The 71747-nt window shown below is 50.1% G+C and overlaps 10 non-coding genes across 10 annotated transcripts; all 10 read left to right on the top strand.

The window, feature by feature from the left end:
* Positions 1-5570: 5570 nt before the first annotated feature.
* Positions 5571-5642, top strand: TRNAC-GCA (transfer RNA cysteine (anticodon GCA)). The gene has a single exon. It is a non-coding gene; the product is annotated as a tRNA-Cys (tRNA).
* A 12372-nt stretch (positions 5643-18014) lies between these two features.
* On the top strand, positions 18015-18086 carry TRNAC-GCA (transfer RNA cysteine (anticodon GCA)). The gene has a single exon. It is a non-coding gene; the product is annotated as a tRNA-Cys (tRNA).
* Positions 18087-22630: 4544 nt separating this feature from the next.
* TRNAC-GCA (transfer RNA cysteine (anticodon GCA)) lies at positions 22631-22702 on the top strand. Its single transcript has one exon. It is a non-coding gene; the product is annotated as a tRNA-Cys (tRNA).
* Positions 22703-26290: 3588 nt separating this feature from the next.
* Positions 26291-26362, top strand: TRNAC-GCA (transfer RNA cysteine (anticodon GCA)). Its single transcript has one exon. It is a non-coding gene; the product is annotated as a tRNA-Cys (tRNA).
* A 3604-nt stretch (positions 26363-29966) lies between these two features.
* On the top strand, positions 29967-30038 carry TRNAC-GCA (transfer RNA cysteine (anticodon GCA)). Its single transcript has one exon. It is a non-coding gene; the product is annotated as a tRNA-Cys (tRNA).
* A 3627-nt stretch (positions 30039-33665) lies between these two features.
* TRNAC-GCA (transfer RNA cysteine (anticodon GCA)) lies at positions 33666-33737 on the top strand. The gene has a single exon. It is a non-coding gene; the product is annotated as a tRNA-Cys (tRNA).
* A 3607-nt stretch (positions 33738-37344) lies between these two features.
* Positions 37345-37416, top strand: TRNAC-GCA (transfer RNA cysteine (anticodon GCA)). Its single transcript has one exon. It is a non-coding gene; the product is annotated as a tRNA-Cys (tRNA).
* A 3619-nt stretch (positions 37417-41035) lies between these two features.
* TRNAC-GCA (transfer RNA cysteine (anticodon GCA)) lies at positions 41036-41107 on the top strand. The gene has a single exon. It is a non-coding gene; the product is annotated as a tRNA-Cys (tRNA).
* Positions 41108-45640: 4533 nt separating this feature from the next.
* On the top strand, positions 45641-45712 carry TRNAC-GCA (transfer RNA cysteine (anticodon GCA)). The gene has a single exon. It is a non-coding gene; the product is annotated as a tRNA-Cys (tRNA).
* Positions 45713-66513: 20801 nt separating this feature from the next.
* Positions 66514-66585, top strand: TRNAC-GCA (transfer RNA cysteine (anticodon GCA)). Its single transcript has one exon. It is a non-coding gene; the product is annotated as a tRNA-Cys (tRNA).
* The last annotated feature ends 5162 nt before the right edge of the window (positions 66586-71747 follow it).

Here is a 71747-nt window from a genome sequence, read left to right as displayed (position 1 = left end):
AATGGTCTCCCCCTCTGCAATCCACCACTGCCTCCAGCCCTTCACACCAACTACCACCACTGCCTCCAGCCCTTCACACCAACTACCACCACTCCTTCTCCCCAACTACCACCCAGGACCCCAACTACCACCCATGGATGGACTGAGGCGAGGTGGATGTCAAGGAGAGTGGAATGGAGAGCAATGGATCGGGGGGACTGGAGCATGTCGCTGGATGGACTGAGGCGAGGATGATGTCATGGAGAGCAGTTGTCGAGGTAAGTGGTTAAAGGGCGTTGCAGAGGAAGGTGTAGTTGTGGGGCATCGTGGAAGGTGGTCCACTGCCTGGAATGGAGGATTCTAGGTTGTGGATCTGCCAAAAGTGGTGTGGTGTCTGTCGAAGCATGTGGCATAATGAAAATAAAAAGATGGGGGCTTTTATATGCCTTTGTATTTTTATTTATTTTTTTTATATCAAGAAAATGGTCACCCCCTCTGCAATCCACCACTGCCTCCAGCCCTTCACACCAACTACCACCACTGCCTCCAGCCCTTCACACCAACTACCACCACTCCTTCTCCCCAACTACCACCCAGGACCCGGGACCACTCACTTCCACACCAACAACCTTCTTCCTATGGAACCTTACGACCCACACCACCACCACTCATGGGATTGGAAGATATCGGTGCATGGATGGACTGAGGCGAGGAGGATGTCAAGGAGAGCAGTTGTCGAGGTAAGTGGTTAGAGGGCGTTGCGGAGGAAGGTGTAGTTGTGGGGCATCGTGGAAGGTGGTCCACTGCCTGGAATGGAGGATTCTAGGTTGTGGATCTGCCAAAAGTGGTGTTGTGTCTGTCAAAGCATGTGGCATGTTGAAAATAAAAAGATGGGGGCTTTTATATGCCTTTGTATTTTTTTTTTTTTTTTTTATATCAAGAAAATGGTCTCCCCCTCTGCAATCCACCACTGCCTCCAGCCCTTCACACCAACTACCACCACTGCCTCCAGCCCTTCACACCAACTACCACCACTCCTTCTCCCCAACTACCACCCAGGACCCCAACTACCACCCATGGATGGACTGAGGCGAGGTGGATGTCAAGGAGAGTGGAATGGAGAGCAATGGATCGGGGGGACTGGAGCATGTCGCTGGATGGACTGAGGCGAGGAGGATGTCAAGGAGAGCAGTTGTCGAGGTAAGTGGTTAGAGGGCGTTGCGGAGGAAGGTGTAGTTTTGGGGCATCGTGGAAGTTGGTCCACTGCCTGGAATGGAGGATTCTATGTTGTGGATCTGCCAAAAGTGGTGTTGTGTCTGTCAAAGCATGTGGCATGTTGAAAATAAAAAGATGGGGGCTTTTATATGCCTTTGTATTTTTTTTTTTTTTATATCAAGAAAATGGTCTCCCCCTCTGCAATCCACCACTGCCTCCAGCCCTTCACACCAACTACCACCACTGCCTCCAGCCCTTCACACCAACTACCACCACTCCTTCTCCCCAACTACCACCCAGGACCCCAACTACCACCCATGGATGGACTGAGGCGAGGTGGATGTCAAGGAGAGTGGAATGGAGAGCAATGGATCGGGGGACTGGAGCATGTCGCTGGATGGACTGAGGCGAGGATGATGTCATGGAGAGCAGTTGTCGAGGTAAGTGGTTAGAGGGCGTTGCAGAGGAAGGTGTAGTTGTGGGGCATCGTGGAAGGTGGTCCACTGCCTGGAATGGAGGATTCTAGGTTGTGGATCTGCCAAAAGTGGTGTGGTGTCTGTCGAAGCATGTGGCATAATGAAAATAAAAAGATGGGGGCTTTTATATGCCTTTGTATTTTTATTTATTTTTTTTATATCAAGAAAATGGTCTCCCCCTCTGCAATCCACCACTGCCTCCAGCCCTTCACACCAACTACCACCACTGCCTCCAGCCCTTCACACCAACTACCACCACTCCTTCTACCCAACTACCACCCAGGACCCGGGACCACTCACTTCCACACCAACAACCTTCTTCCTATGGAACCTTACCACCCACACCACCACCACTCATGGGATTGGAAGATATCGGTGCATGGATGGACTGAGGCGAGGAGGATGTCAAGGAGAGCAGTTGTCGAGGTAAGTGGTTAGAGGGCGTTGCGGAGGAAGGTGTAGTTGTGGGGCATCGTGGAAGGTGGTCCACTGCCTGGAATGGAGGATTCTAGGTTGTGGATCTGCCAAAAGTGGTGTTGTGTCTGTCGAAGCATGTGACATGTTGAAAATAAAAAGATGGGGGCTTTTATATGCCTTTGTATTTTTATTTTTTTTTTTTATATCAAGAAAATGGTCTCCCCCTCTGCAATCCACCACTGCCTCCAGCCCTTCACACCAACTACCACCACTGCCTCCAGCCCTTCACACCAACTACCACCACTCCTTCTCCCCAACTACCACCCAGGACCCCAACTACCACCCATGGATGGACTGAGGCGAGGTGGATGTCAAGGAGAGTGGAATGGAGAGCAATGGATCGGGGGACTGGAGCATGTCGCTGGATGGACTGAGGCGAGGAGGATGTCAAGGAGAGCAGTTGTCGAGGTAAGTGGTTAGAGGGCGTTGCGGAGGAAGGTGTAGTTGTGGGGCATCGTGGAAGGTGGTCCACTGCCTGGAATGGAGGATTCTAGGTTGTGGATCTGCCAAAAGTGGTGTTGTGTCTGTCGAAGCATGTGGCATGTTGAAAATAAAAAGAGGGGGGCTTTTATATGCCTTTGTATATTTATTTATTTTTGTTATATCAAGAAAATGGTCTCCCCCTCTGCAATCCACCACTGTGTCCAGCCCTTCACACCAACTACCACCACTGCCTCCAGCCCTTCACACCAACTACCACCACTCCTTCTCCCCAACTACCACCCAGGACCCCAACTACCACCCATGGATGGACTGAGGCGAGGTGGATGTCAAGGAGAGTGGAATGGAGAGCAATGGATCGGGGGACTGGAGCATGTCGCTGGATGGACTGAGGCGAGGAGGATGTCAAGGAGAGCAGTTGTTGAGGTAAGTGGTTAGAGGGCGTTGCGGAGGAAGGTGTAGTTGTGGGGCATCGTGGAAGGTGGTCCACTGCCTGGAATGGAGGATTCTAGGTTGTGGATCTGCCAAAAGTGGTGTTGTGTCTGTCGAAGCATGTGGCATGTTGAAAATAAAAAGAGGGGGGCTTTTATATGCCTTTGTATTTTTATTTATTTTTGTTATATCAAGAAAATGGTCTCCCCCTCTGCAATCCACCACTGCCTCCAGCCCTTCACACCAACTACCACCACTGCCTCCAGCCCTTCACACCAACTACCACCACTCCTTCTCCCCAACTACCACCCAGGACCCCAACTACCACCCATGGATGGACTGAGGCGAGGTGGATGTCAAGGAGAATGGAATGGAGAGCAATGGATCGGGGGACTGGAGCATGTCGCTGGATGGACTGAGGCGAGGGGGATGTCAAGGAGAGCAGTTGTCGAGGTAAGTGGTTAGAGGGCGTTGCGGAGGAAGGTGTAGTTGTGGGGCATCGTGGAAGGTGGTCCACTGCCTGGAATGGAGGATTCTAGGTTGTGGATCTGCCAAAAGTGGTGTTGTGTCTGTCGAAGCATGTGGCATGTTGAAAATAAAAAGAGGGGGGCTTTTATATGCCTTTGTATTTTTTTTTTTTTTTTATATCAAGAAAATGGTCTCCCCCTCTGCAATCCACCACTGCCTCCAGCCCTTCACACCAACTACCACCACTGCCTCCAGCCCTTCACACCAACTACCACTACTCCTTCTCCCCAACTACCACCCAGGACCCCAACTACCACCCATGGATGGACTGAGGCGAGGTGGATGTCAAGGAGAATGGAATGGAGAGCAATGGATCGGGGGACTGGAGCATGTCGCTGGATGGACTGAGGCGAGGAGGATGTCAATGAGAGCAGTTGTCGAGGTAAGTGGTTAGAGGGCGTTGCGGAGGAAGGTGTAGTTGTGGGGCATCGTGGAAGGTGGTCCACTGCCTGGAATGGAGGATTCTAGGTTGTGGATCTGCCAAAAGTGGTGTTGTGTCTGTCAAAGCATGTGGCATGTTGAAAATAAAAAGATGGGGGCTTTTATATGCCTTTGTATTTTTATTTATTTTATTTATATCAAGAAAATGGTCTCCCCCTCTGCAATCCACCACTGCCTCCAGCCCTTCACACCAACTACCACCACTGCCTCCAGCCCTTCACACCAACTACCACCACTCCTTCTCCCCAACTACCACCCAGGACCCGGGACCACTCACTTCCACACCAACAACCTTCTTCCTATGGAACCTTACCACCCACACCACCACCACTCATGGGATTGGAAGATATCGGTGCATGGATGGACTGAGGCGAGGAGGATGTCAAGGAGAGCAGTTGTCGAGGTAAGTGGTTAGAGGGCGTTGCGGAGGAAGGTGTAGTTGTGGGGCATCGTGGAAGGTGGTCCACTGCCTGGAATGGAGGATTCTAGGTTGGGGATCTGCCAAAAGTAGTGTTGTGTCTGTCGAAGCATGTGGGATCTTGAAAATAAAAAGATGGGGGCTTTTATTAGCCTTTTGTTTTTTTTTTTATCAAGAAAACCTCCTCTGCAATCCACCATTGCCTCCAGCCCTTCACACCAATTACCACCACTGCCTCCACACCAACTACCACCACTGCCACCAGCCCTTCACACCAACTACCACCCAGGAACCGGGACCACTCACTTCCACACCAACAACCTTCTTCCTATGGAACCTTCCCACCCACACGCACATACCAGCTACCACAGCCATCCACACCATAGCTCCTTCTCCAACACCTTATTGATGCCCGACCATCAACCACTTCACACACACACACACACACACACACACACACACACACACCACAATTTCTCCAAACTAGCTTCAGGGTCTTCACAGGACTTGAACTCACAGCCTCTCTGCTCCAAGGCAGCAGCTCTAACCTCTAGACCATGAGAGCTTCATGGAAACTGGCAAGGATGACTGTGGTCTTGGCCTGTTTTGACAAAATAATTTTTTTCCCACCGGTTCATATACATTTGACTGGGACAGTACAGGCAAGCCGAGAGCTAGTTCGGACTTAGCTTCGAATCCCCCCTCTGTGCGGTTATGCTGGCAAGCCATGTGTAGCGGGGGTATAGCTCAGTGGTAGAGCATTTGACTGCAGATCAGGATGTCCTTGGCTCAAATCCGAGTGCCCCCTAACACACATTTTTTTGCTTTACGACTTAACCATATCCCACATATGTAGTGGTGGTGGGGGGGAGGCGCCATAGGAAGAAGGTTGTTGGTGTGGAAGTGAGTGGTCCCGGGTCCTGGGTGGTAGTTGGGGAGAAGGAGTGGTGGTAGTTGGTGTGAAGGGCTGGAGGCAACGTTGAGGTACAAACAAGCCACATGTTGTGGGGCTAAAGCTCAGTGGTAGAGCATTTGACTGCATGTAAAGAGGTCCAAGTGCCCGTAACACACGTTTTTTTTCTTTACAAGCTTAACTGTATCCCACACATGTAGTTTATTGCAGAAAATTAAAAATGTTGAGGTACAGGTGAGCTGCAGGTTGCGGGGGTATAGCTCAGTGGTAGAGCATTTGACTGCAGATCAAGAGGTCCTTGGTTCAAATCCAAGTGCCCCCTAACACACGCATGCTTTCTTTACAGCTTATCCACATCCTACATATGTCGTTTATAGCAGACCCCCACTAGCTTTGCACTGCAAGATTTTGGTCGCCTCATCCAGTTGATGAGCAGCCACCCTGGAGCGCAGAGGTTCAAGAGGTCCTTGATTCAAATACAAATGCCCGCTAATGCACAATTTTTTCTTGGTGGAGCATTGGGGTCAGACAGAAAAGAACCATAGAACTTCCTCTGTAGTATAAAGCAGCTGATAAGAGTAAAGAGCTTTAAATACAAGTCATTTACTAATCTGTATAACTTTTTGGCACCAGTTAATTAAAAAAAAAAAATTGACACACGAGTATCCCTTTAAGATCCACGAATGTAACTCTTTGATCTTTTTGTGGTTTGACAAAATTTACATCTAAGTTACATTTATAGATTGAACCCACCACCTTCACACTGTAAGGTGGCAAGGCTAACCACTTAGCATTCAGGGATCTTGACATAGGAAGTTGAGAGCTAGCTCCACCTTAGGTTGGAGTCCCCTCCCCCCCTCCCCTTTCTCTGTGCAGTTGCTCTGTGTGCCAAAACAGGCCAAGACCTTGGTCGCCGCATTTGCCTGACAAGCAGCTCCCACGGCCTAGTGGTTAGAGCAGCCGCCTTGTAGCGAAGAGGTTGTGAGTTCGAATCCTGTGAAGACCATGAAGATAAAAGCTGTTAAAAGAGATGGATCGTGAGAACCTCGGATGACTGGTGGGCTTTTATATGCCTTTGTATTTTTATTTATTTTTTTTATATCAAGAAAATGGTCTCCCCCTCTGCAATCCACCACTGCCTCCAGCCCTTCACACCAACTACCAACACTGCCTCCAGCCCTTCACACCAACTACCACCACTCCTTCTCCCCAACTACCACCCAGGACCCCAACTACCACCCATGGATGGACTGAGGCGAGGTGGATGTCAAGGAGAGTGGAATGGAGAGCAATGGATCGGGGGACTGGAGCATGTCGCTGGATGGACTGAGGCGAGGAGGATGTCAAGGAGAGCAGTTGTCGAGGTAAGTGGTTAGAGGGCGTTGCGGAGGAAGGTGTAGTTGTGGGGCATCGTGGAAGGTGGTCCACTGCCTGGAATGGAGGATTCTAGGTTGTGGATCTGCCAAAAGTGGTGTTGTGTCTGTCGAAGCATGTGGCATGTTGAAAATAAAAAGAGGGGGGCTTTTATATGCCTTTGTATTTTTTTTTTTTTTTATATCAAGAAAATGGTCTCCCCCTCTGCAATCCACCACTGCCTCCAGCCCTTCACACCAACTACCACCACTGCCTCCAGCCCTTCACACCAACTACCACCACTCCTTCTCCCCAACTACCACCCAGGACCCCAACTACCACCCATGGATGGACTGAGGCGAGGTGGATGTCAAGGAGAGTGGAATGGAGAGCAATGGATCGGGGGACTGGAGCATGTCGCTGGATGGACTGAGGCGAGGAGGATGTCAAGGAGAGCAGTTGTCGAGGTAAGTGGTTAGAGGGCGTTGCGGAGGAAGGTGTAGTTGTGGGGCATCGTGGAAGGTGGTCCACTGCCTGGAATGGAGGATTCTAGGTTGTGGATCTGCCAAAAGTGGTGTTGTGTCTGTCAAAGCATGTGGCATGTTGAAAATAAAAAGATGGGGGCTTTTATATGCCTTTGTATTTTTTTTTTTTTATATCAAGAAAATGGTCTCCCCCTCTGCAATCCACCACTGCCTCCAGCCCTTCACACCAACTACCACCACTGCCTCCAGCCCTTCACACCAACTACCACCACTCCTTCTCCCCAACTACCACCCAGGACCCCAACTACCACCCATGGATGGACTGAGGCGAGGTGGATGTCAAGGAGAATGAAATGGAGAGCAATGGATCGGGGGACTGGAGCATGTCGCTGGATGGACTGAGGCGAGGAGGATGTCAAGGAGAGCAGTTGTCGAGGTAAGTGGTTAGAGGGCGTTGCGGAGGAAGGTGTAGTTGTGGGGCATCGTGGAAGGTGGTCCACTGCCTGGAATGGAGGATTCTAGGTTGTGGATCTGCCAAAAGTGGTGTTGTGTCTGTCGAAGCATGTGGCATGTTGAAAATAAAAAGAGGGGGGCTTTTATATGCCTTTGTATTTTTTATTTTTTTTTTTATATCAAGAAAATGGTCTCCCCCTCTGCAATCCACCACTGCCTCCAGCCCTTCACACCAACTACCACCACTGCCTCCAGCCCTTCACACCAACTACCACTACTCCTTCTCCCCAACTACCACCCAGGACCCCAACTACCACCCATGGATGGACTGAGGCGAGGTGGATGTCAAGGAGAATGGAATGGAGAGCAATGGATCGAGGGACTGGAGCATGTCGCTGGATGGACTGAGGCGAGGAGGATGTCAAGGAGAGCAGTTGTCGAGGTAAGTGGTTAGAGGGCGTTGCGGAGGAAGGTGTAGTTGTGGGGCATCGTGGAAGGTGGTCCACTGCCTGGAATGGAGGATTCTAGGTTGTGGATCTGCCAAAAGTGGTGTTGTGTCTGTTGAAGCATGTGGCATGTTGAAAATAAAAAGAGGGGGGCTTTTATATGCCTTTGTATTTTTTTTTTTTTTATATCAAGAAAATGGTCTCCCCCTCTGCAATCCACCACTGCCTCCAGCCCTTCACACCAACTACCACCACTGCCTCCAGCCCTTCACACCAACTACCACCACTCCTTCTCCCCAACTACCACCCAGGACCCGGGACCACTCACTTCCACACCAACAACCTTCTTCCTATGGAACCTTACCACCCACACCACCACCACTCATGGGATTGGAAGATATCGGTGCATGGATGGACTGAGGCGAGGTGGATGTCAGGGAGAGCAGAATGGAGAGCAATGTCCCTGAAGACCCTGGAGCATGTCGCTGGATGGACTGAGGCGAGGAGGATGTCAATGAGAGCAGTTGTCGAGGTAAGTGGTTAGAGGGCGTTGCGGAGGAAGGTGTAGTTGTGGGGCATCGTGGAAGGTGGTCCACTGCCTGGAATGGAGGATTCTAGGTTGTGGATCTGCCAAAAGTGGTGTTGTGTCTGTCAAAGCATGTGGCATGTTGAAAATAAAAAGATGGGGGCTTTTATATGCCTTTGTATTTTTATTTATTTTATTTATATCAAGAAAATGGTCTCCCCCTCTGCAATCCACCACTGCCTCCAGCCCTTCACACCAACTACCACCACTGCCTCCAGCCCTTCACACCAACTACCACCACTCCTTCTCCCCAACTACCACCCAGGACCCGGGACCACTCACTTCCACACCAACAACCTTCTTCCTATGGAACCTTACCACCCACACCACCACCACTCATGGGATTGGAAGATATCGGTGCATGGATGGACTGAGGCGAGGAGGATGTCAAGGAGAGCAGTTGTCGAGGTAAGTGGTTAGAGGGCGTTGCGGAGGAAGGTGTAGTTGTGGGGCATCGTGGAAGGTGGTCCACTGCCTGGAATGGAGGATTCTAGGTTGTGGATCTGCCAAAAGTGGTGTTGTGTCTGTCAAAGCATGTGGCATGTTGAAAATAAAAAGATGGGGGCTTTTATATGCCTTTGTATTTTTATTTATTTTTTTTATATCAAGAAAATGGTCTCCCCCTCTGCAATCCACCACTGCCTCCAGCCCTTCACACCAACTACCACCACTGCCTCCAGCCCTTCACACCAACTACCACCACTCCTTCTCCCCAACTACCACCCAGGACCCCAACTACCACCCATGGATGGACTGAGGCGAGGTGGATGTCAAGGAGAGTGGAATGGAGAGCAATGGATCGGGGGGACTGGAGCATGTCGCTGGATGGACTGAGGCGAGGATGATGTCATGGAGAGCAGTTGTCGAGGTAAGTGGTTAAAGGGCGTTGCAGAGGAAGGTGTAGTTGTGGGGCATCGTGGAAGGTGGTCCACTGCCTGGAATGGAGGATTCTAGGTTGTGGATCTGCCAAAAGTGGTGTGGTGTCTGTCGAAGCATGTGGCATAATGAAAATAAAAAGATGGGGGCTTTTATATGCCTTTGTATTTTTATTTATTTTTTTTATATCAAGAAAATGGTCACCCCCTCTGCAATCCACCACTGCCTCCAGCCCTTCACACCAACTACCACCACTGCCTCCAGCCCTTCACACCAACTACCACCACTCCTTCTCCCCAACTACCACCCAGGACCCGGGACCACTCACTTCCACACCAACAACCTTCTTCCTATGGAACCTTACCACCCACACCACCACCACTCATGGGATTGGAAGATATCGGTGCATGGATGGACTGAGGCGAGGAGGATGTCAAGGAGAGCAGTTGTCGAGGTAAGTGGTTAGAGGGCGTTGCGGAGGAAGGTGTAGTTGTGGGGCATCGTGGAAGGTGGTCCACTGCCTGGAATGGAGGATTCTAGGTTGTGGATCTGCCAAAAGTGGTGTTGTGTCTGTCAAAGCATGTGGCATGTTGAAAATAAAAAGATGGGGGCTTTTATATGCCTTTGTATTTTTTTTTTTTTTTTTTATATCAAGAAAATGGTCTCCCCCTCTGCAATCCACCACTGCCTCCAGCCCTTCACACCAACTACCACCACTGCCTCCAGCCCTTCACACCAACTACCACCACTCCTTCTCCCCAACTACCACCCAGGACCCCAACTACCACCCATGGATGGACTGAGGCGAGGTGGATGTCAAGGAGAGTGGAATGGAGAGCAATGGATCGGGGGGACTGGAGCATGTCGCTGGATGGACTGAGGCGAGGAGGATGTCAAGGAGAGCAGTTGTCGAGGTAAGTGGTTAGAGGGCGTTGCGGAGGAAGGTGTAGTTTTGGGGCATCGTGGAAGTTGGTCCACTGCCTGGAATGGAGGATTCTATGTTGTGGATCTGCCAAAAGTGGTGTTGTGTCTGTCAAAGCATGTGGCATGTTGAAAATAAAAAGATGGGGGCTTTTATATGCCTTTGTATTTTTTTTTTTTTTTATATCAAGAAAATGGTCTCCCCCTCTGCAATCCACCACTGCCTCCAGCCCTTCACACCAACTACCACCACTGCCTCCAGCCCTTCACACCAACTACCACCACTCCTTCTCCCCAACTACCACCCAGGACCCCAACTACCACCCATGGATGGACTGAGGCGAGGTGGATGTCAAGGAGAGTGGAATGGAGAGCAATGGATCGGGGGACTGGAGCATGTCGCTGGATGGACTGAGGCGAGGATGATGTCATGGAGAGCAGTTGTCGAGGTAAGTGGTTAGAGGGCGTTGCAGAGGAAGGTGTAGTTGTGGGGCATCGTGGAAGGTGGTCCACTGCCTGGAATGGAGGATTCTAGGTTGTGGATCTGCCAAAAGTGGTGTGGTGTCTGTCGAAGCATGTGGCATAATGAAAATAAAAAGATGGGGGCTTTTATATGCCTTTGTATTTTTATTTATTTTTTTTATATCAAGAAAATGGTCTCCCCCTCTGCAATCCACCACTGCCTCCAGCCCTTCACACCAACTACCACCACTGCCTCCAGCCCTTCACACCAACTACCACCACTCCTTCTCCCCAACTACCACCCAGGACCCGGGACCACTCACTTCCACACCAACAACCTTCTTCCTATGGAACCTTACCACCCACACCACCACCACTCATGGGATTGGAAGATATCGGTGCATGGATGGACTGAGGCGAGGAGGATGTCAAGGAGAGCAGTTGTCGAGGTAAGTGGTTAGAGGGCGTTGCGGAGGAAGGTGTAGTTGTGGGGCATCGTGGAAGGTGGTCCACTGCCTGGAATGGAGGATTCTAGGTTGTGGATCTGCCAAAAGTGGTGTTGTGTCTGTCGAAGCATGTGACATGTTGAAAATAAAAAGATGGGGGCTTTTATATGCCTTTGTATTTTTATTTATTTTTTTTATATCAAGAAAATGGTCTCCCCCTCTGCAATCCACCACTGCCTCCAGCCCTTCACACCAACTACCACCACTGCCTCCAGCCCTTCACACCAACTACCACCACTCCTTCTCCCCAACTACCACCCAGGACCCCAACTACCACCCATGGATGGACTGAGGCGAGGTGGATGTCAAGGAGAGTGGAATGGAGAGCAATGGATCGGGGGACTGGAGCATGTCGCTGGATGGACTGAGGCGAGGAGGATGTCAAGGAGAGCAGTTGTCGAGGTAAGTGGTTAGAGGGCGTTGCGGAGGAAGGTGTAGTTGTGGGGCATCGTGGAAGGTGGTCCACTGCCTGGAATGGAGGATTCTAGGTTGTGGATCTGCCAAAAGTGGTGTTGTGTCTGTCGAAGCATGTGGCATGTTGAAAATAAAAACAGGGGGGCTTTTATATGCCTTTGTATATTTATTTATTTTTGTTATATCAAGAAAATGGTCTCCCCCTCTGCAATCCACCACTGTGTCCAGCCCTTCACACCAACTACCACCACTGCCTCCAGCCCTTCACACCAACTACCACCACTCCTTCTCCCCAACTACCACCCAGGACCCCAACTACCACCCATGGATGGACTGAGGCGAGGTGGATGTCAAGGAGAGTGGAATGGAGAGCAATGGATCGGGGGACTGGAGCATGTCGCTGGATGGACTGAGGCGAGGAGGATGTCAAGGAGAGCAGTTGTTGAGGTAAGTGGTTAGAGGGCGTTGCGGAGGAAGGTGTAGTTGTGGGGCATCGTGGAAGGTGGTCCACTGCCTGGAATGGAGGATTCTAGGTTGTGGATCTGCCAAAAGTGGTGTTGTGTCTGTCGAGGCATGTGGCATGTTGAAAATAAAAAGAGGGGGGCTTTTATATGCCTTTGTATTTTTATTTATTTTTGTTATATCAAGAAAATGGTCTCCCCCTCTGCAATCCACCACTGCCTCCAGCCCTTCACACCAACTACCACCACTGCCTCCAGCCCTTCACACCAACTACCACCACTCCTTCTCCCCAACTACCACCCAGGACCCCAACTACCACCCATGGATGGACTGAGGCGAGGTGGATGTCAAGGAGAATGGAATGGAGAGCAATGGATCGGGGGACTGGAGCATGTCGCTGGATGGACTGAGGCGAGGGGGATGTCAAGGAGAGCAGTTGTCGAGGTAAGTGGTTAGAGGGCGTTGCGGAGGAAGGTGTAGTTGTGGGGCATCGTGGAAGGTGGTCCACTGCCTGGAATGGAGGATTCTAGGTTGTGGATCTGCCAAAAGTGGTGTTGTGTCTGTCGAAGCATGTGGCATGTTGAAAATAAAAAGAGGGGGGCTTTTATATGCCTTTGTATTTTTTTTTTTTTTTTTATATCAAGAAAATGGTCTCCCCCTCTGCAATCCACCACTGCCTCCAGCCCTTCACACCAACTACCACCACTGCCTCCAGCCCTTCACACCAACTACCACTACTCCTTCTCCCCAACTACCACCCAGGACCCCAACTACCACCCATGGATGGACTGAGGCGAGGTGGATGTCAAGGAGAATGGAATGGAGAGCAATGGATCGGGGGACTGGAGCATGTCGCTGGATGGACTGAGGCGAGGAGGATGTCAATGAGAGCAGTTGTCGAGGTAAGTGGTTAGAGGGCGTTGCGGAGGAAGGTGTAGTTGTGGGGCATCGTGGAAGGTGGTCCACTGCCTGGAATGGAGGATTCTAGGTTGTGGATCTGCCAAAAGTGGTGTTGTGTCTGTCAAAGCATGTGGCATGTTGAAAATAAAAAGATGGGGGCTTTTATATGCCTTTGTATTTTTATTTATTTTATTTATATCAAGAAAATGGTCTCCCCCTCTGCAATCCACCACTGCCTCCAGCCCTTCACACCAACTACCACCACTGCCTCCAGCCCTTCACACCAACTACCACCACTCCTTCTCCCCAACTACCACCCAGGACCCGGGACCACTCACTTCCACACCAACAACCTTCTTCCTATGGAACCTTACCACCCACACCACCACCACTCATGGGATTGGAAGATATCGGTGCATGGATGGACTGAGGCGAGGAGGATGTCAAGGAGAGCAGTTGTCGAGGTAAGTGGTTAGAGGGCGTTGCGGAGGAAGGTGTAGTTTTGGGGCATCGTGGAAGTTGGTCCACTGCCTGGAATGGAGGATTCTATGTTGTGGATCTGCCAAAAGTGGTGTTGTGTCTGTCAAAGCATGTGGCATGTTGAAAATAAAAAGATGGGGGCTTTTATATGCCTTTGTATTTTTTTTTTTTTTTATATCAAGAAAATGGTCTCCCCCTCTGCAATCCACCACTGCCTCCAGCCCTTCACACCAACTACCACCACTGCCTCCAGCCCTTCACACCAACTACCACCACTCCTTCTCCCCAACTACCACCCAGGACCCCAACTACCACCCATGGATGGACTGAGGCGAGGTGGATGTCAAGGAGAGTGGAATGGAGAGCAATGGATCGGGGGACTGGAGCATGTCGCTGGATGGACTGAGGCGAGGATGATGTCATGGAGAGCAGTTGTCGAGGTAAGTGGTTAGAGGGCGTTGCAGAGGAAGGTGTAGTTGTGGGGCATCGTGGAAGGTGGTCCACTGCCTGGAATGGAGGATTCTAGGTTGTGGATCTGCCAAAAGTGGTGTGGTGTCTGTCGAAGCATGTGGCATAATGAAAATAAAAAGATGGGGGCTTTTATATGCCTTTGTATTTTTATTTATTTTTTTTATATCAAGAAAATGGTCTCCCCCTCTGCAATCCACCACTGCCTCCAGCCCTTCACACCAACTACCACCACTGCCTCCAGCCCTTCACACCAACTACCACCACTCCTTCTCCCCAACTACCACCCAGGACCCGGGACCACTCACTTCCACACCAACAACCTTCTTCCTATGGAACCTTACCACCCACACCACCACCACTCATGGGATTGGAAGATATCGGTGCATGGATGGACTGAGGCGAGGAGGATGTCAAGGAGAGCAGTTGTCGAGGTAAGTGGTTAGAGGGCGTTGCGGAGGAAGGTGTAGTTGTGGGGCATCGTGGAAGGTGGTCCACTGCCTGGAATGGAGGATTCTAGGTTGTGGATCTGCCAAAAGTGGTGTTGTGTCTGTCGAAGCATGTGACATGTTGAAAATAAAAAGATGGGGGCTTTTATATGCCTTTGTATTTTTATTTATTTTTTTTATATCAAGAAAATGGTCTCCCCCTCTGCAATCCACCACTGCCTCCAGCCCTTCACACCAACTACCACCACTGCCTCCAGCCCTTCACACCAACTACCACCACTCCTTCTCCCCAACTACCACCCAGGACCCCAACTACCACCCATGGATGGACTGAGGCGAGGTGGATGTCAAGGAGAGTGGAATGGAGAGCAATGGATCGGGGGACTGGAGCATGTCGCTGGATGGACTGAGGCGAGGAGGATGTCAAGGAGAGCAGTTGTCGAGGTAAGTGGTTAGAGGGCGTTGCGGAGGAAGGTGTAGTTGTGGGGCATCGTGGAAGGTGGTCCACTGCCTGGAATGGAGGATTCTAGGTTGTGGATCTGCCAAAAGTGGTGTTGTGTCTGTCGAAGCATGTGGCATGTTGAAAATAAAAACAGGGGGGCTTTTATATGCCTTTGTATATTTATTTATTTTTGTTATATCAAGAAAATGGTCTCCCCCTCTGCAATCCACCACTGTGTCCAGCCCTTCACACCAACTACCACCACTGCCTCCAGCCCTTCACACCAACTACCACCACTCCTTCTCCCCAACTACCACCCAGGACCCCAACTACCACCCATGGATGGACTGAGGCGAGGTGGATGTCAAGGAGAGTGGAATGGAGAGCAATGGATCGGGGGACTGGAGCATGTCGCTGGATGGACTGAGGCGAGGAGGATGTCAAGGAGAGCAGTTGTTGAGGTAAGTGGTTAGAGGGCGTTGCGGAGGAAGGTGTAGTTGTGGGGCATCGTGGAAGGTGGTCCACTGCCTGGAATGGAGGATTCTAGGTTGTGGATCTGCCAAAAGTGGTGTTGTGTCTGTCGAAGCATGTGGCATGTTGAAAATAAAAAGAGGGGGGCTTTTATATGCCTTTGTATTTTTATTTATTTTTGTTATATCAAGAAAATGGTCTCCCCCTCTGCAATCCACCACTGCCTCCAGCCCTTCACACCAACTACCACCACTGCCTCCAGCCCTTCACACCAACTACCACCACTCCTTCTCCCCAACTACCACCCAGGACCCCAACTACCACCCATGGATGGACTGAGGCGAGGTGGATGTCAAGGAGAATGGAATGGAGAGCAATGGATCGGGGGACTGGAGCATGTCGCTGGATGGACTGAGGCGAGGGGGATGTCAAGGAGAGCAGTTGTCGAGGTAAGTGGTTAGAGGGCGTTGCGGAGGAAGGTGTAGTTGTGGGGCATCGTGGAAGGTGGTCCACTGCCTGGAATGGAGGATTCTAGGTTGTGGATCTGCCAAAAGTGGTGTTGTGTCTGTCGAAGCATGTGGCATGTTGAAAATAAAAAGAGGGGGGCTTTTATATGCCTTTGTATTTTTTTTTTTTTTTTTATATCAAGAAAATGGTCTCCCCCTCTGCAATCCACCACTGCCTCCAGCCCTTCACACCAACTACCACCACTGCCTCCAGCCCTTCACACCAACTACCACTACTCCTTCTCCCCAACTACCACCCAGGACCCCAACTACCACCCATGGATGGACTGAGGCGAGGTGGATGTCAAGGAGAATGGAATGGAGAGCAATGGATCGGGGGACTGGAGCATGTCGCTGGATGGACTGAGGCGAGGAGGATGTCAATGAGAGCAGTTGTCGAGGTAAGTGGTTAGAGGGCGTTGCGGAGGAAGGTGTAGTTGTGGGGCATCGTGGAAGGTGGTCCACTGCCTGGAATGGAGGATTCTAGGTTGTGGATCTGCCAAAAGTGGTGTTGTGTCTGTCAAAGCATGTGGCATGTTGAAAATAAAAAGATGGGGGCTTTTATATGCCTTTGTATTTTTATTTATTTTATTTATATCAAGAAAATGGTCTCCCCCCTCTGCAATCCACCACTGCCTCCAGCCCTTCACACCAACTACCACCACTGCCTCCAGCCCTTCACACCAACTACCACCACTCCTTCTCCCCAACTACCACCCAGGACCCGGGACCACTCACTTCCACACCAACAACCTTCTTCCTATGGAACCTTACCACCCACACCACCACCACTCATGGGATTGGAAGATATCGGTGCATGGATGGACTGAGGCGAGGAGGATGTCAAGGAGAGCAGTTGTCGAGGTAAGTGGTTAGAGGGCGTTGCGGAGGAAGGTGTAGTTGTGGGGCATCGTGGAAGGTGGTCCACTGCCTGGAATGGAGGATTCTAGGTTGGGGATCTGCCAAAAGTAGTGTTGTGTCTGTCGAAGCATGTGGGATGTTGAAAATAAAAAGATGGGGGCTTTTATTAGCCTTTTGTTTTTTTTTTTATCAAGAAAACCTCCTCTGCAATCCACCACTGCCACCAGCCCTTCACACCAACTACCACCCAGGAACCGGGACCACTCACTTCCACACCAACAACCTTCTTCCTATGGAACCTTCCCACCCACACGCACATACCAGCTACCACAGCCATCCACACCATAGCTCCTTCTCCAACACCTTATTGATGCCCGACCATCAACCACTTCACACACACACACACACACACACACACACACACACACACACACACACACACACACACACACACACACCACAATTTCTCCAAACTAGCTTCAGGGTCTTCACAGGACTTGAACTCACAGCCTCTCTGCTCCAAGGCAGCAGCTCTAACCTCTAGACCATGAGAGCTTCATGGAAACTGGCAAGGATGACTGTGGTCTTGGCCTGTTTTGACAAAATAATTTTTTTCCCACCGGTTCATATACATTTGACTGGGACAGTACAGGCAAGCCGAGAGCTAGTTCGGACTTAGCTTCGAATCCCCCCTCTGTGCGGTTATGCTGGCAAGCCATGTGTAGCGGGGGTATAGCTCGGTGGTAGAGCATTTGACTGCAGATCAGGATGTCCTTGGCTCAAATCCGAGTGCCCCCTAACACACATTTTTTTGCTTTACGACTTAACCATATCCCACATATGTAGTGGTGGTGGGGGGGAGGCGCCATAGGAAGAAGGTTGTTGGTGTGGAAGTGAGTGGTCCCGGGTCCTGGGTGGTAGTTGGGGAGAAGGAGTGGTGGTAGTTGGTGTGAAGGGCTGGAGGCAACGTTGAGGTACAAACAAGCCACATGTTGTGGGGCTAAAGCTCAGTGGTAGAGCATTTGACTGCATGTAAAGAGGTCCAAGTGCCCGTAACACACGTTTTTTTTCTTTACAAGCTTAACTGTATCCCACACATGTAGTTTATTGCAGAAAATTAAAAATGTTGAGGTACAGATGAGCTGCAGGTTGCGGGGGTATAGCTCAGTGGTAGAGCATTTGACTGCAGATCAAGAGGTCCTTGGTTCAAATCCAAGTGCCCCCTAACACACGCATGCTTTCTTTACAGCTTATCCACATCCTACATATGTCGTTTATAGCAGACCCCCACTAGCTTTGCACTGCAAGATTTTGGTCGCCTCATCCAGTTGATGAGCAGCCACCCTGGAGCGCAGAGGTTCAAGAGGTCCTTGATTCAAATACAAATGCCCGCTAATGCACAATTTTTTCTTGGTGGAGCATTGGGGTCAGACAGAAAAGAACCATAGAACTTCCTCTGTAGTATAAAGCAGCTGATAAGAGTAAAGAGCTTTAAATACAAGTCATTTACTAATCTGTATAACTTTTTGGCACCAGTTAATTAAAAAAAAAAAATTGACACACGAGTATCCCTTTAAGATCCACGAATGTAACTCTTTGATCTTTTTGTGGTTTGACAAAATTTACATCTAAGTTACATTTATAGATTGAACCCACCACCTTCACACTGTAAGGTGGCAAGGCTAACCACTTAGCATTCAGGGATCTTGACATAGGAAGTTGAGAGCTAGCTCCACCTTAGGTTGGAGTCCCCTCCCCCCCTCCCCTTCCTCTGTGCAGTTGCTCTGTGTGCCAAAACAGGCCAAGACCTTGGTCGCCGCATTTGCCTGACAAGCAGCTCCCACGGCCTAGTGGTTAGAGCAGCCGCCTTGTAGCGAAGAGGTTGTGAGTTCGAATCCTGTGAAGACCATGAAGATAAAAGCTGTTAAAAGAGATGGATCGTGAGAACCTCGGATGTCTGGTGGGCTTTTATATGCCTTTGTATTTTTATTTATTTTTTTTATATCAAGAAAATGGTCTCCCCCTCTGCAATCCACCACTGCCTCCAGCCCTTCACACCAACTACCAACACTGCCTCCAGCCCTTCACACCAACTACCACCACTCCTTCTCCCCAACTACCACCCAGGACCCCAACTACCACCCATGGATGGACTGAGGCGAGGTGGATGTCAAGGAGAGTGGAATGGAGAGCAATGGATCGGGGGACTGGAGCATGTCGCTGGATGGACTGAGGCGAGGAGGATGTCAAGGAGAGCAGTTGTCGAGGTAAGTGGTTAGAGGGCGTTGCGGAGGAAGGTGTAGTTGTGGGGCATCGTGGAAGGTGGTCCACTGCCTGGAATGGAGGATTCTAGGTTGTGGATCTGCCAAAAGTGGTGTTGTGTCTGTCGAAGCATGTGGCATGTTGAAAATAAAAAGAGGGGGGCTTTTATATGCCTTTGTATTTTTTTTTTTTTTTTTATATCAAGAAAATGGTCTCCCCCTCTGCAATCCACCACTGCCTCCAGCCCTTCACACCAACTACCACCACTGCCTCCAGCCCTTCACACCAACTACGACTACTCCTTCTCCCCAACTACCACCCAGGACCCCAACTACCACCCATGGATGGACTGAGGCGAGGTGGATGTCAAGGAGAATGGAATGGAGAGCAATGGATCGGGGGACTGGAGCATGTCGCTGGATGGACTGAGGCGAGGAGGATGTCAATGAGAGCAGTTGTCGAGGTAAGTGGTTAGAGGGCGTTGCGGAGGAAGGTGTAGTTGTGGGGCATCGTGGAAGGTGGTCCACTGCCTGGAATGGAGGATTCTAGGTTGTGGATCTGCCAAAAGTGGTGTTGTGTCTGTCAAAGCATGTGGCATGTTGAAAATAAAAAGATGGGGGCTTTTATATGCCTTTGTATTTTTATTTATTTTATTTATATCAAGAAAATGGTCTCCCCCTCTGCAATCCACCACTGCCTCCAGCCCTTCACACCAACTACCACCACTGCCTCCAGCCCTTCACACCAACTACCACCACTCCTTCTCCCCAACTACCACCCAGGACCCGGGACCACTCACTTCCACACCAACAACCTTCTTCCTATGGAACCTTACCACCCACACCACCACCACTCATGGGATTGGAAGATATCGGTGCATGGATGGACTGAGGCGAGGAGGATGTCAAGGAGAGCAGTTGTCGAGGTAAGTGGTTAGAGGGCGTTGCGGAGGAAGGTGTAGTTGTGGGGCATCGTGGAAGGTGGTCCACTGCCTGGAATGGAGGATTCTAGGTTGTGGATCTGCCAAAAGTGGTGTTGTGTCTGTCGAAGCATGTGGCATGTTGAAAATAAAAAGAGGGGGCCTTTTATATGCCTTTGTATTTTTTTTTTTTTTTTGTTATATCAAGAAAATGGTCTCCCCCTCTGCAATCCACCACTGCCTCCAGCCCTTCACACCAACTACCACCACTGCCTCCAGCCCTTCACACCAACTACCACCACTCCTTCTCCCCAACTACCACCCAGGACCCGGGACCACTCACTTCCACACCAACAACCTTCTTCCTATGGAACCTTACCACCCACACCACCACCACTCATGGGATTGGAAGATATCGGTGCATGGATGGACTGAGACGAGGAGGATGTCAAGGAGAGCAGTTGTCGAGGTAAGTGGTTAGAGGGCGTTGCGGAGGAAGGTGTAGTTGTGGGGCATCGTGGAAGGTGGTCCACTGCCTGGAATGGAGGATTCTAGGTTGTGGATCTGCCAAAAGTGGTGTTGTGTCTGTCAAAGCATGTGGCATGTTGAAAATAAAAAGATGGGGGCTTTTATATGCCTTTGTATTTTTATTTATTTTATTTATATCAAGAAAATGGTCTCCCCCTCTGCAATCCACCACTGCCTCCAGCCCTTCACACCAACTACCACCACTGCCTCCAGCCCTTCACACCAACTACCACCACTCCTTCTCCCCAACTACCACCCAGGACCCGGGACCACTCACTTCCACACCAACAACCTTCTTCCTATGGAACCTTACCACCCACACCACCACCACTCATGGGATTGGAAGATATCGGTGCATGGATGGACTGAGGCGAGGAGGATGTCAAGGAGAGCAGTTGTCGAGGTAAGTGGTTAGAGGGCGTTGCGGAGGAAGGTGTAGTTGTGGGGCATCGTGGAAGGTGGTCCACTGCCTGGAATGGAGGATTCTAGGTTGTGGATCTGCCAAAAGTGGTGTTGTGTCTGTCGAAGCATGTGGCATGTTGAAAATAAAAAGAGGGGGCCTTTTATATGCCTTTGTATTTTTTTTTTTTTTTTGTTATATCAAGAAAATGGTCTCCCCCTCTGCAATCCACCACTGCCTCCAGCCCTTCACACCAACTACCACCACTGCCTCCAGCCCTTCACACCAACTACCACCACTCCTTCTCCCCAACTACCACCCAGGACCCGGGACCACTCACTTCCACACCAACAACCTTCTTCCTATGGAACCTTACCACCCACACCACCACCACTCATGGGATTGGAAGATATCGGTGCATGGATGGACTGAGACGAGGAGGATGTCAAGGAGAGCAGTTGTCGAGGTAAGTGGTTAGAGGGCGTTGCGGAGGAAGGTGTAGTTGTGGGGCATCGTGGAAGGTGGTCCACTGCCTGGAATGGAGGATTCTAGGTTGGGGATCTGCCAAAAGTAGTGTTGTGTCTGTCGAAGCATGTGGGATGTTGAAAATAAAAAGATGGGGGCTTTTATTAGCCTTTTGTTTTTTTTTTTATCAAGAAAACCTCCTCTGCAATCCACCATTGCCTCCAGCCCTTCACACCAATTACCACCACTGCCTCCACAACAACTACCACCACTGCCACCAGCCCTTCACACCAACTACCACCCAGGAACCGGGACCACTCACTTCCACACCAACAACCTTCTTCCTATGGAACCTTCCCACCCACACGCACATAGCAGCTACCACAGCCATCCACACCATAGCTCCTTCTCCAACACCTTATTGATGCCTGACCATCAACCACTTCACACACACACACACACACACACACACACACACACACACACACACACACACACACCACAATTTCTCCAAACTAGCTTCAGGGTCTTCACAGGACTTGAACTCACAGCCTCTCTGCTCCAAGGCAGCAGCTCTAACCTCTAGACCATGAGAGCTTCATGGAAACTGGCAAGGATGACTGTGGTCTTGGCCTGTTTTGACAAAATAATTTTTTTCCCACCGGTTCATATACATTTGACTGGGACAGTACAGGCAAGCCGAGAGCTAGTTCGGACTTAGCTTCGAATCCCCCCTCTGTGCGGTTATGCTGGCAAGCCATGTGTAGCGGGGGTATAGCTCAGTGGTAGAGCATTTGACTGCAGATCAGGAGGTCCTTGGCTCAAATCCGAGTGCCCCCTAACACACATTTTTTTGCTTTACGACTTAACCATATCCCACATATGTAGTGGTGGTGGGGGGGAGGCGCCATAGGAAGAAGGTTGTTGGTGTGGAAGTGAGTGGTCCCGGGTCCTGGGTGGTAGTTGGGGAGAAGGAGTGGTGGTAGTTGGTGTGAAGGGCTGGAGGCAACGTTGAGGTACAAACAAGCCACATGTTGTGGGGCTAAAGCTCAGTGGTAGAGCATTTGACTGCATGTAAAGAGGTCCAAGTGCCCGTAACACACGTTTTTTTTCTTTACAAGCTTAACTGTATCCCACACATGTAGTTTATTGCAGAAAATTAAAAATGTTGAGGTACAGGTGAGCTGCAGGTTGCGGGGGTATAGCTCAGTGGTAGAGCATTTGACTGCAGATCAAGAGGTCCTTGGTTCAAATCCAAGTGCCCCCTAACACACGCATGCTTTCTTTACAGCTTATCCACATCCTACATATGTCGTTTATAGCAGACCCCCACTAGCTTTGCACTGCAAGATTTTGGTCGCCTCATCCAGTTGATGAGCAGCCACCCTGGAGCGCAGAGGTTCAAGAGGTCCTTGATTCAAATACAAATGCCCGCTAATGCACAATTTTTTCTTGGTGGAGCATTGGGGTCAGACAGAAAAGAACCATAGAACTTCCTCTGTAGTATAAAGCAGCTGATAAGAGTAAAGAGCTTTAAATACAAGTCATTTACTAATCTGTATAACTTTTTGGCACCAGTTAATTAAAAAAAAAAAATTGACACACGAGTATCCCTTTAAGATCCACGAATGTAACTCTTTGATCTTTTTGTGGTTTGACAAAATTTACATCTAAGTTACATTTATAGATTGAACCCACCACCTTCACACTGTAAGGTGGCAAGGCTAACCACTTAGCATTCAGGGATCTTGACATAGGAAGTTGAGAGCTAGCTCCACCTTAGGTTGGAGTCCCCTCCCCCCCTCCCCTTCCTCTGTGCAGTTGCTCTGTGTGCCAAAACAGGCCAAGACCTTGGTCGCCGCATTTGCCTGACAAGCAGCTCCCACGGCCTAGTGGTTAGAGCAGCCGCCTTATAGCGAAGAGGTTGTGAGTTCGAATCCTGTGAAGACCATGAAGATAAAAGCTGTTAAAAGAGATGGATCGTGAGAACCTCGGATGTCTGGTGGGCTTTTATATGCCTTTGTATTTTTATTTATTTTTTTTATATCAAGAAAATGGTCTCCCCCTCTGCAATCCACCACTGCCTCCAGCCCTTCACACCAACTACCAACACTGCCTCCAGCCCTTCACACCAACTACCACCACTCCTTCTCCCCAACTACCACCCAGGACCCCAACTACCACCCATGGATGGACTGAGGCGAGGTGGATGTCAAGGAGAGTGGAATGGAGAGCAATGGATCGGGGGACTGGAGCATGTCGCTGGATGGACTGAGGCGAGGAGGATGTCAAGGAGAGCAGTTGTCGAGGTAAGTGGTTAGAGGGCGTTGCGGAGGAAGGTGTAGTTGTGGGGCATCGTGGAAGGTGGTCCACTGCCTGGAATGGAGGATTCTAGGTTGTGGATCTGCCAAAAGTGGTGTTGTGTCTGTCGAAGCATGTGGCATGTTGAAAATAAAAAGAGGGGGGCTTTTATATGCCTTTGTATTTTTTTTTTTTTTTTTATATCAAGAAAATGGTCTCCCCCTCTGCAATCCACCACTGCCTCCAGCCCTTCACACCAACTACCACCACTGCCTCCAGCCCTTCACACCAACTACCACTACTCCTTCTCCCCAACTACCACCCAGGACCCCAACTACCACCCATGGATGGACTGAGGCGAGGTGGATGTCAAGGAGAATGGAATGGAGAGCAATGGATCGGGGGACTGGAGCATGTCGCTGGATGGACTGAGGCGAGGAGGATGTCAATGAGAGCAGTTGTCGAGGTAAGTGGTTAGAGGGCGTTGCGGAGGAAGGTGTAGTTGTGGGGCATCGTGGAAGGTGGTCCACTGCCTGGAATGGAGGATTCTAGGTTGTGGATCTGCCAAAAGTGGTGTTGTGTCTGTCAAAGCATGTGGCATGTTGAAAATAAAAAGATGGGGGCTTTTATATGCCTTTGTATTTTTATTTATTTTATTTATATCAAGAAAATGGTCTCCCCCTCTGCAATCCACCACTGCCTCCAGCCCTTCACACCAACTACCACCACTGCCTCCAGCCCTTCACACCAACTACCACCACTCCTTCTCCCCAACTACCACCCAGGACCCGGGACCACTCACTTCCACACCAACAACCTTCTTCCTATGGAACCTTACCACCCACACCACCACCACTCATGGGATTGGAAGATATCGGTGCATGGATGGACTGAGGCGAGGAGGATGTCAAGGAGAGCAGTTGTCGAGGTAAGTGGTTAGAGGGCGTTGCGGAGGAAGGTGTAGTTGTGGGGCATCGTGGAAGGTGGTCCACTGCCTGGAATGGAGGATTCTAGGTTGTGGATCTGCCAAAAGTGGTGTTGTGTCTGTCGAAGCATGTGGCATGTTGAAAATAAAAAGAGGGGGCCTTTTATATGCCTTTGTATTTTTTTTTTTTTTTTGTTATATCAAGAAAATGGTCTCCCCCTCTGCAATCCACCACTGCCTCCAGCCCTTCACACCAACTACCACCACTGCCTCCAGCCCTTCACACCAACTACCACCACTCCTTCTCCCCAACTACCACCCAGGACCCGGGACCACTCACTTCCACACCAACAACCTTCTTCCTATGGAACCTTACCACCCACACCACCACCACTCATGGGATTGGAAGATATCGGTGCATGGATGGACTGAGACGAGGAGGATGTCAAGGAGAGCAGTTGTCGAGGTAAGTGGTTAGAGGGCGTTGCGGAGGAAGGTGTAGTTGTGGGGCATCGTGGAAGGTGGTCCACTGCCTGGAATGGAGGATTCTAGGTTGGGGATCTGCCAAAAGTAGTGTTGTGTCTGTCGAAGCATGTGGGATGTTGAAAATAAAAAGATGGGGGCTTTTATTAGCCTTTTGTTTTTTTTTTTATCAAGAAAACCTCTTCTGCAATCCACCATTGCCTCCAGCCCTTCACACCAATTACCACCACTGCCTCCACACCAACTACCACCACTGCCACCAGCCCTTCACACCAACTACCACCCAGGAACCGGGACCACTCACTTCCACACCAACAACCGTCTTCCTATGGAACCTTCCCACCCACACGCACATACCAGCTACCACAGCCATCCACACCATAGCTCCTTCTCCAACACCTTATTGATGCCTGACCATCAACCACTTCACACACACACACACACACACACCACAATTTCTCCAAACTAGCTTCAGGGTCTTCACAGGACTTGAACTCACAGCCTCTCTGCTCCAAGGCAGCAGCTCTAACCTCTAGACCATGAGAGCTTCATGGAAACTGGCAAGGATGACTGTGGTCTTGGCCTGTTTTGACAAAATAATTTTTTTCCCACCGGTTCATATACATTTGACTGGGACAGTACAGGCAAGCCGAGAGCTAGTTCGGACTTAGCTTCGAATCCCCCCTCTGTGCGGTTATGCTGGCAAGCCATGTGTAGCGGGGGTATAGCTCAGTGGTAGAGCATTTGACTGCAGATCAGGAGGTCCTTGGCTCAAATCCGAGTGCCCCCTAACACACATTTTTTTGCTTTACGACTTAACCATATCCCACATATGTAGTGGTGGTGGGGGGGGGGGCGCCATAGGAAGAAGGTTGTTGGTGTGGAAGTGAGTGGTCCCGGGTCCTGGGTGGTAGTTGGGGAGAAGGAGTGGTGGTAGTTGGTGTGAAGGGCTGGAGGCAACGTTGAGGTACAAACAAGCCACATGTTGTGGGGCTAAAGCTCAGTGGTAGAGCATTTGACTGCATGTAAAGAGGTCCAAGTGCCCGTAACACACGTTTTTTTTCTTTACAAGCTTAACTGTATCCCACACATGTAGTTTATTGCAGAAAATTAAAAATGTTGAGGTACAGATGAGCTGCAGGTTGCGGGGGTATAGCTCAGTGGTAGAGCATTTGACTGCAGATCAAGAGGTCCTTGGTTCAAATCCAAGTGCCCCCTAACACACGCATGCTTTCTTTACAGCTTATCCACATCCTACATATGTCGTTTATAGCAGACCCCCACTAGCTTTGCACTGCAAGATTTTGGTCGCCTCATCCAGTTGATGAGCAGCCACCCTGGAGCGCAGAGGTTCAAGAGGTCCTTGATTCAAATACAAATGCCCGCTAATGCACAATTTTTTCTTGGTGGAGCATTGGGGTCAGACAGAAAAGAACCATAGAACTTCCTCTGTAGTATAAAGCAGCTGATAAGAGTAAAGAGCTTTAAATACAAGTCATTTACTAATCTGTATAACTTTTTGGCACCAGTTAATTAAAAAAAAAAAATTGACACACGAGTATCCCTTTAAGATCCACGAATGTAACTCTTTGATCTTTTTGTGGTTTGACAAAATTTACATCTAAGTTACATTTATAGATTGAACCCACCACCTTCACACTGTAAGGTGGCAAGGCTAACCACTTAGCATTCAGGGATCTTGACATAGGAAGTTGAGAGCTAGCTCCACCTTAGGTTGGAGTCCCCTCCCCCCCTCCCCTTCCTCTGTGCAGTTGCTCTGTGTGCCAAAACAGGCCAAGACCTTGGTCGCCGCATTTGCCTGACAAGCAGCTCCCACGTCCTAGTGGTTAGAGCAGCCGCCTTATAGCGAAGAGGTTGTGAGTTCGAATCCTGTGAAGACCATGAAGATAAAAGCTGTTAAAAGAGATGGATCGTGAGAACCTCGGATGTCTGGTGGGCTTTTATATGCCTTTTTATTTATTTTTTTTATATCAAGAAAATGGTCTCCCCCTCTGCAATCCACCACTGCCTCCAGCCCTTCACACCAACTACCAACACTGCCTCCAGCCCTTCACACCAACTACCACCACTCCTTCTCCCCAACTACCACCCAGGACCCCAACTACCACCCATGGATGGACTGAGGCGAGGTGGATGTCAAGGAGAGTGGAATGGAGAGCAATGGATCGGGGGACTGGAGCATGTCGCTGGATGGACTGAGGCGAGGAGGATGTCAAGGAGAGCAGTTGTCGAGGTAAGTGGTTAGAGGGCGTTGCGGAGGAAGGTGTAGTTGTGGGGCATCGTGGAAGGTGGTCCACTGCCTGGAATGGAGGATTCTAGGTTGTGGATCTGCCAAAAGTGGTGTTGTGTCTGTCGAAGCATGTGGCATGTTGAAAATAAAAAGAGGGGGGCTTTTATATGCCTTTGTATTTTTTTTTTTTTTTTATATCAAGAAAATGGTCTCCCCCTCTGCAATCCACCACTGCCTCCAGCCCTTCACACCAACTACCACCACTGCCTCCAGCCCTTCACACCAACTACGACTACTCCTTCTCCCCAACTACCACCCAGGACCCCAACTACCACCCATGGATGGACTGAGGCGAGGTGGATGTCAAGGAGAATGGAATGGAGAGCAATGGATCGGGGGACTGGAGCATGTCGCTGGATGGACTGAGGCGAGGAGGATGTCAATGAGAGCAGTTGTCGAGGTAAGTGGTTAGAGGGCGTTGCGGAGGAAGGTGTAGTTGTGGGGCATCGTGGAAGGTGGTCCACTGCCTGGAATGGAGGATTCTAGGTTGTGGATCTGCCAAAAGTGGTGTTGTGTCTGTCAAAGCATGTGGCATGTTGAAAATAAAAAGATGGGGGCTTTTATATGCCTTTGTATTTTTATTTATTTTATTTATATCAAGAAAATGGTCTCCCCCTCTGCAATCCACCACTGCCTCCAGCCCTTCACACCAACTACCACCACTGCCTCCAGCCCTTCACACCAACTACCACCACTCCTTCTCCCCAACTACCACCCAGGACCCGGGACCACTCACTTCCACACCAACAACCTTCTTCCTATGGAACCTTACCACCCACACCACCACCACTCATGGGATTGGAAGATATCGGTGCATGGATGGACTGAGGCGAGGAGGATGTCAAGGAGAGCAGTTGTCGAGGTAAGTGGTTAGAGGGCGTTGCGGAGGAAGGTGTAGTTGTGGGGCATCGTGGAAGGTGGTCCACTGCCTGGAATGGAGGATTCTAGGTTGTGGATCTGCCAAAAGTGGTGTTGTGTCTGTCGAAGCATGTGGCATGTTGAAAATAAAAAGAGGGGGCCTTTTATATGCCTTTGTATTTTTTTTTTTTTTTTGTTATATCAAGAAAATGGTCTCCCCCTCTGCAATCCACCACTGCCTCCAGCCCTTCACACCAACTACCACCACTGCCTCCAGCCCTTCACACCAACTACCACCACTCCTTCTCCCCAACTACCACCCAGGACCCGGGACCACTCACTTCCACACCAACAACCTTCTTCCTATGGAACCTTACCACCCACACCACCACCACTCATGGGATTGGAAGATATCGGTGCATGGATGGACTGAGACGAGGAGGATGTCAAGGAGAGCAGTTGTCGAGGTAAGTGGTTAGAGGGCGTTGCGGAGGAAGGTGTAGTTGTGGGGCATCGTGGAAGGTGGTCCACTGCCTGGAATGGAGGATTCTAGGTTGGGGATCTGCCAAAAGTAGTGTTGTGTCTGTCGAAGCATGTGGGATGTTGAAAATAAAAAGATGGGGGCTTTTATTAGCCTTTTGTTTTTTTTTTTATCAAGAAAACCTCCTCTGCAATCCACCATTGCCTCCAGCCCTTCACACCAATTACCACCACTGCCTCCACACCAACTACCACCACTGCCACCAGCCCTTCACACCAACTACCACCCAGGAACCGGGACCACTCACTTCCACACCAACAACCTTCTTCCTATGGAACCTTCCCACCCACACGCACATACCAGCTACCACAGCCATCCACACCATAGCTCCTTCTCCAACACCTTATTGATGCCCGACCATCAACCACTTCACACACACACACACACACACACACACACACACACACACACACACACACAATTTCTCCAAACTAGCTTCAGGGTCTTCACAGGACTTGAACTCACAGCCTCTCTGCTCCAAGGCAGCAGCTCTAACCTCTAGACCATGAGAGCTTCATGGAAACTGGCAAGGGTGACTGTGGTCTTGGCCTGTTTTGACAAAATAATTTTTTTCCCACCGGTTCATATACATTTGACTGGGACAGTACAGGCAAGCCGAGAGCTAGTTCGGACTTAGCTTCGAATCCCCCCTCTGTGCGGTTATGCTGGCAAGCCATGTGTAGCGGGGGTATAGCTCAGTGGTAGAGCATTTGACTGCAGATCAGGAGGTCCTTGGCTCAAATCCGAGTGCCCCCTAACACACATTTTTTTGCTTTACGACTTAACCATATCCCACATATGTAGTGGTGGTGGGGGGGGGGGCGCCATAGGAAGAAGGTTGTTGGTGTGGAAGTGAGTGGTCCCGGGTCCTGGGTGGTAGTTGGGGAGAAGGAGTGGTGGTAGTTGGTGTGAAGGGCTGGAGGCAACGTTGAGGTACAAACAAGCCACATGTTGTGGGGCTAAAGCTCAGTGGTAGAGCATTTGACTGCATGTAAAGAGGTCCAAGTGCCCGTAACACACGTTTTTTTTCTTTACAAGCTTAACTGTATCCCACACATGTAGTTTATTGCAGAAAATTAAAAATGTTGAGGTACAGATGAGCTGCAGGTTGCGGGGGTATAGCTCAGTGGTAGAGCATTTGACTGCAGATCAAGAGGTCCTTGGTTCAAATCCAAGTGCCCCCTAACACACGCATGCTTTCTTTACAGCTTATCCACATCCTACATATGTCGTTTATAGCAGACCCCCACTAGCTTTGCACTGCAAGATTTTGGTCGCCTCATCCAGTTGATGAGCAGCCACCCTGGAGCGCAGAGGTTCAAGAGGTCCTTGATTCAAATACAAATGCCCGCTAATGCACAATTTTTTCTTGGTGGAGCATTGGGGTCAGACAGAAAAGAACCATAGAACTTCCTCTGTAGTATAAAGCAGCTGATAAGAGTAAAGAGCTTTAAATACAAGTCATTTACTAATCTGTATAACTTTTTGGCACCAGTTAATTAAAAAAAAAAAATTGACACACGAGTATCCCTTTAAGATCCACGAATGTAACTCTTTGATCTTTTTGTGGTTTGACAAAATTTACATCTAAGTTACATTTATAGATTGAACCCACCACCTTCACACTGTAAGGTGGCAAGGCTAACCACTTAGCATTCAGGGATCTTGACATAGGAAGTTGAGAGCTAGCTCCACCTTAGGTTGGAGTCCCCTCCCCCCCTCCCCTTCCTCTGTGCAGTTGCTCTGTGTGCCAAAACAGGCCAAGACCTTGGTCGCCGCATTTGCCTGACAAGCAGCTCCCACGGCCTAGTGGTTAGAGCAGCCGCCTTATAGCGAAGAGGTTGTGAGTTCGAATCCTGTGAAGACCATGAAGATAAAAGCTGTTAAAAGAGATGGATCGTGAGAACCTCGGATGTCTGGTGGGCTTTTATATGCCTTTGTATTTTTATTTTTTTTTTTTATATCAAGAAAATGGTCTCCCCCTCTGCAATCCACCACTGCCTCCAGCCCTTCACACCAACTACCAACACTGCCTCCAGCCCTTCACACCAACTACCACCACTCCTTCTCCCCAACTACCACCCAGGACCCCAACTACCACCCATGGATGGACTGAGGCGAGGTGGATGTCAAGGAGAGTGGAATGGAGAGCAATGGATCGGGGGACTGGAGCATGTCGCTGGATGGACTGAGGCGAGGAGGATGTCAAGGAGAGCAGTTGTCGAGGTAAGTGGTTAGAGGGCGTTGCGGAGGAAGGTGTAGTTGTGGGGCATCGTGGAAGGTGGTCCACTGCCTGGAATGGAGGATTCTAGGTTGTGGATCTGCCAAAAGTGGTGTTGTGTCTGTCGAAGCATGTGGCATGTTGAAAATAAAAAGAGGGGGGCTTTTATATGCCTTTGTATTTTTTTTTTTTTTTTTATATCAAGAAAATGGTCTCCCCCTCTGCAATCCACCACTGCCTCCAGCCCTTCACACCAACTACCACCACTGCCTCCAGCCCTTCACACCAACTACCACTACTCCTTCTCCCCAACTACCACCCAGGACCCCAACTACCACCCATGGATGGACTGAGGCGAGGTGGATGTCAAGGAGAATGGAATGGAGAGCAATGGATCGGGGGACTGGAGCATGTCGCTGGATGGACTGAGGCGAGGAGGATGTCAATGAGAGCAGTTGTCGAGGTAAGTGGTTAGAGGGCGTTGCGGAGGAAGGTGTAGTTGTGGGGCATCGTGGAAGGTGGTCCACTGCCTGGAATGGAGGATTCTAGGTTGTGGATCTGCCAAAAGTGGTGTTGTGTCTGTCAAAGCATGTGGCATGTTGAAAATAAAAAGATGGGGGCTTTTATATGCCTTTGTATTTTTATTTATTTTATTTATATCAAGAAAATGGTCTCCCCCTCTGCAATCCACCACTGCCTCCAGCCCTTCACACCAACTACCACCACTGCCTCCAGCCCTTCACACCAACTACCACCACTCCTTCTCCCCAACTACCACCCAGGACCCGGGACCACTCACTTCCACACCAACAACCTTCTTCCTATGGAACCTTACCACCCACACCACCACCACTCATGGGATTGGAAGATATCGGTGCATGGATGGACTGAGGCGAGGAGGATGTCAAGGAGAGCAGTTGTCGAGGTAAGTGGTTAGAGGGCGTTGCGGAGGAAGGTGTAGTTGTGGGGCATCGTGGAAGGTGGTCCACTGCCTGGAATGGAGGATTCTAGGTTGTGGATCTGCCAAAAGTGGTGTTGTGTCTGTCGAAGCATGTGGCATGTTGAAAATAAAAAGAGGGGGCCTTTTATATGCCTTTGTATTTTTTTTTTTTTGTTATATCAAGAAAATGGTCTCCCCCTCTGCAATCCACCACTGCCTCCAGCCCTTCACACCAACTACCACCACTGCCTCCAGCCCTTCACACCAACTACCACCACTCCTTCTCCCCAACTACCACCCAGGACCCGGGACCACTCACTTCCACACCAACAACCTTCTTCCTATGGAACCTTACCACCCACACCACCACCACTCATGGGATTGGAAGATATCGGTGCATGGATGGACTGAGACGAGGAGGATGTCAAGGAGAGCAGTTGTCGAGGTAAGTGGTTAGAGGGCGTTGCGGAGGAAGGTGTAGTTGTGGGGCATCGTGGAAGGTGGTCCACTGCCTGGAATGGAGGATTCTAGGTTGGGGATCTGCCAAAAGTAGTGTTGTGTCTGTCGAAGCATGTGGGATCTTGAAAATAAAAAGATGGGGGCTTTTATTAGCCTTTTGTTTTTTTTTTTATCAAGAAAACCTCCTCTGCAATCCACCATTGCCTCCAGCCCTTCACACCAATTACCACCACTGCCTCCACACCAACTACCACCACTGCCACCAGCCCTTCACACCAACTACCACCCAGGAACCGGGACCACTCACTTCCACACCAACAACCTTCTTCCTATGGAACCTTCCCACCCTCACGCACATACCAGCTACCACAGCCATCCACACCATAGCTCCTTCTCCAACACCTTATTGATGCCCGACCATCAACCACTTCACACACACACACACACACACACACACACACACACACACACACACACACACGCCACAATTTCTCCAAACTAGCTTCAGGCTCTTCACAGGACTTGAACTCACAGCCTCTCTGCTCCAAGGCAGCAGCTCTAACCTCTAGACCATGAGAGCTTCATGGAAACTGGCAAGGATGACTGGCAAGGATGACTGTGGTCTTGGCCTGTTTTGACAAAATAATTTTTTTCCCACCGGTTCATATACATTTGACTGGGACAGTACAGGCAAGCCGAGAGCTAGTTCGGACTTAGCTTCGAATCCCCCCTCTGTGCGGTTATGCTGGCAAGCCATGTGTAGCGGGGGTATAGCTCAGTGGTAGAGCATTTGACTGCAGATCAGGAGGTCCTTGGCTCAAATCCGAGTGCCCCCTAACACACATTTTTTTGCTTTACGACTTAACCATATCCCACATATGTAGTGGTGGTGGGGGGGAGGCGCCATAGGAAGAAGGTTGTTGGTGTGGAAGTGAGTGGTCCCGGGTCCTGGGTGGTAGTTGGGGAGAAGGAGTGGTGGTAGTTGGTGTGAAGGGCTGGAGGCAACGTTGAGGTACAAACAAGCCACATGTTGTGGGGCTAAAGCTCAGTGGTAGAGCATTTGACTGCATGTAAAGAGGTCCAAGTGCCCGTAACACACGTTTTTTTTCTTTACAAGCTTAACTGTATCCCACACATGTAGTTTATTGCAGAAAATTAAAAATGTTGAGGTACAGATGAGCTGCAGGTTGCGGGGGTATAGCTCAGTGGTAGAGCATTTGACTGCAGATCAAGAGGTCCTTGGTTCAAATCCAAGTGCCCCCTAACACACGCATGCTTTCTTTACAGCTTATCCACATCCTACATATGTCGTTTATAGCAGACCCCCACTAGCTTTGCACTGCAAGATTTTGGTCGCCTCATCCAGTTGATGAGCAGCCACCCTGGAGCGCAGAGGTTCAAGAGGTCCTTGATTCAAATACAAATGCCCGCTAATGCACAATTTTTTCTTGGTGGAGCATTGGGGTCAGACAGAAAAGAACCATAGAACTTCCTCTGTAGTATAAAGCAGCTGATAAGAGTAAAGAGCTTTAAATACAAGTCATTTACTAATCTGTATAACTTTTTGGCACCAGTTAATTAAAAAAAAAAAATTGACACACGAGTATCCCTTTAAGATCCACGAATGTAACTCTTTGATCTTTTTGTGGTTTGACAAAATTTACATCTAAGTTACATTTATAGATTGAACCCACCACCTTCACACTGTAAGGTGGCAAGGCTAACCACTTAGCATTCAGGGATCTTGACATAGGAAGTTGAGAGCTAGCTCCACCTTAGGTTGGAGTCCCCTCCCCCCCTCCCCTTCCTCTGTGCAGTTGCTCTGTGTGCCAAAACAGGCCAAGACCTTGGTCGCCGCATTTGCCTGACAAGCAGCTCCCACGGCCTAGTGGTTAGAGCAGCCGCCTTGTAGCGAAGAGGTTGTGAGTTCGAATCCTGTGAAGACCATGAAGATAAAAGCTGTTAAAAGAGATGGATCGTGAGAACCTCGGATGTCTGGTGGGCTTTTATATGCCTTTGTATTTTTATTTATTTTTTTTATATCAAGAAAATGGTCTCCCCCTCTGCAATCCACCACTGCCTCCAGCCCTTCACACCAACTACCAACACTGCCTCCAGCCCTTCACACCAACTACCACCACTCCTTCTCCCCAACTACCACCCAGGACCCCAACTACCACCCATGGATGGACTGAGGCGAGGTGGATGTCAAGGAGAGTGGAATGGAGAGCAATGGATCGGGGGACTGGAGCATGTCGCTGGATGGACTGAGGCGAGGAGGATGTCAAGGAGAGCAGTTGTCGAGGTAAGTGGTTAGAGGGCGTTGCGGAGGAAGGTGTAGTTGTGGGGCATCGTGGAAGGTGGTCCACTGCCTGGAATGGAGGATTCTAGGTTGTGGATCTGCCAAAAGTGGTGTTGTGTCTGTCGAAGCATGTGGCATGTTGAAAATAAAAAGAGGGGGGCTTTTATATGCCTTTGTATTTTTTTATTTTTTTTTATATCAAGAAAATGGTCTCCCCCTCTGCAATCCACCACTGCCTCCAGCCCTTCACACCAACTACCACCACTGCCTCCAGCCCTTCACACCAACTACCACTACTCCTTCTCCCCAACTACCACCCAGGACCCCAACTACCACCCATGGATGGACTGAGGCGAGGTGGATGTCAAGGAGAATGGAATGGAGAGCAATGGATCGGGGGACTGGAGCATGTCGCTGGATGGACTGAGGCGAGGAGGATGTCAATGAGAGCAGTTGTCGAGGTAAGTGGTTAGAGGGCGTTGCGGAGGAAGGTGTAGTTGTGGGGCATCGTGGAAGGTGGTCCACTGCCTGGAATGGAGGATTCTAGGTTGTGGATCTGCCAAAAGTGGTGTTGTGTCTGTCAAAGCATGTGGCATGTTGAAAATAAAAAGATGGGGGCTTTTATATGCCTTTGTATTTTTATTTATTTTTTTATATCAAGAAAATGGTCTCCCCCTCTGCAATCCACCACTGCCTCCAGCCCTTCACACCAACTACCACCACTGCCTCCAGCCCTTCACACCAACTACCACCACTCCTTCTCCCCAACTACCACCCAGGACCCGGGACCACTCACTTCCACACCAACAACCTTCTTCCTATGGAACCTTACCACCCACACCACCACCACTCATGGGATTGGAAGATATCGGTGCATGGATGGACTGAGGCGAGGAGGATGTCAAGGAGAGCAGTTGTCGAGGTAAGTGGTTAGAGGGCGTTGCGGAGGAAGGTGTAGTTGTGGGGCATCGTGGAAGGTGGTCCACTGCCTGGAATGGAGGATTCTAGGTTGTGGATCTGCCAAAAGTGGTGTTGTGTCTGTCGAAGCATGTGGCATGTTGAAAATAAAAAGAGGGGGCCTTTTATATGCCTTTGTATTTTTTTTTTTTTTTTGTTATATCAAGAAAATGGTCTCCCCCTCTGCAATCCACCACTGCCTCCAGCCCTTCACACCAACTACCACCACTGCCTCCAGCCCTTCACACCAACTACCACCACTCCTTCTCCCCAACTACCACCCAGGACCCGGGACCACTCACTTCCACACCAACAACCTTCTTCCTATGGAACCTTACCACCCACACCACCACCACTCATGGGATTGGAAGATATCGGTGCATGGATGGACTGAGACGAGGAGGATGTCAAGGAGAGCAGTTGTCGAGGTAAGTGGTTAGAGGGCGTTGCGGAGGAAGGTGTAGTTGTGGGGCATCGTGGAAGGTGGTCCACTGCCTGGAATGGAGGATTCTAGGTTGGGGATCTGCCAAAAGTAGTGTTGTGTCTGTCGAAGCATGTGGGATGTTGAAAATAAAAAGATGGGGGCTTTTATTAGCCTTTTGTTTTTTTTTTTATCAAGAAAACCTCCTCTGCAATCCACCATTGCCTCCAGCCCTTCACACCAATTACCACCACTGCCACCAGCCCTTCACACCAACTACCACCCAGGAACCGGGACCACTCACTTCCACACCAACAACCTTCTTCCTATGGAACCTTCCCACCCACACGCACATACCAGCTACCACAGCCATCCACACCATAGCTCCTTCTCCAACACCTTATTGATGCCCGACCATCAACCACTTCACACACACACACACACACACACACACACACACACACACACACACACACACACGCCACAATTTCTCCAAACTAGCTTCAGGCTCTTCACAGGACTTGAACTCACAGCCTCTCTGCTCCAAGGCAGCAGCTCTAACCTCTAGACCATGAGAGCTTCATGGAAACTGGCAAGGATGACTGGCAAGGATGACTGTGGTCTTGGCCTGTTTTGACAAAATAATTTTTTTCCCACCGGTTCATATACATTTGACTGGGACAGTACAGGCAAGCCGAGAGCTAGTTCGGACTTAGCTTCGAATCCCCCCTCTGTGCGGTTATGCTGGCAAGCCATGTGTAGCGGGGGTATAGCTCAGTGGTAGAGCATTTGACTGCAGATCAGGAGGTCCTTGGCTCAAATCCGAGTGCCCCCTAACACACATTTTTTTGCTTTACGACTTAACCATATCCCACATATGTAGTGGTGGTGGGGGGGAGGCGCCATAGGAAGAAGGTTGTTGGTGTGGAAGTGAGTGGTCCCGGGTCCTGGGTGGTAGTTGGGGAGAAGGAGTGGTGGTAGTTGGTGTGAAGGGCTGGAGGCAACGTTGAGGTACAAACAAGCCACATGTTGTGGGGCTAAAGCTCAGTGGTAGAGCATTTGACTGCATGTAAAGAGGTCCAAGTGCCCGTAACACACGTTTTTTTTCTTTACAAGCTTAACTGTATCCCACACATGTAGTTTATTGCAGAAAATTAAAAATGTTGAGGTACAGATGAGGTGCAGGTTGCGGGGGTATAGCTCAGTGGTAGAGCATTTGACTGCAGATCAAGAGGTCCTTGGTTCAAATCCAAGTGCCCCCTAACACACGCATGCTTTCTTTACAGCTTATCCACATCCTACATATGTCGTTTATAGCAGACCCCCACTAGCTTTGCACTGCAAGATTTTGGTCGCCTCATCCAGTTGATGAGCAGCCACCCTGGAGCGCAGAGGTTCAAGAGGTCCTTGATTCAAATACAAATGCCCGCTAATGCACAATTTTTTCTTGGTGGAGCATTGGGGTCAGACAGAAAAGAACCATAGAACTTCCTCTGTAGTATAAAGCAGCTGATAAGAGTAAAGAGCTTTAAATACAAGTCATTTACTAATCTGTATAACTTTTTGGCACCAGTTAATTAAAAAAAAAAAATTGACACACGAGTATCCCTTTAAGATCCACGAATGTAACTCTTTGATCTTTTTGTGGTTTGACAAAATTTACATCTAAGTTACATTTATAGATTGAACCCACCACCTTCACACTGTAAGGTGGCAAGGCTAACCACTTAGCATTCAGGGATCTTGACATAGGAAGTTGAGAGCTAGCTCCACCTTAGGTTGGAGTCCCCTCCCCCCCTCCCCTTCCTCTGTGCAGTTGCTCTGTGTGCCAAAACAGGCCAAGACCTTGGTCGCCGCATTTGCCTGACAAGCAGCTCCCACGGCCTAGTGGTTAGAGCAGCCGCCTTGTAGCGAAGAGGTTGTGAGTTCGAATCCTGTGAAGACCATGAAGATAAAAGCTGTTAAAAGAGATGGATCGTGAGAACCTCGGATGTCTGGTGGGCTTTTATATGCCTTTGTATTTTTATTTATTTTTTTTATATCAAGAAAATGGTCTCCCCCTCTGCAATCCACCACTGCCTCCAGCCCTTCACACCAACTACCAACACTGCCTCCAGCCCTTCACACCAACTACCACCACTCCTTCTCCCCAACTACCACCCAGGACCCCAACTACCACCCATGGATGGACTGAGGCGAGGTGGATGTCAAGGAGAGTGGAATGGAGAGCAATGGATCGGGGGACTGGAGCATGTCGCTGGATGGACTGAGGCGAGGAGGATGTCAAGGAGAGCAGTTGTCGAGGTAAGTGGTTAGAGGGCGTTGCGGAGGAAGGTGTAGTTGTGGGGCATCGTGGAAGGTGGTCCACTGCCTGGAATGGAGGATTCTAGGTTGTGGATCTGCCAAAAGTGGTGTTGTGTCTGTCGAAGCATGTGGCATGTTGAAAATAAAAAGAGGGGGGCTTTTATATGCCTTTGTATTTTTTTATTTTTTTTTATATCAAGAAAATGGTCTCCCCCTCTGCAATCCACCACTGCCTCCAGCCCTTCACACCAACTACCACCACTGCCTCCAGCCCTTCACACCAACTACCACTACTCCTTCTCCCCAACTACCACCCAGGACCCCAACTACCACCCATGGATGGACTGAGGCGAGGTGGATGTCAAGGAGAATGGAATGGAGAGCAATGGATCGGGGGACTGGAGCATGTCGCTGGATGGACTGAGGCGAGGAGGATGTCAATGAGAGCAGTTGTCGAGGTAAGTGGTTAGAGGGCGTTGCGGAGGAAGGTGTAGTTGTGGGGCATCGTGGAAGGTGGTCCACTGCCTGGAATGGAGGATTCTAGGTTGTGGATCTGCCAAAAGTGGTGTTGTGTCTGTCAAAGCATGTGGCATGTTGAAAATAAAAAGATGGGGGCTTTTATATGCCTTTGTATTTTTATTTATTTTTTTATATCAAGAAAATGGTCTCCCCCTCTGCAATCCACCACTGCCTCCAGCCCTTCACACCAACTACCACCACTGCCTCCAGCCCTTCACACCAACTACCACCACTCCTTCTCCCCAACTACCACCCAGGACCCGGGACCACTCACTTCCACACCAACAACCTTCTTCCTATGGAACCTTACCACCCACACCACCACCACTCATGGGATTGGAAGATATCGGTGCATGGATGGACTGAGGCGAGGAGGATGTCAAGGAGAGCAGTTGTCGAGGTAAGTGGTTAGAGGGCGTTGCGGAGGAAGGTGTAGTTGTGGGGCATCGTGGAAGGTGGTCCACTGCCTGGAATGGAGGATTCTAGGTTGTGGATCTGCCAAAAGTGGTGTTGTGTCTGTCGAAGCATGTGGCATGTTGAAAATAAAAAGAGGGGGCCTTTTATATGCCTTTGTATTTTTTTTTTTTTTTTGTTATATCAAGAAAATGGTCTCCCCCTCTGCAATCCACCACTGCCTCCAGCCCTTCACACCAACTACCACCACTGCCTCCAGCCCTTCACACCAACTACCACCACTCCTTCTCCCCAACTACCACCCAGGACCCGGGACCACTCACTTCCACACCAACAACCTTCTTCCTATGGAACCTTACCACCCACACCACCACCACTCATGGGATTGGAAGATATCGGTGCATGGATGGACTGAGACGAGGAGGATGTCAAGGAGAGCAGTTGTCGAGGTAAGTGGTTAGAGGGCGTTGCGGAGGAAGGTGTAGTTGTGGGGCATCGTGGAAGGTGGTCCACTGCCTGGAATGGAGGATTCTAGGTTGGGGATCTGCCAAAAGTAGTGTTGTGTCTGTCGAAGCATGTGGGATGTTGAAAATAAAAAGATGGGGGCTTTTATTAGCCTTTTGTTTTTTTTTTTATCAAGAAAACCTCCTCTGCAATCCACCATTGCCTCCAGCCCTTCACACCAATTACCACCACTGCCTCCACACCAACTACCACCACTGCCACCAGCCCTTCACACCAACTACCACCCAGGAACCGGGACCACTCACTTCCACACCAACAACCTTCTTCCTATGGAACCTTCCCACCCACACGCACATACCAGCTACCACAGCCATCCACACCATAGCTCCTTCTCCAACACCTTATTGATGCCCGACCATCAACCACTTCACACACACACACACACACACACACACACACACACACACACGCCACAATTTCTCCAAACTAGCTTCAGGCTCTTCACAGGACTTGAACTCACAGCCTCTCTGCTCCAAGGCAGCAGCTCTAACCTCTAGACCATGAGAGCTTCATGGAAACTGGCAAGGATGACTGGCAAGGATGACTGTGGTCTTGGCCTGTTTTGACAAAATAATTTTTTTCCCACCGGTTCATATACATTTGACTGGGACAGTACAGGCAAGCCGAGAGCTAGTTCGGACTTAGCTTCGAATCCCCCCTCTGTGCGGTTATGCTGGCAAGCCATGTGTAGCGGGGGTATAGCTCAGTGGTAGAGCATTTGACTGCAGATCAGGAGGTCCTTGGCTCAAATCCGAGTGCCCCCTAACACACATTTTTTTGCTTTACGACTTAACCATATCCCACATATGTAGTGGTGGTGGGGGGGAGGCGCCATAGGAAGAAGGTTGTTGGTGTGGAAGTGAGTGGTCCCGGGTCCTGGGTGGTAGTTGGGGAGAAGGAGTGGTGGTAGTTGGTGTGAAGGGCTGGAGGCAACGTTGAGGTACAAACAAGCCACATGTTGTGGGGCTAAAGCTCAGTGGTAGAGCATTTGACTGCATGTAAAGAGGTCCAAGTGCCCGTAACACACGTTTTTTTTCTTTACAAGCTTAACTGTATCCCACACATGTAGTTTATTGCAGAAAATTAAAAATGTTGAGGTACAGATGAGCTGCAGGTTGCGGGGGTATAGCTCAGTGGTAGAGCATTTGACTGCAGATCAAGAGGTCCTTGGTTCAAATCCAAGTGCCCCCTAACACACGCATGCTTTCTTTACAGCTTATCCACATCCTACATATGTCGTTTATAGCAGACCCCCACTAGCTTTGCACTGCAAGATTTTGGTCGCCTCATCCAGTTGATGAGCAGCCACCCTGGAGCGCAGAGGTTCAAGAGGTCCTTGATTCAAATACAAATGCCCGCTAATGCACAATTTTTTCTTGGTGGAGCATTGGGGTCAGACAGAAAAGAACCATAGAACTTCCTCTGTAGTATAAAGCAGCTGATAAGAGTAAAGAGCTTTAAATACAAGTCATTTACTAATCTGTATAACTTTTTGGCACCAGTTAATTAAAAAAAAAAAATTGACACACGAGTATCCCTTTAAGATCCACGAATGTAACTCTTTGATCTTTTTGTGGTTTGACAAAATTTACATCTAAGTTACATTTATAGATTGAACCCACCACCTTCACACTGTAAGGTGGCAAGGCTAACCACTTAGCATTCAGGGATCTTGACATAGGAAGTTGAGAGCTAGCTCCACCTTAGGTTGGAGTCCCCTCCCCCCCTCCCCTTCCTCTGTGCAGTTGCTCTGTGTGCCAAAACAGGCCAAGACCTTGGTCGCCGCATTTGCCTGACAAGCAGCTCCCACGGCCTAGTGGTTAGAGCAGCCGCCTTGTAGCGAAGAGGTTGTGAGTTCGAATCCTGTGAAGACCATGAAGATAAAAGCTGTTAAAAGAGATGGATCGTGAGAACCTCGGATGTCTGGTGGGCTTTTATATGCCTTTGTATTTTTATTTATTTTTTTTATATCAAGAAAATGGTCTCCCCCTCTGCAATCCACCACTGCCTCCAGCCCTTCACACCAACTACCAACACTGCCTCCAGCCCTTCACACCAACTACCACCACTCCTTCTCCCCAACTACCACCCAGGACCCCAACTACCACCCATGGATGGACTGAGGCGAGGTGGATGTCAAGGAGAGTGGAATGGAGAGCAATGGATCGGGGGACTGGAGCATGTCGCTGGATGGACTGAGGCGAGGAGGATGTCAAGGAGAGCAGTTGTCGAGGTAAGTGGTTAGAGGGCGTTGCGGAGGAAGGTGTAGTTGTGGGGCATCGTGGAAGGTGGTCCACTGCCTGGAATGGAGGATTCTAGGTTGTGGATCTGCCAAAAGTGGTGTTGTGTCTGTCGAAGCATGTGGCATGTTGAAAATAAAAAGAGGGGGGCTTTTATATGCCTTTGTATTTTTTTATTTTTTTTTATATCAAGAAAATGGTCTCCCCCTCTGCAATCCACCACTGCCTCCAGCCCTTCACACCAACTACCACCACTGCCTCCAGCCCTTCACACCAACTACCACTACTCCTTCTCCCCAACTACCACCCAGGACCCCAACTACCACCCATGGATGGACTGAGGCGAGGTGGATGTCAAGGAGAATGGAATGGAGAGCAATGGATCGGGGGACTGGAGCATGTCGCTGGATGGACTGAGGCGAGGAGGATGTCAATGAGAGCAGTTGTCGAGGTAAGTGGTTAGAGGGCGTTGCGGAGGAAGGTGTAGTTGTGGGGCATCGTGGAAGGTGGTCCACTGCCTGGAATGGAGGATTCTAGGTTGTGGATCTGCCAAAAGTGGTGTTGTGTCTGTCAAAGCATGTGGCATGTTGAAAATAAAAAGATGGGGGCTTTTATATGCCTTTGTATTTTTATTTATTTTTTTATATCAAGAAAATGGTCTCCCCCTCTGCAATCCACCACTGCCTCCAGCCCTTCACACCAACTACCACCACTGCCTCCAGCCCTTCACACCAACTACCACCACTCCTTCTCCCCAACTACCACCCAGGACCCGGGACCACTCACTTCCACACCAACAACCTTCTTCCTATGGAACCTTACCACCCACACCACCACCACTCATGGGATTGGAAGATATCGGTGCATGGATGGACTGAGGCGAGGAGGATGTCAAGGAGAGCAGTTGTCGAGGTAAGTGGTTAGAGGGCGTTGCGGAGGAAGGTGTAGTTGTGGGGCATCGTGGAAGGTGGTCCACTGCCTGGAATGGAGGATTCTAGGTTGTGGATCTGCCAAAAGTGGTGTTGTGTCTGTCGAAGCATGTGGCATGTTGAAAATAAAAAGAGGGGGGGCTTTTATATGCCTTTGTATTTTTATTTTTTTTTGTTATATCAAGAAAATGGTCTCCCCCTCTGCAATCCACCACTGCCTCCAGCCCTTCACACCAACTACCACCACTGCCTCCAGCCCTTCACACCAACTACCACCACTCCTTCTCCCCAACTACCACCCAGGACCCCAACTACCACCCATGGATGGACTGAGGAGAGGTGGATGTCAAGGAGAGTGGAATGGAGAGCAATGGATCGGGGGACTGGAGCATGTCGCTGGATGGACTGAGGCGAGGAGGATGTCAAGGAGAGCAGTTGTCGAGGTAAGTGGTTAGAGGGCGTTGCGGAGGAAGGTGTAGTTGTGGGGCATCGTGGAAGGTGGTCCACTGCCTGGAATGGAGGATTCTAGGTTGTGGATCTGCCAAAAGTGGTGTTGTGTCTGTCGAAGCATGTGACATGTTGAAAATAAAAAGATGGGGGCTTTTATATGCCTTTGTATTTTTATTTATTTTTTTTATATCAAGAAAATGGTCTCCCCCTCTGCAATCCACCACTGCCTCCAGCCCTTCACACCAACTACCACCACTGCCTCCAGCCCTTCACACCAACTACCACCACTCCTTCTCCCCAACTACCACCCAGGACCCCAACTACCACCCATGGATGGACTGAGGCGAGGTGGATGTCAAGGAGAGTGGAATGGAGAGCAATGGATCGGGGGACTGGAGCATGTCGCTGGATGGACTGAGGCGAGGAGGATGTCAAGGAGAGCAGTTGTCGAGGTAAGTGGTTAGAGGGCGTTGCGGAGGAAGGTGTAGTTGTGGGGCATCGTGGAAGGTGGTCCACTGCCTGGAATGGAGGATTCTAGGTTGTGGATCTGCCAAAAGTGGTGTTGTGTCTGTCGAAGCATGTGGCATGTTGAAAATAAAAAGAGGGGGGCTTTTATATGCCTTTGTATTTTTATTAATTTTTTTTGTTATATCAAGAAAATGGTCTCCCCCTCTGCAATCCACCACTGCCTCCAGCCCTTCACACCAACTACCACCACTGCCTCCAGCCCTTCACACCAACTACCACCACTCCTTCTCCCCAACTACCACCCAGGACCCGGGACCACTCACTTCCACACCAACAACCTTCTTCCTATGGAACCTTACCACCCACACCACCACCACTCATGGGATTGGAAGATATCGGTGCATGGATGGACTGAGACGAGGAGGATGTCAAGGAGAGCAGTTGTCGAGGTAAGTGGTTAGAGGGCGTTGCGGAGGAAGGTGTAGTTGTGGGGCATCGTGGAAGGTGGTCCACTGCCTGGAATGGAGGATTCTAGGTTGGGGATCTGCCAAAAGTAGTGTTGTGTCTGTCGAAGCATGTGGGATGTTGAAAATAAAAAGATGGGGGCTTTTATTAGCCTTTTGTTTTTTTTTTTATCAAGAAAACCTCCTCTGCAATCCACCATTGCCTCCAGCCCTTCACACCAATTACCACCACTGCCTCCACACCAACTACCACCACTGCCACCAGCCCTTCACACCAACTACCACCCAGGAACCGGGACCACCCACTTCCACACCAACAACCTTCTTCCTATGGAACCTTCCCACCCACACGCACGCACATACCAGCTACCACAGCCATCCACACCATAGCTCCTTCTCCAACACCTTATTGATGCCCGACCATCAACCACTTCACACACACACACACACACACACACACACACACACACACACACGCCACAATTTCTCCAAACTAGCTTCAGGGTCTTCACAGGACTTGAACTCACAACCTCTCAGCTCCAAGGCAGCAGCTCTAACCACTAGACCATGAGAGCTTCATAGAAACTGGCAAGGATGACTGTGGTCTTGGCCTGTTTTGACAAAATAATTTTTTTCCCACCGGTTCATATACATTTGACTGGGACAGTACAGGCAAGCCGAGAGCTAGTTCGGACTTAGCTTCGAATCCCCCCTCTGTGCGGTTATGCTGGCAAGCCATGTGTAGCAGGGGTATAGCTCAGTGGTAGAGCATTTGACTGCAGATCAGGAGGTCCTTGGCTCAAATCCGAGTGCCCCCTAACACACATTTTTTTGCTTTACGACTTAACCATATCCCACATATGTAGTGGTGGTGGGGGGGAGGCGCCATAGGAAGAAGGTTGTTGGTGTGGAAGTGAGTGGTCCCGGGTCCTGGGTGGTAGTTGGGGAGAAGGAGTGGTGGTAGTTGGTGTGAAGGGCTGGAGGCAACGTTGAGGTACAAACAAGCCACATGTTGTGGGGCTAAAGCTCAGTGGTAGAGCATTTGACTGCATGTAAAGAGGTCCAAGTGCCCGTAACACACGTTTTTTTTCTTTACAAGCTTAACTGTATCCCACACATGTAGTTTATTGCAGAAAATTAAAAATGTTGAGGTACAGATGAGCTGCAGGTTGCGGGGGTATAGCTCAGTGGTAGAGCATTTGACTGCAGATCAAGAGGTCCTTGGTTCAAATCCGAGTGCCCCCTAACACACGCATGCTTTCTTTACAGCTTATCCACATCCTACATATGTCGTTTATAGCAGACCCCCACTAGCTTTGCACTGCAAGATTTTGGTCGCCTCATCCAGTTGATGAGCAGCCACCCTGGAGCGCAGAGGTTCAAGAGGTCCTTGATTCAAATACAAATGCCCGCTAATGCACAATTTTTTCTTGGTGGAGCATTGGGGTCAGACAGAAAAGAACCATAGAACTTCCTCTGTAGTATAAAGCAGCTGATAAGAGTAAAGAGCTTTAAATACAAGTCATTTACTAATCTGTATAACTTTTTGGCACCAGTTAATTAAAAAAAAAAAATTGACACACGAGTATCCCTTTAAGATCCACGAATGTAACTCTTTGATCTTTTTGTGGTTTGACAAAATTTACATCTAAGTTACATTTATAGATTGAACCCACCACCTTCACACTGTAAGGTGGCAAGGCTAACCACTTAGCATTCAGGGATCTTGACATAGGAAGTTGAGAGCTAGCTTCACCTTAGGTTGGAGTCCCCTCCCCCCCTCCCCTTCCTCTGTGCAGTTGCTCTGTGTGCCAAAACAGGCCAAGACCTTGGTCGCCGCATTTGCCTGACAAGCAGCTCCCACGGCCTAGTGGTTAGAGCAGCCGCCTTGTAGCGAAGAGGTTGTGAGTTCGAATCCTGTGAAGACCATGAAGATAAAAGCTGTTAAAAGAGATGGATCGTGAGAACCTCGGATGTCTGGTGGGCTTTTATATGCCTTTGTATTTTTATTTATTTTTTTTATATCAAGAAAATGGTCTCCCCCTCTGCAATCCACCACTGCCTCCAGCCCTTCACACCAACTACCACCACTGCCTCCAGCCCTTCACACCAACTACCACCACTCCTTCTCCCCAACTACCACCCAGGACCCCAACTACCACCCATGGATGGACTGAGGCGAGGTGGATGTCAAGGAGAGTGGAATGGAGAGCAATGGATCGGGGGACTGGAGCATGTCGCTGGATGGACTGAGGCGAGGAGGATGTCAAGGAGAGCAGTTGTCGAGGTAAGTGGTTAGAGGGCGTTGCGGAGGAAGGTGTAGTTGTGGGGCATCGTGGAAGGTGGTCCACTGCCTGGAATGGAGGATTCTAGGTTGTGGATCTGCCAAAAGTGGTGTTGTGTCTGTCAAAGCATGTGGCATGTTGAAAATAAAAAGAGGGGGGGCTTTTATATGCCTTTGTATTTTTATTTTTTTTTGTTATATCAAGAAAATGGTCTCCCCCTCTGCAATCCACCACTGCCTCCAGCCCTTCACACCAACTACCACCACTGCCTCCAGCCCTTCACACCAACTACCACCACTCCTTCTCCCCAACTACCACCCAGGACCCCAACTACCACCCATGGATGGACTGAGGAGAGGTGGATGTCAAGGAGAGTGGAATGGAGAGCAATGGATCGGGGGACTGGAGCATGTCGCTGGATGGACTGAGGCGAGGAGGATGTCAAGGAGAGCAGTTGTCGAGGTAAGTGGTTAGAGGGCGTTGCGGAGGAAGGTGTAGTTGTGGGGCATCGTGGAAGGTGGTCCACTGCCTGGAATGGAGGATTCTAGGTTGTGGATCTGCCAAAAGTGGTGTTGTGTCTGTCGAAGCATGTGACATGTTGAAAATAAAAAGATGGGGGCTTTTATATGCCTTTGTATTTTTATTTATTTTTTTTATATCAAGAAAATGGTCTCCCCCTCTGCAACCCACCACTGCCTCCAGCCCTTCACACCAACTACCACCACTGCCTCCAGCCCTTCACACCAACTACCACCACTCCTTCTCCCCAACTACCACCCAGGACCCGGGACCACTCACTTCCACACCAACAACCTTCTTCCTATGGAACCTTACCACCCACACCACCACCACTCATGGGATTGGAAGATATCGGTGCATGGATGGACTGAGGCGAGGAGGATGTCAAGGAGAGCAGTTGTCGAGGTAAGTGGTTAGAGGGCGTTGCGGAGGAAGGTGTAGTTGTGGGGCATCGTGGAAGGTGGTCCACTGCCTGGAATGGAGGATTCTAGGTTGTGGATCTGCCAAAAGTGGTGTTGTGTCTGTCAAAGCATGTGGCATGTTGAAAATAAAAAGATGGGGGCTTTTATATGCCTTTGTATTTTTATTTATTTTTTTTATATCAAGAAAATGGTCTCCCCCTCTGCAATCCACCACTGCCTCCAGCCCTTCACACCAACTACCACCACTGCCTCCAGCCCTTCACACCAACTACCACCACTCCTTCTCCCCAACTACCACCCAGGACCCCAACTACCACCCATGGATGGACTGAGGCGAGGTGGATGTCAAGGAGAGTGGAATGGAGAGCAATGGATCGGGGGACTGGAGCATGTCGCTGGATGGACTGAGGCGAGGAGGATGTCAAGGAGAGCAGTTGTTGAGGTAAGTGGTTAGAGGGCGTTGCGGAGGAAGGTGTAGTTGTGGGGCATCGTGGAAGGTGGTCCACTGCCTGGAATGGAGGATTCTAGGTTGTGGATCTGCCAAAAGTGGTGTTGTGTCTGTCGAAGCATGTGGCATGTTGAAAATAAAAAGAGGGGGGCTTTTATATGCCTTTGTATTTTTATTTATTTTTGTTATATCAAGAAAATGGTCTCCCCCTCTGCAATCCACCACTGCCTCCAGCCCTTCACACCAACTACCACCACTGCCTCCAGCCCTTCACACCAACTACCACCACTCCTTCTCCCCAACTACCACCCAGGACCCCAACTACCACCCATGGATGGACTGAGGCGAGGTGGATGTCAAGGAGAGTGGAATGGAGAGCAATGGATCGGGGGACTGGAGCATGTCACTGGATGGATCGAGGCGAGGATGATGTCATGGAGAGCAGTTGTCGAGGTAAGTGGTTAGAGGGCGTTGCAGAGGAAGGTGTAGTTGTGGGGCATCGTGGAAGGTGGTCCACTGCCTGGAATGGAGGATTCTAGGTTGTGGATCTGCCAAAAGTGGTGTGGTGTCTGTCGAAGCATGTGGCATAATGAAAATAAAAAGATGGGGGCTTTTATATGCCTTTGTATTTTTATTTATTTTTTTTATATCAAGAAAATGGTCACCCCCTCTGCAATCCACCACTGCCTCCAGCCCTTCACACCAACTACCACCACTGCCTCCAGCCCTTCACACCAACTACCACCACTCCTTCTCCCCAACTACCACCCAGGACCCGGGACCACTCACTTCCACACCAACAACCTTCTTCCTATGGAACCTTACCACCCACACCACCACCACTCATGGGATTGGAAGATATCGGTGCATGGATGGACTGAGGCGAGGAGGATGTCAAGGAGAGCAGTTGTCGAGGTAAGTGGTTAGAGGGCGTTGCGGAGGAAGGTGTAGTTGTGGGGCATCGTGGAAGGTGGTCCACTGCCTGGAATGGAGGATTCTAGGTTGTGGATCTGCCAAAAGTGGTGTTGTGTCTGTCGAAGCATGTGACATGTTGAAAATAAAAAGATGGGGGCTTTTATATGCCTTTGTATTTTAATTTATTTTTTTTATATCAAGAAAATGGTCTCCCCCTCTGCAATCCACCACTGCCTTCAGCCCTTCACACCAACTACCACCACTGCCTCCAGCCCTTCACACCAACTACCACCACTCCTTCTCCCCAACTACCACCCAGGACCCCAACTACCACCCATGGATGGACTGAGGCGAGGTGGATGTCAAGGAGAGTGGAATGGAGAGCAATGGATCGGGGTACTGGAGCATGTCGCTGGATGGACTGAGGCGAGGAGGATGTCAAGGAGAGCAGTTGTCGAGGTAAGTGGTTAGAGGGCGTTGCGGAGGAAGGTGTAGTTGTGGGGCATCGTGGAAGGTGGTCCACTGCCTGGAATGGAGGATTCTAGGTTGTGGATCTGCCAAAAGTGGTGTTGTGTCTGTCAAAGCATGTGGCATGTTGAAAATAAAAAGATGGGGGCTTTTATATGCCTTTGTATTTTTTTTTTTTATATCAAGAAAATGGTCTCCCCCTCTGCAATCCACCACTGCCTCCAGCCCTTCACACCAACTACCACCACTGCCTCCAGCCCTTCACAACAACTACCACCACTCCTTCTCCCCAACTACCACCCAGGACCCCAACTACCACCCATGGATGGACTGAGGCGAGGTGGATGTCAAGGAGAATGGAATGGAGAGCAATGGATCGGGGGACTGGAGCATGTCGCTGGATGGACTGAGGCGGGGAGGATGTCAAGGAGAGCAGTTGTCGAGGTAAGTGGTTAGAGGGCGTTGCGGAGGAAGGTGTAGTTGTGGGGCATCGTGGAAGGTGGTCCACTGCCTGGAATGGAGGATTCTAGGTTGTGGATCTGCCAAAAGTGGTGTTGTGTTTGTCGAAGCATGTGGCATGTTGAAAATAAAAAGAGGGGGGCTTTTATATGCCTTTGTATTTTTTTTTTTTTTTTTATATAAAATGGTCTCCCCCTCTGCAATCCACCACTGCCTCCAGCCCTTCACACCAACTACCACCACTGCCTCCAGCCCTTCACACCAACTACCACTACTCCTTCTCCCCAACTACCACCCAGGACCCCAACTACCACCCATGGATGGACTGAGGCGAGGTGGATGTCAAGGAGAATGGAATGGAGAGCAATGGATCGGGGGACTGGAGCATGTCGCTGGATGGACTGAGGCGAGGAGGATGTCAAGGAGAGCAGTTGTCGAGGTAAGTGGTTAGAGGGCGTTGCGGAGGAAGGTGTAGTTGTGGGGCATCGTGGAAGGTGGTCCACTGCCTCGAATGGAGGATTCTAGGTTGTGGATCTGCCAAAAGTGGTGTTGTGTCTGTTGAAGCATGTGGCATGTTGAAAATAAAAAGAGGGGGGCTTTTATATACCTTTGTATATATTTTTTTTTTATATCAAGAAAATGGTCTCCCCCTCTGCAATCCACCACTGCCTCCAGCCCTTCACACCAACTACCACCACTGCCTCCAGCCCTTCACACCAACTACCACCACTCCTTCTCCCCAACTACCACCCAGGACCCGGGACCACTCACTTCCACACCAACAACCTTCTTCCTATGGAACCTTACCCCCCACACCACCACCACTCATGGGATTGGAAGATATCGGTGCATGGATGGACTGAGGCGAGGTGGATGTCAGGGAGAGCGGAATGGAGAGCAATGTCCCTGAAGACCCTGGAGCATGTCGCTGGATGGACTGAGGCGAGGAGGATGTCAATGAGAGCAGTGGTCGAGGTAAGTGGTTAGAGGGCGTTGCGGAGGAAGGTGTAGTTGTGGGGCATCGTGGAAGGTGGTCCACTGCCTGGAATGGAGGATTCTAGGTTGTGGATCTGCCAAAAGTGGTGTTGTGTCTGTCAAAGCATGTGGCATGTTGAAAATAAAAAGATGGGGGCTTTTATATGCCTTTGTATTTTTATTTATTTTTTTTATATCAAGAAAATGGTCTCCCCCTCTGCAATCCACCACTGCCTCCAGCCCTTCACACCAACTACCACCACTGCCTCCAGCCCTTCACACCAACTACCACCACTCCTTCTCCCCAACTACCACCCAGGACCCGGGACCACTCACTTCCACACCAACAACCTTCTTCCTATGGAACCTTACCACCCACACCACCACCACTCATGGGATTGGAAGATATCGGTGCATGGATGGACTGAGGCGAGGAGGATGTCAAGGAGAGCAGTTGTCGAGGTAAGTGGTTAGAGGGCGTTGCGGAGGAAGGTGTAGTTGTGGGGCATCGTGGAAGGTGGTCCACTGCCTGGAATGGAGGATTCTAGGTTGTGGATCTGCCAAAAGTGGTGTTGTGTCTGTCAAAGCATGTGGCATGTTGAAAATAAAAAGATGGGGGCTTTTATATGCCTTTGTATTTTTATTTATTTTTTTTATATCAAGAAAATGGTCTCCCCCTCTGCAATCCACCACTGCCTCCAGCCCTTCACACCAACTACCACCACTGCCTCCAGCCCTTCACACCAACTACCACCACTCCTTCTCCCCAACTACCACCCAGGACCCCAACTACCACCCATGGATGGACTGAGGCGAGGTGGATGTCAAGGAGAGTGGAATGGAGAGCAATGGATCGGGGGACTGGAGCATGTCGCTGGATGGACTGAGGCGAGGAGGATGTCAAGGAGAGCAGTTGTCGAGGTAAGTGGTTAGAGGGCGTTGCGGAGGAAGGTGTAGTTGTGGGGCATCGTGGAAGGTGGTCCACTGCCTGGAATGGAGGATTCTAGGTTGTGGATCTGCCAAAAGTGGTGTTGTGTCTGTCGAAGCATGTGGCATGTTGAAAATAAAAAGAGGGGGGCTTTTATATGCCTTTGTATTTTTTTTTTTTTTTGTTATATCAAGAAAATGGTCTCCCCCTCTGCAATCCACCACTGCCTCCAGCCCTTCACACCAACTACCACCACTGCCTCCAGCCCTTCACACCAACTACCACCACTCCTTCTCCCAACTACCACCCAGGACCCCAACTACCACCCATGGATGGACTGAGGCGAGGTGGATGTCAAGGAGAGTGGAATGGAGAGCAATGGATCGGGGGACTGGAGCATGTCGCTGGATGGACTGAGGCGAGGAGGATGTCAAGGAGAGCAGTTGTTGAGGTAAGTGGTTAGAGGGCGTTGCGGAGGAAGGTGTAGTTATGGGGCATCGTGGAAGGTGGTCCACTGCCTGGAATGGAGGATTCTAGGTTGTGGATCTGCCAAAAGTGGTGTTGTGTCTGTCGAAGCATGTGGCATGTTGAAAATAAAAAGAGGGGGGCTTTTATATGCCTTTGTATTTTTATTTATTTTTGTTATATCAAGAAAATGGTCTCCCCCTCTGCAATCCACCACTGCCTCCAGCCCTTCACACCAACTACCACCACTGCCTCCAGCCCTTCACACCAACTACCACCACTCCTTCTCCCCAACTACCACCCAGGACCCCAACTACCACCCATGGATGGACTGAGGCGAGGTGGATGTCAAGGAGAGTGGAATGGAGAGCAATGGATCGGGGGACTGGAGCATGTCGCTGGATGGACTGAGGCGAGGAGGATGTCAAGGAGAGCAGTTGTCGAGGTAAGTGGTTAGAGGGCGTTGCGGAGGAAGGTGTAGTTGTGGGGCATCGTGGAAGGTGGTCCACTGCCTGGAATGGAGGATTCTAGGTTGTGGATCTGCCAAAAGTGGTGTTGTGTCTGTCAAAGCATGTGACATGTTGAAAATAAAAAGATGGGGGCTTTTATATGCCTTTGTATTTTTTTTTTTTATATCAAGAAAATGGTCTCCCCCTCTGCAATCCACCACTGCCTCCAGCCCTTCACACCAACTACCACCACTGCCTCCAGCCCTTCACACCAACTACCACCACTCCTTCTCCCCAACTACCACCCAGGACCCCAACTACCACCCATGGATGGACTGAGGCGAGGTGGATGTCAAGGAGAATGGAATGGAGAGCAATGGATCGGGGGACTGGAGCATGTCGCTGGATGGACTGAGGCGAGGAGGATGTCAAGGAGAGCAGTTGTCGAGGTAAGTGGTTAGAGGGCGTTGCGGAGGAAGGTGTAGTTGTGGGGCATCGTGGAAGGTGGTCCACTGCCTGGAATGGAGGATTCTAGGTTGTGGATCTGCCAAAAGTGGTGTTGTGTCTGTCGAAGCATGTGGCATGTTGAAAATAAAAAGAGGGGGGCTTTTATATGCCTTTGTATTTTTTTTTTTTTTTTTATATCAAGAAAATGGTCTCCCCCTCTGCAATCCACCACTGCCTCCAGCCCTTCACACCAACTACCACCACTGCCTCCAGCCCTTCACACCAACTACCACTACTCCTTCTCCCCAACTACCACCCAGGACCCCAACTACCACCCATGGATGGACTGAGGCGAGGTGGATGTCAAGGAGAATGGAATGGAGAGCAATGGATCGGGGGACTGGAGCATGTCGCTGGATGGACTGAGGCGAGGAGGATGTCAAGGAGAGCAGTTGTCGAGGTAAGTGGTTAGAGGGCGTTGCGGAGGAAGGTGTAGTTGTGGGGCATCGTGGAAGGTGGTCCACTGCCTGGAATGGAGGATTCTAGGTTGTGGATCTGCCAAAAGTGGTGTTGTGTCTGTTGAAGCATGTGGCATGTTGAAAATAAAAAGAGGGGGGCTTTTATATGTCTTTGTATTTATTTATTTTTTATATCAAGAAAATGGTCTCCCCCTCTGCAATCCACCACTGCCTCCAGCCCTTCACACCAACTACCACCACTGCCTCCAGCCCTTCACACCAACTATCACCACTCCTCCCCAACTACCACCCAGGACCCGGGACCACTCACTTCCACACCAACAACCTTCTTCCTATGGAACCTTACCACCCACACCACCACCACTCATGGGATTGGAAGATATCGGTGCATGGATGGACTGAGGCGAGGTGGATGTCAGGGAGAGCGGAATGGAGAGCAATGTCCCTGAAGACCCTGGAGCATGTCGCTGGATGGACTGAGGCGAGGAGGATGTCAATGAGAGCAGTTGTCGAGGTAAGTGGTTAGAGGGCGTTGCGGAGGAAGGTGTAGTTGTGGGGCATCGTGGAAGGTGGTCCACTGCCTGGAATGGAGGATTCTAGGTTGTGGATCTGCCAAAAGTGGTGTTGTGTCTGTCAAAGCATGTGGCATGTTGAAAATAAAAAGATGGGGGCTTTTATATGCCTTTGTATTTTTATTTATTTTTTTTATATCAAGAAAATGGTCTCCCCCTCTGCAATCCACCACTGCCTCCAGCCCTTCACACCAACTACCACCACTGCCTCCAGCCCTTCACACCAACTACCACCACTCCTTCTCCCCAACTACCACCCAGGACCCGGGACCACTCACTTCCACACCAACAACCTTCTTCCTATGGAACCTTACCACCCACACCACCACCACTCATGGGATTGGAAGATATCGGTGCATGGATGGACTGAGGCGAGGAGGATGTCAAGGAGAGCAGTTGTCGAGGTAAGTGGTTAGAGGGCGTTGCGGAGGAAGGTGTAGTTGTGGGGCATCGTGGAAGGTGGTCCACTGCCTGGAATGGAGGCTTCTAGGTTGTGGATCTGCCAAAAGTGGTGTTGTGTCTGTCAAAGCATGTGGCATGTTGAAAATAAAAAGATGGGGGCTTTTATATGCCTTTGTATTTTTATTTATTTTTTTTATATCAAGAAAATGGTCTCCCCCTCTGCAATCCACCACTGCCTCCAGCCCTTCACACCAACTACCACCACTGCCTCCAGCCCTTCACACCAACTACCACCACTCCTTCTCCCCAACTACCACCCAGGACCCCAACTACCACCCATGGATGGACTGAGGCGAGGTGGATGTCAAGGAGAGTGGAATGGAGAGCAATGGATCGGGGGGACTGGAGCATGTCGCTGGATGGACTGAGGCGAGGAGGATGTCAAGGAGAGCAGTTGTCGAGGTAAGTGGTTAGAGGGTGTTGCGGAGGAAGGTGTAGTTTTGGGGCATCGTGGAAGGTGGTCCACTGCCTGGAATGGAGGATTCTATGTTGTGGATCTGCCAAAAGTGGTGTTGTGTCTGTCAAAGCATGTGGCATGTTGAAAATAAAAAGATGGGGGCTTTTATATGCCTTTGTATTTTTTTTTTTTTTTATATCAAGAAAATGGTCTCCCCCTCTGCAATCCACCACTGCCTCCAGCCCTTCACACCAACTACCACCACTGCCTCCAGCCCTTCACACCAACTACCACCACTCCTTCTCCCCAACTACCACCCAGGACCCCAACTACCACCCATGGATGGACTGAGGCGAGGTGGATGTCAAGGAGAGTGGAATGGAGAGCAATGGATCGGGGGACTGGAGCATGTCGCTGGATGGACTGAGGCGAGGATGATGTCATGGAGAGCAGTTGTCGAGGTAAGTGGTTAGAGGGCGTTGCAGAGGAAGGTGTAGTTGTGGGGCATCGTGGAAGGTGGTCCACTGCCTGGAATGGAGGATTCTAGGTTGTGTATCTGCCAAAAGTTGTGTGGTGTCTGTCGAAGCATGTGGCATAATGAAAATAAAAAGATGGGGGCTTTTATATGCCTTTGTATTTTTATTTATTTTTTTTATATCAAGAAAATGGTCACCCCCTCTGCAATCCACCACTGCCTCCAGCCCTTCGCACCAACTACCACCACTGCCTCCAGCCCTTCACACCAACTACCACCACTCCTTCTCCCCAACTACCACCCAGGACCCGGGACCACTCACTTCCACACCAACAACCTTCTTCCTATGGAACCTTACCACCCACACCACCACCACTCATGGGATTGGAAGATATCGGTGCATGGATGGACTGAGGCGAGGAGGATGTCAAGGAGAGCAGTTGTCGAGGTAAGTGGTTAGAGGGCGTTGCGGAGGAAGGTGTAGTTGTGGGGCATCGTGGAAGGTGGTCCACTGCCTGGAATGGAGGATTCTAGGTTGTGGATCTGCCAAAAGTGGTGTTGTGTCTGTCGAAGCATGTGACATGTTGAAAATAAAAAGATGGGGGCTTTTATATGCCTTTGTATTTTTATTTATTTTTTTTATATCAAGAAAATGGTCTCCCCCTCTGCAATCCACCACTGCCTCCAGCCCTTCACACCAACTACCACCACTGCCTCCAGCCCTTCACACCAACTACCACCACTCCTTCTCCCCAACTACCACCCAGGACCCCAACTACCACCCATGGATGGACTGAGGCGAGGTGGATGTCAAGGAGAGTGGAATGGAGAGCAATGGATCGGGGGACTGGAGCATGTCGCTGGATGGACTGAGGCGAGGAGGATGTCAAGGAGAGCAGTTGTCGAGGTAAGTGGTTAGAGGGCGTTGCGGAGGAAGGTGTAGTTGTGGGGCATCGTGGAAGGTGGTCCACTGCCTGGAATGGAGGATTCTAGGTTGTGGATCTGCCAAAAGTGGTGTTGTGTCTGTCGAAGCATGTGGCATGTTGAAAATAAAAAGAGGGGGGCTTTTATATGCCTTTGTATTTTTTTTTTTTTTATATCAAGAAAATGGTCTCCCCCTCTGCAATCCACCACTGCCTCCAGCCCTTCACACCAACTACCACCACTGCCTCCAGCCCTTCACACCAACTACCACCACTCCTTCTCCCCAACTACCACCCAGGACCCCAACTACCACCCATGGATGGACTGAGGCGAGGTGGATGTCAAGGAGAGTGGAATGGAGAGCAATGGATCGGGGGACTGGAGCATGTCGCTGGATGGACTGAGGCGAGGAGGATGTCAAGGAGAGCAGTTGTTGAGGTAAGTGGTTAGAGGGCGTTGCGGAGGAAGGTGTAGTTGTGGGGCATCGTGGAAGGTGGTCCACTGCCTGGAATGGAGGATTCTAGGTTGTGGATCTGCCAAAAGTGGTGTTGTGTCTGTCGAAGCATGTGGCATGTTGAAAATAAAAAGAGGGGGGCTTTTATATGCCTTTGTATTTTTATTTATTTTTGTTATATCAAGAAAATGGTCTCCCCCTCTGCAATCCACCACTGCCTCCAGCCCTTCACACCAACTACCACCACTGCCTCCAGCCCTTCACACCAACTACCACCACTCCTTCTCCCCAACTACCACCCAGGACCCCAACTACCACCCATGGATGGACTGAGGCGAGGTGGATGTCAAGGAGAGTGGAATGGAGAGCAATGGATCGGGGGACTGGAGCATGTCGCTGGATGGACTGAGGCGAGGAGGATGTCAAGGAGAGCAGTTGTCGAGGTAAGTGGTTAGAGAGCGTTGCGGAGAAAGGTGTAGTTGTGGGGCATCGTGGAAGGTGGTCCACTGCCTGGAATGGAGGATTCTAGGTTGTGGATCTGCCAAAAGTGGTGTTGTGTCTGTCAAAGCATGTGGCATGTTGAAAATAAAAAGATGGGGGCTTTTATATGCCTTTGTATTTTTTTTTTTTTATATCAAGAAAATGGTCTCCCCCTCTGCAATCCACCACTGCCTCCAGCCCTTCACACCAACTACCACCACTGCCTCCAGCCCTTCACACCAACTACCACCACTCCTTCTCCCAAACTACCACCCAGGACCCCAACTACCACCCATGGATGGACTGAGGCGAGGTGGATGTCAAGGAGAATGGAATGGAGAGCAATGGATCGGGGGACTGGAGCATGTCGCTGGATGGACTGAGGCGAGGAGGATGTCAAGGAGAGCAGTTGTCGAGGTAAGTGGTTAGAGGGCGTTGCGGAGGAAGGTGTAGTTGTGGGGCATCGTGGAAGGTGGTCCACTGCCTGGAATGGAGGATTCTAGGTTGTGGATCTGCCAAAAGTGGTGTTGTGTCTGTCGAAGCATGTGGCATGTTGAAAATAAAAAGAGGGGGGCTTTTATATGCCTTTGTATTTTTTTTTTTTTTTTTTATATCAAGAAAATGGTCTCCCCCTCTGCAATCCACCACTGCCTCCAGCCCTTCACACCAACTACCACCACTGCCTCCAGCCCTTCACACCAACTACCACTACTCCTTCTCCCCAACTACCACCCAGGACCCCAACTACCACCCATGGATGGACTGAGGCGAGGTGGATGTCAAGGAGAATGGAATGGAGAGGAATGGATCGGGGGACTGGAGCATGTCGCTGGATGGACTGAGGCGAGGAGGATGTCAAGGAGAGCAGTTGTCGAGGTAAGTGGTTAGAGGGCGTTGCGGAGAAAGGTGTAGTTGTGGGGCATCGTGGAAGGTGGTCCACTGCCTGGAATGGAGGATTCTAGGTTGTGGATCTGCCAAAAGTGGTGTTGTGTCTGTTGAAGCATGTGGCATGTTGAAAATAAAAAGAGGGGGGCTTTTATATGCCTTTGTATTTTTTTTTTTATATCAAGAAAATGGTCTCCCCCTCTGCAATCCACCACTGCCTCCAGCCCTTCACACCAACTACCACCACTGCCTCCAGCCCTTCACACCAACTACCACCACTCCTTCTCCCCAACTACCACCCAGGACCCGGGACCACTCACTTCCACACCAACAACCTTCTTCCTATGGAACCTTACCACCCACACCACCACCACTCATGGGATTGGAAGATATCGGTGCATGGATGGACTGAGGCGAGGTGGATGTCAGGGAGAGCGGAATGGAGAGCAATGTCCCTGAAGACCCTGGAGCATGTCGCTGGATGGACTGAGGCGAGGAGGATGTCAATGAGAGCAGTTGTCGAGGTAAGTGGTTAGAGGGCGTTGCGGAGGAAGGTGTAGTTGTGGGGCATCGTGGAAGGTGGTCCACTGCCTGGAATGGAGGATTCTAGGTTGTGGATCTGCCAAAAGTGGTGTTGTGTCTGTCAAAGCATGTGGCATGTTGAAAATAAAAAGATGGGGGCTTTTATATGCCTTTGTATTTTTATTTATTTTTTTTATATCAAGAAAATGGTCTCCCCCTCTGCAATCCACCACTGCCTCCAGCCCTTCACACCAACTACCACCACTGCCTCCAGCCCTTCACACCAACTACCACCACTCCTTCTCCCCAACTACCACCCAGGACCCGGGACCACTCACTTCCACACCAACAACCTTCTTCCTATGGAACCTTACCACCCACACCACCACCACTCATGGGATTGGAAGATATCGGTGCATGGATGGACTGAGGCGAGGAGGATGTCAAGGAGAGCAGTTGTCGAGGTAAGTGGTTAGAGGGCGTTGCGGAGGAAGGTGTAGTTGTGGGGCATCGTGGAAGGTGGTCCACTGCCTGGAATGAAGGATTCTAGGTTGTGGATCTGCCAAAAGTGGTGTTGTGTCTGTCAAAGCATGTGGCATGTTGAAAATAAAAAGATGGGGGCTTTTATATGCCTTTGTATTTTTATTTATTTTTTTTATATCAAGAAAATGGTCTCCCCCTCTGCAATCCACCACTGCCTCCAGCCCTTCACACCAACTACCACCACTGCCTCCAGCCCTTCACACCAACTACCACCACTCCTTCTCCCCAACTACCACCCAGGACCCGGGACCACTCACTTCCACACCAACAACCTTCTTCCTATGGAACCATACCACCCACACTACCACCACTCATGGGATTGGAAGATATCGGTGCATGGATGGACTGAGGCGAGGTGGATGTCAAGGCCGGTGGAATGGAGAGCAATGGATCGGGGGACTGGAGCATGTCGCTGGATGGACTGAGGCGAGGAGGATGTCAAGGAGAGCAGTTGTCGAGGTAAGTGGTTAGAGGGCGTTGCGGAGGAAGGTGTAGTTGTGGGGCATCGTGGAAGGTGGTCCACTGCCTGGAATGGAGGATTCTAGGTTGTGGATCTGCCAAAAGTGGTGTTGTGTCTGTCGAAGCATGTGGCATGTTGAAAATAAAAAGATGGGGGCTTTTATATGCCTTTGTATTTTTTTTTTTTTATATCAAGAAAATGGTCTCCCCCTCTGCAATCCACCACTGCCTCCAGCCCTTCACACCAACTACCACCACTGCCTCCAGCCCTTCACACCAACTACCACCACTCCTTCTCCCCAACTACCACCCAGGACCCCAACTACCACCCATGGATGGACTGAGGCAAGGTGGATGTCAAGGAGAATGGAATGGAGAGCAATAGATCGGGGGACTGGAGCATGTCGCTGGATGGTCTGAGGCGAGGAGGATGTCAAGGAGAGCAGTTGTCGAGGTAAGTGGTTAGAGGGCGTTGCGGAGGAAGGTGTAGTTGTGGGGCATCGTGGAAGGTGGTCCACTGCCTGGAATGGAGGATTCTATGTTGTGGATCTGCCAAAAGTGGTGTTGTGTCTGTCAAAGCATGTGGCATGTTGAAAATAAAAAGATGGGGGCTTTTATATGCCTTTGTATTTTTTTTTTTTTTTTTATATCAAGAAAATGGTCTCCCCCTCTGCAATCCACCACTGCCTCCAGCCCTTCACACCAACTACCACCACTGCCTCCAGCCCTTCACACCAACTACCACCACTCCTTCTCCCCAACTACCACCCAGGACCCCAACTACCACCCATGGATGGACTGAGGCGAGGTGGATGTCAAGGAGAGTGGAATGGAGAGCAATGGATCGGGGGACTGGAGCATGTCGCTGGATGGACTGAGGCGAGGATGATGTCATGGAGAGCAGTTGTCGAGGTAAGTGGTTAGAGGGCGTTGCAGAGGAAGGTGTAGTTGTGGGGCATCGTGGAAGGTGGTCCACTGCCTGGAATGGAGGATTCTAGGTTGTGGATCTGCCAAAAGTGGTGTGGTGTCTGTCGAAGCATGTGGCATAATGAAAATAAAAAGATGGGGGCTTTTATACGCCTTTGTATTTTTCTTTATTTTTTTTATATCAAGAAAATGGTCACCCCCTCTGCAATCCACCACTGCCTCCAGCCCTTCACACCAACTACCACCACTGCCTCCAGCCCTTCACACCAACTACCACCACTCCTTCTCCCCAACTACCACCCAGGACCCGGGACCACTCACTTCCACACCAACAACCTTCTTCCTATGGAACCTTACCACCCACACCACCACCACTCATGGGATTGGAAGATATCGGTGCATGGATGGACTGAGGCGAGGAGGATGTCAAGGAGAGCAGTTGTCGAGGTAAGTGGTTAGAGGGCGTTGCGGAGGAAGGTGTAGTTGTGGGGCATCGTGGAAGGTGGTCCACTGCCTGGAATGGAGGATTCTAGGTTGTGGATCTGCCAAAAGTGGTGTTGTGTCTGTCGAAGCATGTGACATGTTGAAAATAAAAAGATGGGGGATTTTATATGCCTTTGTATTTTTATTTATTTTTTTTATATCAAGAAAATGGTCTCCCCCTCTGCAATCCACCACTGCCTCCAGCCCTTCACACCAACTACCACCACTGCCTCCAGCCTTTCACACCAACTACCACCACTCCTTCTCCCCAACTACCACCCAGGACCCCAACTACCACCCATGGATGGACTGAGGCGAGGTGGATGTCAAGGAGAGTGGAATGGAGAGCAATGGATCGGGGGACTGGAGCATGTCGCTGGATGGACTGAGGCGAGGATGATGTCATGGAGAGCAGTTGTCGAGGTAAGTGGTTAGAGGGCGTTGCAGAGGAAGGTGTAGTTGTGGGGCATCGTGGAAGGTGGTCCACTGCCTGGAATGGAGGATTCTAGGTTGTGGATCTGCCAAAAGTGGTGTGGTGTCTGTCGAAGCATGTGGCATAATGAAAATAAAAAGATGGGGGCTTTTATATGCCTTTGTATTTTTATTTATTTTTTTTATATCAAGAAAATGGTCACCCCCTCTGCAATCCACCACTGCCTCCAGCCCTTCACACCAACTACCACCACTGCCTCCAGCCCTTCACACCAACTACCACCACTCCTTCTCCTCAACTACCACCCAGGACCCGGGACCACTCACTTCCACACCAACAACCTTCTTCCTATGGAACCTTACCACCCACACCACCACCACTCATGGGATTGGAAGATATCGGTGCATGGATGGACTGAGGCGAGGAGGATGTCAAGGAGAGCAGTTGTCGAGGTAAGTGGTTAGAGGGCGTTGCGGAGGAAGGTGTAGTTGTGGGGCATCGTGGAAGGTGGTCCACTGCCTGGAATGGAGGATTCTAGGTTGTGGATCTGCCAAAAGTGGTGTTGTGTCTGTCGAAGCATGTGACATGTTGAAAATAAAAAGATGGGGGCTTTTATATGCCTTTGTATTTTTATTTATTTTTTTTATATCAAGAAAATGGTCTCCCCCTCTGCAATCCACCACTGCCTCCAGCCCTTCACACCAACTACCACCACTGCCTCCAGCCCTTCACACCAACTACCACCACTCCTTCTCCCCAACTACCACCCAGGACCCCAACTACCACCCATGGATGGACTGAGGCGAGGTGGATGTCAAGGAGAGTGGAATGGAGAGCAATGGATCGGGGGACTGGAGCATGTCGCTGGATGGACTGAGGCGAGGAGGATGTCAAGGAGAGCAGTTGTCGAGGTAAGTGGTTAGAGGGCGTTGCGGAGGAAGGTGTAGTTGTGGGGCATCGTGGAAGGTGGTCCACTGCCTGGAATGGAGGATTCTAGGTTGTGGATCTGCCAAAAGTGGTGTTGTGTCTGTCGAAGCATGTGGCATGTTGAAAATAAAAAGAGGGGGGCTTTTATATGCCTTTGTATTTTTATTTATTTTTGTTATATCAAGAAAATGGTCTCCCCCTCTGCAATCCACCACTGCCTCCAGCCCTTCACACCAACTACCACCACTGCCTCCAGCCCTTCACACCAACTACCACCACTCCTTCTCCCCAACTACCACCCAGGACCCCAACTACCACCCATGGATGGACTGAGGAGAGGTGGATGTCAAGAAGAGTGGAATGGAGAGCAATGGATCGGGGGACTGGAGCATGTCGCTGGATGGACTGAGGCGAGGAGGATGTCAAGGAGAGCAGTTGTCGAGGTAAGTGGTTAGAGGGCGTTGCAGAGGAAGGTGTAGTTGTGGGGCATCGTGGAAGGTGGTCCACTGCCTGGAATGGAGGATTCTAGGTTGTGGATCTGCCAAAAGTGGTGTTGTGTCTGTTGAAGCATGTGGCATGTTGAAAATAAAAAGAGGGGGGCTTTTATATGCCTTTGTATTTTTTTTTTTTTTTATATCAAGAAAATGGTCTCCCCCTCTGCAATCCACCACTGCCTCCAGCCCTTCACACCAACTACCACCACTGCCTCCAGCCCTTCACACCAACTACCACCACTCCTTCTCCCCAACTACCACCCAGGACCCGGGACCACTCACTTCCACACCAACAACCTTCTTCCTATGGAACCTTACCACCCACACCACCACCACTCATGGGATTGGAAGATATCGGTGCATGGATGGACTGAGGCAAGGTGGATGTCAGGGAGAGCGGAATGGAGAGCAATGTCCCTGACGACCCTGGAGCATGTCGCTGGATGGACTGAGGCGAGGAGGATGTCAATGAGAGCAGTTGTCGAGGTAAGTGGTTAGAGGGCGTTGCGGAGGAAGGTGTAGTTGTGGGGCATCATGGAAGGTGGTCCACTGCCTGGAATGGAGGATTCTAGGTTGTGGATCTGCCAAAAGTGGTGTTGTGTCTGTCAAAGCATGTGGCATGTTGAAAATAAAAAGATGGGGGCTTTTATATGCCTTTGTATTTTTATTTATTTTTTTATATCAAGAAAATGGTCTCCCCCTCTGCAATCCACCACTGCCTCCAGCCCTTCACACCAACTACCACCTCTGCCTCCAGCCCTTCACACCAACTACCACCACTCCTTCTCCCCAACTACCACCCAGGACCCGGGACCACTCACTTCCACACCAACAACCTTCTTCCTATGGAACCTTACCACCCACACCACCACCACTCATGGGATTGGAAGATATCGGTGCATGGATGGACTGAGGCGAGGAGGATGTCAAGGAGAGCAGTTGTCGAGGTAAGTGGTTAGAGGGCGTTGCGGAGGAAGGTGTAGTTGTGGGGCATCGTGGAAGGTGGTCCACTGCCTGGAATGGAGGATTCTAGGTTGTGGATCTGCCAAAAGTGGTGTTGTGTCTGTCAAAGCATGTGGCATGTTGAAAATAAAAAGATGGGGGCTTTTATATGCCTTTGTATTTTTATTTATTTTTTTTATATCAAGAAAATGGTCTCCCCCTCTGCAATCCACCACTGCCTCCAGCCCTTCACACCAACTACCACCACTGCCTCCAGCCCTTCACACCAACTACCACCACTCCTTCTCCCCAACTACCACCCAGGACCCGGGACCACTCACTTCCACACCAACAACCTTCTTCCTATGGAACCTTACCACCCACACCACCACCACACATGGGATTGGAAGATATCGGTGCATGGATGGACTGAGGCGAGGAGGATGTCAAGGAGAGCAGTTGTCGAGGTAAGTGGTTAGAGGGCGTTGCGGAGGAAGGTGTAGTTGTGGGGCATCGTGGAAGGTGGTCCACTGCCTGGAATGGAGGATTCTAGGTTGTGGATCTGCCAAAAGTGGTGTTGTGTCTGTCAAAGCATGTGGCATGTTGAAAATAAAAAGATGGGGGCTTTTATATGCCTTTGTATTTTTATTTATTTTTTTTATATCAAGAAAATGGTCTCCCCCTCTGCAATCCACCACTGCCTCCAGCCCTTCACACCAACTACCACCACTGCCTCCAGCCCTTCACACCAACTACCACCACTCCTTCTCCCCAACTACCACCCAGGACCCCAACTACCACCCATGGATGGACTAAGGCGAGGTGGATGTCAAGGAGAGTGGAATGGAGAGCAATGGATCGGGGGGACTGGAGCATGTCGCTGGATGGACTGAGGCGAGGAGGATGTCAAGGAGAGCAGTTGTCGAGGTAAGTGGTTAGAGGGCGTTGCGGAGGAAGGTGTAGTTTTGGGGCATCGTGGAAGGTGGTCCACTGCCTGGAATTGAGGATTCTATGTTGTGGATCTGCCAAAAGTGGTGTTGTGTCTGTCAAAGCATGTGGCATGTTGAAAATAAAAAGATGGGGGCTTTTATATGCCTTTGTATTTTTTTTTTTTTTTTATATCAAGAAAATGGTCTCCCCCTCTGCAATCCACCACTGCCTCCAGCCCTTCACACCAACTACCACCACTGCCTCCAGCCCTTCACACCAACTACCACCACTCCTTCTCCCCAACTACCACCCAGGACCCCAACTACCACCCATGGATGGACTGAGGCGAGGTGGATGTCAAGGAGAGTGGAATGGAGAGCAATGGATCGGGGGACTGGAGCATGTCGCTGGATGGACTGAGGCGAGGATGATGTCATGGAGAGCAGTTGTCGAGGTAAGTGGTTAGAGGGCGTTGCGGAGGAAGGTGTAGTTGTGGGGCATCGTGGAAGGTGGTCCACTGCCTGGAATGGAGGATTCTAGGTTGGGGATCTGCCAAAAGTGATGTTGTGTCTGTCGAAGCATGTGGGATGTTGAAAATAAAAAGATGGGGGCTTTTATTAGCCTTTTGTTTTTTTTATATCAAGAAAACCTCCTTCTTCAATCCATCATTGCCTCCAGCCCTTCACACCAATTACCACCACTGCCTCCACACCAACTACCACCCAGGAACTGGGACCACTCACTTCCACACCAACAGCCTACTTCCTATGGAACCTTCCCACCCACACTCACATACCAGCTACCACAGCCATCCACACCATAGCTCCTTCTCCAACCCCTTATGGATGCCTGACCATCAACCACTTCACACACACACACACACACACACACACTGTGGTGTGACTGTGGTCTTGGCCTGTTTTGACAAAATAATTTTTTTCCCACCGTTTCATATACATTTGACTGGGACAGTACAGGCAAGCCGAGAGCTAGTTCGGACTTAGCTTTGAATCCCCCTTCTGTGCGGTTACGCTGGCAAGCCATGTGTTGCGGGGGTATAGCTCAGTGGTAGAGCATTTGACTGCAGATCAAGAGGTCCTTGGCTCAAATACGAGTGCCCCCTAACACACATTTTTTTGCTTTACGACTTAACCATATCCCACATATGTAGTGGTGGTGGGGGGGAGGCGCCATAGGAAGAAGGTTGTTGGTGTGGAAGTGAGTGGTCCCGGGTCCTGGGTGGTAGATGGGGAGAAGGAGTGGTGGTAGTTGGTGTGAAGGGCTGGAGGCAACGTTGAGGTACAAACAAGCCACATGTTGTGGGGCTAAAGCTCAGTGGTAGAGCATTTGACTGCATGTAAAGAGGTCCAAGTGCCCGTAACAAACATTTTTTTTCTTTACAAGCTTAACTGTATCCCACATATGTAGTTTATTGCAGAAAATTAAAAATGTTGAGGTACAGATGAGCTGCAGGTTGCGGGGGTATAGCTCAGTGGTAGAGCATTTGATTGCAGATCAAGAGGTCCTTGGTTCAAATCCGAGTGCCCCCTAACACACGCATGCTTTCTTTACAGCTTAACCACATCCTACATATGTCGTTTATAGCAGACCCCCACTAGCTTTGCACTGCAAGATTTTGGTCGCCTCATCCAGTTGATGAGCAGCCACCCTGGAGCGCAGAGGTTCAAGAGGTCCTTGCTTTAAATACAAATGCCCGCTAATGCACAATTTTTTCTTGGTGGAGCATTGGGGTCAGACAGAAAAGAACCATAGAACTTCCTCTGTAGTATAAAGCAGCTGATAAGAGTAAAGAGCTTTAAATACAAGTCATTTACTAATCTGTATAATTTTTTGGCACCAGTTAATTAAAAAAAAAAAAATTGACACACGAGTATCCCTTTAAGATCCACGAATGTAACTCTTTGATCTTTTTGTGGTTTGACAAAACTTACATCTAAATTACATTTATAGATTGAACCCACCACCTTCACACTGTAAGGTGGCAAGGCTAACCACTTAGCATTCAGGGATCTTGACATAGCAAGTTGAGAGCTAGCTCCACCTTAGGTTGGAGTCCCCTCCCCCCCCTCTTCCTCTGTGCAGTTGCTCTGTGTGCCAAAACAGGCCAAGACCTTGGTCACCGCATTTGCCTGACAAGCAGCTCCCACGGCCAAGTGGTTAGAGCCGCCGCCTTGTAGCGAAGAGGTTGTGAGTTCGAATCCTGTGAAGACCCTGAAGATGGAAGCTGTTAAAAGAGATGGATCGTGAGAATCTCGGATGTCTGGTGGATTGGAGAGTGGTGGCTCGTGGGATTAGGAGATATCGGTGCATGGATGGACTGAGGCAAGGTGGATGTCAAGGAGAGTGGAATGGAGAGCAATGGATCTGGGGACTGGAGCATGTCGCTGGATGGACTGAGGCGAGGAGGATGTCAAGGAGAGCAGTTGTCGAGGTAAGTGGTTAGAGGGCGTTGCGGAGGAAGGTGTAGTTGTGGGTCATCGTGGAAGGTGGTCCACTGCCTGGAATGGAGGATTCTAGGTTGTGGATCTGCCAAAAGTGGTGTTGTGTCTGTCGAAGCATGTGGCATGTTGAAAATAAAAAGATGGGGGATTTTATATGCCTTTGTATTTTTTTTTTTTTTTAATATCAAGAAAATGGTCTCCCCCTCTGCAATCCACCACTGCCTCCAACCCTTCACTCCAACTACCACCACTGCCTCCAGCCCTTCACACCAACTACCACCACTCCTTCTCCCCAACTACCACCTTGGACCCCAACTACCACCTTGGACCCCAACTACCACCCATGGATGGACTGAGGCGAGGTGGATGTCAAGGAGAGTGGAATGGAGAGCAATGGATCGGGGGACTGGAGCATGTCGCTGGATGGACTGAGGCGAGGAGGATGTCAAGGAGAGCAGTTGTCGAGGTAAGTGGTTAGAGAGCGTTGCGGAGGAAGGTGTAGTTGTGGGGCATCGTGGAAGGTGGTCCACTGCCTGGAATGGAGGATTCTAGGTTGTGGATCTGCCAAAAGTGGTGTTGTGTCTGTCGAAGCATGTGGCATGTTGAAAATAAAAAGATGGGGGCTTTTATATGACTTTGTATTTTTATTAATTTTTTTTATATCAAGAAAATGGTCTCCCCCTCTGCAATCCACCACTGCCTCCAGCCCTTCACACCAATTACCACCACTGCCTCCAGCCCTTCACACCAACTACCACCACTCCTTCTCCCCAACTACCACCAAGGACCCGGGACCACTCACTTCCACACCAGCAACCTTCTTCCTATGGCACCTTACCACCCACACCACCACCACTCATTGGATTGGAAGATATCGGTGCATGGATGAACTGAGGCGAGGTGGATTTCAGGGAGAGCGGAATGGAGAGCAATGTCCCTGAAGACCCTGGAGCATGTCGCTGGATGAACTGAGGCGAGGAGGATGTCAAGGAGAGCAGTTGTCGAGGTAAGTGGTTAGATGGCGTTGCGGAAGAAGGTGTAGTTGTGGGGCATCGTGGAAGGTGGTCCACTGCCTGGAATGGAGGATTCTAGGTTGTGGATCTGCCAAAAGTGGTGTTGTGTCTGTCGAAGCATGTGGCATGTTGAAAATAAAAAGATGGGGGCTTTTATATGCCTTTGTATTTTTATTTATTTTTTTTATATCAAGAAAATGGTCTCCCCCTCTGCAAACCACTGCCTCCAGCCCTTCACACCAACTACCACCACTGCCTCCAGCCCTTCACACCAACTACCACCACTCCTTCTCCCCAACTACCACCTTGGACCCCAACTACCACCCATGGATGGACTGAGGCGAGGTGGATGTCAAGGAGAGTGGAATGGAGAGCAATGGATCGGGGGACTGGAGCATGTCGCTGGATGGACTGAGGCGAGGAGGATGTCAAGGAGAGCAGTTGTCGAGGTAAGTGGTTAGAGGGCGTTGCGGAGGAAGGTGTAGTTGTGGGGCATCGTGGAAGGTGGTCCACTGCCTGGAATGGAGGATTCTAGGTTGTGGATCTGCCAAAAGTGGTGTTGTGTCTGTCAAAGCATGTGGCATGTTGAAAATAAAAAGATGGGGGCTTTTATATGCCTTTGTATTTTTATTTATTTTTTTATATCAAGAAAATGGTCTCCCCCTCTGCAATCCACCACTGCCTCCAGCCCTTCACACCAACTACCACCACTGCCTCCAGCCCTTCACACCAACTACCACCACTCCTTCTCCCCAACTACCACCCAGGACCCCAACTACCACCCATGGATGGACTGAGGCGAGGTGGATGTCAAGGAGAGTGGAATGGAGAGCAATAGATCGGGGGACTGGAGCATGTCGCTGGATGGACTGAGGCGAGGAGGATGTCAAGGAGAGCAGTTGTCGAGGTAAGTGGTTAGAGGGCGTTGCGGAGGAAGGTGTAGTTGTGGGGCATCGTGGAAGGTGGTCCACTGCCTGGAATGGAGGATTCTAGGTTGTGGATCTGCCAAAAGTGGTGTTGTGTCTGTCAAAGCATGTGGCATGTTGAAAATAAAAAGATGGGGGCTTTTATATGCCTTTGTATTTTTATTTATTTTTTTTATATCAAAAAAATGGTCTCCCCCTCTGCAATCCACCACTGCCTCCAGCCCTTCACACCAACTACCACCACTGCCTCCAGCCCTTCACACCAACTACCACCACTCCTTCTCCCCAACTACCACCCAGGACCCGGGACCACTCACTTCCACACCAACAACCTTCTTCCTATGGAACCTTACCACCCACACCACCACCACTCATGGGATTGGAAGATATCGGTGCATGGATGGACTGAGGCGAGGTGGATGTCAGGGAGAGCGGAATGGAGAGCAATGTCCCTGAAGACCCTGGAGCATGTCGCTGGATGGACTGAGGCGAGGAGGATGTCAAGGAGAGCAGTTGTCGAGGTAAGTGGTTAGAGGGCGTTGCGGAGGAAGGTGTAGTTGTCGGGCATCGTGGAAGGTGGTCCACTGCCTGGAATGGAGTATTCTAGGTTGTGGATCTGCCAAAAGTGGTGTTGTGTCTGTCAAAGCATGTGGCATGTTGAAAATAAAAAGATGGGGGCTTTTATATGCCTTTGTATTTTTTTTTTTTTTTTATATCAAGAAAATGGTCTCCCCCTCTGCAATCCACCACTGCCTCCAGCCCTTCACACCAACTACCACCACTGCCTCCAGCCCTTCACACCAACTACCACCACTCCTTCTCCCCAACTACCACCCAGGACCCCAACTACCACCCATGGATGGACTGAGGCGAGGTGGATGTCAAGGAGAGTGGAATGGAGAGCAATGGATCGGGGGACTGGAGCATGTCGCTGGATGGACTGAGGCGAGGAGGATGTCAAGGAGAGCAGTTGTCGAGGTAAGTGGTTAGAGGGCGTTGCGGAGGAAGGTGTAGTTGTGGGGCATCGTGGAAGGTGGTCCACTGCCTGGAATGGAGGATTCTAGGTTGTGGATCTGCCAAAAGTGGTGTTGTGTCTGTCGAAGCATGTGGCATGTTGAAAATAAAAAGATGGGGGATTTTATATGCCTTTGTATTTTTTTTTTTTTTTTATATCAAGAAAATGGTCTCCCCCTCTGCAATCCACCACTGCCTCCAACCCTTCACACCAACTACCACCACTGCCTCCAGCCCTTCACACCAACTACCACCACTCCTTCTCCCCAACTACCACCTTGGACCCCAACTACCACCTTGGACCCCAACTACCACCCATGGATGGACTGAGGCGAGGTGGATGTCAAGGAGAGTGGAATGGAGAGCAATGGATCGGGGGACTGGAGCATGTCGCTGGATGGACTGAGGCGAGGAGGATGTCAAGGAGAGCAGTTGTCGAGGTAAGTGGTTAGAGGGCGTTGCGGAGGAAGGTGTAGTTGTGGGGCATCGTGGAAGGTGGTCCACTGCCTGGAATGGAGGATTCTAGGTTGTGGATCTGCCAAAAGTGGTGTTGTGTCTGTCGAAGCATGTGGCATGTTGAAAATAAAAAGATGGGGGCTTTTATATGACTTTGTATTTTTATTAATTTTTTTTATATCAAGAAAATGGTCTCCCCCTCTGCAATCCACCACTGCCTCCAGCCCTTCACACCAATTACCACCACTGCCTCCAGCCCTTCACACCAACTACCACCACTCCTTCTCCCCAACTACCACCAAGGACCCGGGACCACTCACTTCCACACCAGCAACCTTCTTCCTATGGAACCATACCACCCACACTACCACCACTCATGGGATTGGAAGATATCGGTGCATGGATGGACTGAGGCGAGGTGGATGTCAAGGCCGGTGGAATGGAGAGCAATGGATCGGGGGACTGGAGCATGTCGCTGGATGGACTGAGGCGAGGAGGATGTCAAGGAGAGCAGTTGTCGAGGTAAGTGGTTAGAGGGCGTTGCGGAGGAAGGTGTAGTTGTGGGGCATCGTGGAAGGTGGTCCACTGCCTGGAATGGAGGATTCTAGGTTGTGGATCTGCCAAAAGTGGTGTTGTGTCTGTCGAAGCATGTGGCATGTTGAAAATAAAAAGATGGGGGCTTTTATATGCCTTTGTATTTTTATTTATTTTTTTTATATCAAGAAAATGGTCTCCCCCTCTGCAATCCACCACTGCCTCCAGCCCTTCACACCAACTACCACCACTGCCTCCAGCCCTTCACACCAACTACCACCACTCCTTCTCCCCAACTACCACCCAG

Source organism: Hyla sarda, chromosome 2 (genome assembly GCF_029499605.1).
Source record: "Hyla sarda isolate aHylSar1 chromosome 2, aHylSar1.hap1, whole genome shotgun sequence".
NCBI lineage: Eukaryota > Metazoa > Chordata > Amphibia > Anura > Hylidae > Hyla > Hyla sarda.
The sequence above is the reverse complement of the archived record's forward strand: the minus strand, read 5'-3'. Positions and strand labels throughout refer to the sequence as shown.